This window comes from Tursiops truncatus, chromosome X, assembly GCF_011762595.2.
Source record: "Tursiops truncatus isolate mTurTru1 chromosome X, mTurTru1.mat.Y, whole genome shotgun sequence".
In the NCBI taxonomy this organism is placed as follows: Eukaryota; Metazoa; Chordata; class Mammalia; order Artiodactyla; family Delphinidae; genus Tursiops; species Tursiops truncatus.
Window position 1 is genome coordinate 6809784 of NC_047055.1, and position 72089 is coordinate 6881872.

The window sequence follows — 72089 nt, forward strand, 5'->3', positions numbered from 1 at the left end:
TACATAATACAGTATGACCTTCACACAATTAAAGAGTAATTACTTTATACAGATAGAGAAATTAAGGACAAAGAGGCCCAAGGAAAGGGACATGAATAAGGACATCAGAGGAAAGAAACACCAATGGCTTACTGGCATGTATAAATATGTATTAGTCTTAATGAAATGCTTATTTAAACAAGATGAGGATTATTCAACACAATAATCACAGATGATGATGTGAAAGTTGACATTTAGTGCTTCCCAGTAGCAGTATTCTCACGGGTGCCTATTTGTTTATTCATGTGATCATTCACTCACTCATCCAAGCATTTACTGAGCCGTTGTTACATGTCCACTGCCTGAATAGAGAGCAAAGCCTCCCGCTTTCTGTTCACTAAAATCTCACATTATAATAATAAAAGTAAAGGTGTGAAAGATCAGAATCAACTGTGATTAAAAATTTCCGAGCTGGGGGAAGTCTCAAATGTTTCAGTTCTACTCCCCACAAGCACAAATGTAGGGGGATTTCCCCTCCACTCACTAGGCGTCCAGAGACCTATACATTTTTCTCATTCTTGCAGATGTTCCGGGACTTCGCAGTGAAGGTTCAGCCTAGGGCCATCAGATGGACACCTGGAAAAGTTTTTAGGCTCAGGCAACTGTCCAACTAGATTAGTCAGCGGAGGAGGTACTGACTGCTGACCAAGGGTGGTCCTCATCAGAATTATGGTGGGTGAAGGGGAAGAGATGGAAATCATGATGCCAGGCAACAAGAAACCAAAGGAGAAGGAGAGAAAAAGCAAAGATAGAGGATCTGAATAATAGAATTAATAAGCACAAACTGGTATAGAGAAAACTTACCCTCCACAAGTAGAGGATACACATTATTTTCAAGCACTCAAGGAATAGTCTCAAAAGTTTACCATGTACAAGTTTACAAAGAAAGTCTCAGAAAACTTTCATGAGTTAATATCCTACAGACTGTGTTGTTTGACTATAATAAAATTAGGTCTTTTAAAGGATAGCTTAAACACCTAACATGCTTAGAAACTAAAATCATACTACCTAATAATCCTTGGATGAAAGGAGAAATAATAAAAATGAGATACTCCTAACATGAATTAGCAGGAGAAGATTTGTGACTTGTAGCTAACACAGAACTCTGTGAGAAAATTGCTGCTCTGAATACATTTATCAGAATTCAAAAAAGTATATTGAAGACAAATAAGCTTTGTGTTCAATTTAACAAGCTAGAATGAAGGGCAACAGACTAAATGTGAAAGAAACCATAAAGGAGGAAATAGATATAAACAAACAAATGAGGAAATACAGACCAAAAATAAAGAATAATTATAAAATCAAGAAATGATTACTTTAAAAGATTTACAAGATAAACCATGGGAGACATCAGGAAAAAAAAAGAGCCAAGACTAAAGCAAAATGTGAATGAGAAAAGTAAAAATACTATAGCAATTTAAAAAGTAACGGAATAATATTATGAATTAGTGTGTGCCAATAAGCTTGAAGCCCAAGAAGAACGAGCATACTGCTGGGGGAAATAATATAAATGGCTAAATTCTGCAGAGAAAAACCTGAAAAGGCCAATTGTTTGGGAGACTCTCACTTGTTCTAGTATAACTTTTTATTTTATTTTACTTTATTTTTGGCAGCGCTGTGTGGCATGTAGGATCTTAGTTCCCCAACCAGGGACTGAACCCGTGCCCCCTGCAGTGGAAGCATGGAGTCCTAACCACTGGACCACCAGGGAATTCTCTCTGGTCTAACTTTTAAACACATTTAGCCTCACTCGCTTCTCGCCAGGAAGAGACAGGGATTTCTTTGGTAAAACTGTAAGCAGCAGTGGGGCATGCTTCACCCAGCCCCTTCGGATCCACTCACTTTTCACAGGATCAACCTACCAGCTGAATGATGAATTCTGATCTGCCACGTAGTAAGGAGTGGAGCAAATTCAGGGGTGAATTATTAGCAAGTCTGCTTGGCTAGAGATCTAAAGTCACAACTTGCAATCAGCTTTATCTATGTCTCTCTGATGCATACGTATCTACCAATAGGTTCCAAACTCGGAAAGGAAGAAATGGGTATTATTAATTAGCCCATCTCACAAATCCAAATGCCTGTAACTATTACAGAAATAAAACAGTCATCAGACTCACCCTTGTCCACTGCTCCACATACAGGAAAGCCCTAGATCTATATAGCTTTAGAGATATATTGTACAAAGTATTCAAGGAACAGATAATTCCACCTCTCACACAAGCTGTTTCAGAAGATAAAAAATGAGAGAAACCTTACCAACCCGTCTTATAAGGCTCGTAAAAACCTTGGTTTCATAGCTGAGATAGAACGGATCATACAATGAAATTTAAAGGCTATCTCCCTTATGAACATAGATACAAAACTGGAAAATAATATATGATAATAGGATAATGCATCATAATCAAGTAAGATTTGTCTTAGGAAGAGAAGACTGATTTAAGATAGGAAAATACGTCTGTGTGATCCCCCACCCTAAGAAGATAAGGAAAACATTTAATTTAAATAATCATCTCAATGGGGAGATCAAAAGCATTTGGTAAAGACACATGATTTTTTACAAAGTGCTTTCCAAAACCTAAGAATAGCAGGAAACTTCTTTAACATGATGTAGTCTCTGTAGCAAATAAAACAAAACCCAGAAAACCTTCTCCTAATTACTATAACACATTAGGCACATAAATTTCAGGATATCCATGTCTGATATTGTCTCTACATTCAACCTAGTACTAGAGGCCATGATCAATGAAATAATACCCCTTCAAAATAAAAGGTATATGATAAAGATATCACCACATACCACATGGTGCAGGAACTCTACGTGGAGGATAACACAAGTATTGAACATTACCCAAAGCATATCAAAGTTCACTAACAAAGAATTAGTATCCATAAAATACAAAGGAATGGTAAAACCAACATGAAAAAGAGAAGAAATCCAATAGAATGAGAAACATTATTAACCAAGAAACAATTTAAAGAACAGAAAATCTAAATAGCTGAATCACTAGTAATCACAGAAGTGAAAGGAGATTACACTATTTACCAATCAGAGTTTTTTTAAATTAAAAGTCGGGTAATACTAAGTGTCTTTGTTATCACTTGCTGTGTAAAAACTTACCCCAAAACTTAGTTGCTTGAAACAACAGAATCTATTATCTCAGAGTTTCTATGGATCAAGAATATGGGTGCAGCTTAGCTAGTCCTCTGGCTCTGCATATCTTCTAAGGCTACCTCATCTCAAGTCTCAGTTGGGAAGGATCTGCTTCCCTAATTGGGTGTTGGTAGCACGCAGCTCCTTGTGGGTCGTTGCACTAAAAAGCTCAGGTCCTCAGGAGCTGTTCCTTGATATGCGAGTCTCTTCACTGAGCACCACACAATATGCTTTCATCAGAATGAGAAAACAAGGGGGCAAGAGAGACCGTCAGCAACAAAGTTCTAGCAAGAGGAAACTTAATCATGTTAAGCACATCCTATGACTTTTGCTGGCTTCTACTGATTCAACTCATTAGAAGCAGGACACTAGGTACAGCCCACACTCAAGGAGAGTGGATTACACAAGCATGTGAACATCAGGAGGCTGGGATTATTGGGAGTCATATCAGAAGCTGCTTCCACACTGTGTATTGATGAGTATGCAGGGAAACAAGTAATAATAGAATTCTATTGGGAAAATAGACTGGTACTGTCACTCTGGAGAGCAACCTGGCAGTATTTAGAAAAAAATATTGCTTATAGACAATGTTTGTGTCCCTCCAAAATCCATATTCTGAAACCCTAGCCCTCTAGATGTGATGGTATTTGGAGGTGGGGCTTTTGGGAGAAAATTAAAGTTGGATTAGGTCATGAGGATGGGGGCCTTATGATGGGATTAATGCCCTTAGAAAAAGAGGAAGACACAGGAGATAGCTGTCTCTCTCTTTGTGTGTACACACTGAGCTAGGCCATGTGAGGACATGAGCAGGAAGAGGGCCCTCACCAGAACCCAACCATGCTGGCATCCTAATCTTGGCCTTTCAGCCACCAGAACTGTGAGGAGTAAATGTTTGTTGCTTAAGCCACCAGTCTATGGTATTCTGTTCTAGCAGCTCAAACGGACTAAGGATATCTATGACCTAGAAATTCTATTCCTGAGCGTATATTACAGAAAAATATATGCAGAAGTCCATAGGGAGACATGAATGAGAATGCTCCTCATAGCAATGTTTCTGGCAGTGGAGTGGAGAGCCAACATAGATGTCCCTCAAAAGAGGAAGGAATGGACAAGTTATACTTGGGATATTCGTTCTAATGGAATATGATGCAGCGTTAGAAACAATTAGCTAGAGATACATATAGCTACATAAGTTGAACTTAAAAGCATAAGGTAAGAAACAGAACGAGGTCTACGGCACAATGCACCATATTCACACACACACACATTTCATAAGGCTATATGTTTCGCAAGAGTACAAACATATACGAGGGCATGATTCAAACACATCCGAGTAGGTGCCTAATTGTGGGAAGGAAATGAGTGTTGGACTCTAGGATGAAAGAAAAATAGAAAAACTGTAGGAGAAAGAACCTTGTCAAACTCAATGATGACAATATGGCCAGAGTCCAAGAATAGAATAAAAGAAAAAATAAAAGCAACCTTCATGAGTGGGCAGTTAATTCTAATCCCTGCCTTTAAGTTGCAGAGCGGGCAGAAGATAATTTAATCAAAATCAGCAGGCTTTAATGCCAGATGCTCTAGGTAGGGAGATGTTTATTCATGGGAGCTGTCTTTCTGTTAGTTTGTAAGATGATTCATATCTCCACCAATATTTAAATTCAGCCATACAGCTTTTGGAGGGATTTTAAGTAAGATATCCAAAACACTAGCTGATAACTAAGGGTGGGAGATCTCAGAATAAACCACTGAGTAGGGGTGGCCTTGGAGAATAGCTTGGAGGAAAGGTTTGTTCTCTACCATGTGCACCACCACAACTGAACATAGGGATATGAGGAGGGTGGCAGTTCGGCTTGGGAAGACTCTTCTCTCTAACCGAGCCATCCTGGCCTCATCATCATCCCCCCCCCCACCCCACCTCATCATCATCCCCCCCCCACCCCGCCCCAGGTGTCAGGAATGGTTCTTTGAAATGTCTGAGCTACATCAACAGACGTGTCACAAGGGCTGCTTTGTGATGGCTAAGTCCCTCCTTAGCCACCATTGGCTGAGGGTACGGACCCTTCATCGTCCTGGGGAGCTGTATATATAGCGTGGTCAGTAGGCCCGGAGTAGACCACTGGTAGGCTTCAATACAGCTGAGGCGTGCCAAAGACTCCTAGAGCCTGATACAGACATGGATCGAAAACCCTCGAGAGCCAAACGGAGGAGGGTGGATGAGGCTCCCTATAACCTCAGACCTAGACGTGGTGGCCACGTAAGATGACCCTACCCAAGCTGTTTTCTTCATGGATTCCCTCTCCCCCAAGAATCCTACCCTCTCCCTGCCTGGCACAAACCCCCTCCTCAGCCCTGACCCCTTCTCATGAAGTCTCTCTTTCCATCAATAGCCCATCTTCTTCTCCCTAATCCAATGTCCTTTTGACCTCACTCTGTTGTCCTTCCAGGTGCTGAAGACAGCCAGGACCGTGACGAAACCCCTTCAAAGGAGTCTGAATAAAAAACCCTCTAAGAAAGCTGTCAACCCTACGAAACAGCAGAAGAAAGCTACAAGACAAACACTCTCCAGCTGTTCTCACAGGCTGGATGAGACACTAAATCAACATCAGAATAATGCAGAGCAGAACCAAGAGGCCGAGCAGAACCAAGAGGCCGCGCAGAACCAAGTGCCATGCGGCAACACCCCTCCAAGTGAAGAGCTGGTGAGCCAGTAAAGCTCAGGGGGAGGCCAGAGACCTCAGAAATATCTGCCAAGTCTGAGGTCTGAGAAATGGCCAACTGTGTAGACACGGAATTTTACAACATCAGGGTACACGGATGCTAATTAAATAAAAATCAACTTGTGAAAATTTCTGTGTGTTTCTGCGAGTTCTCTCATGGTGGGAGCAGGGAAGGAAGGGAAGAGGCAGGTGTGTGAGGAGGGAGGGACGTTGAGTCCTGCAAGGTTGCGGGGGACACTGGCAGAATCACAGTTAACCAGACAGTGGGGATAAGGAATGGGTCAGGACTGAGTGCTGAAGATAAATTTCCTACTTAACACTTGAACCCACAGGCAAGGTGGAAAGGGGCTTGGCGTTTCTGTCTTTGGGGTAGGGGGCTGGACGAGGGGCACGACAAAGTGTACATTGCCAGAACCTATGTGGTTTGAGGTGTGTAGGTGGCAGTATCATCCCAAGAAATAGACAAATCACTTCCAGGCCACCTACGTCATACAAGTGTTTGCTACATCTCACCCTACGATGCCAGCGACTAAAGGTCCTCCAGAGGGCCAAAAATCTCACCCTACTAAAAGTTATTGAAAGCACCCTGAGGACTCAAATAATGGTGGATGGAAGCCACAAACTCAACACTGATCAGCCCACTTTCTAAAGAAACTTAAGGTGGAGCAGTGGCTTCCCAAGGGCAGGGAAGTAAGAGCTGTCTGCTCTCAGTACAGGCAACTGTCTACAAAGAATTCTAAAACAACATCATCTCCCCTCCAAACATCTTTTATCTCTATTCCTTCCAAAGTTCTTGTTGTTTTTTCTCTGAAGAGACGATCCTTTTAAGTGGTTTTATTGAAGTATAATTGACATATAATAAATTGCACATGCTTAAAGTGACCGCTGAATGAGTTTGGTCATATGTGTATACTTGTTAAACCATTACCACAATTATAAGTGGGAAAATACCCATCACCCCCGTAAGTCTCCCCTTACCCCCTGACAATTGCTTCCTCTTGTCCCTCTCTGCACCCCCATCCTCAGATAACCACTGATTTGCTTGCTGTCTCCATAGATTACATGTTCTGGCATTTTATATAAATGGAATCAGTATGTACTCATTTTTATCCAGCTTCTGTTACTCAGCATAGAGAGTCAATGTTCTTGTGTACATCAATATTACATTTCTTTTTAATATTATGATTGTTATTTTGTTGAGAGTTTAGTAGCATTTAAATGATGCCACAAACTTGCTTTAATTTTATTTAAAAATTAAGATCATTGTCAAGCCATGTGCAGTCATAAGAAATAGTAAGATACCTTACACCCTTAACCTAGTTTCTCTCAGTGGTAACATGTTGCATATCTATAGGACAATATCACAATCAGGAAACTGAAATTGTTTTGATCCGTTTACCATATTCAATTTTTCCAGTTTTACATGCACAAGTCTGTGTGCGTGTGTGTATGGTTCTATGCAATTTTATCACCTGTGTAATTTCCTGTGATTATCACCACTACAGTCAAGATACAGAAAGTTTCCATCACAAGGATCTGTCATGCTACTCATTTATAATCACAACTATCTCCCTCTCTCCATGACCCCTGGAATCAGTAGTTTGTTCTTCATGTCTATAATGCTGCCATTAGAATGTTAAATAAATAGAATCATTCAACATATAACCTTTTGTGATTGGCTTTTTACGTTCAGCATAAATCCCTTGACATATATTCAAGTGGTTGTGTGTATCAATTTTTTTTTTTGCTTTCTTTATTGGTGAGTAGTATTCTATGGTATGGATGTACCACAGTTTAACCATTCATTTATTGAAGGACATTTTCGTTGTTTTTATTTTTTGACTATTACGAATAAGGCTGATATGATCGTTCCTGTATAAGTTTTTCTATGAACTTAAAGTTTTCATTTCTCTGAGATAAATGCCCACGAGTACAATTGCTGGGTCATATGGTAATGGCATATTCAGTTTTGTAAAAAAGTTCCATACTTCTCTCCAGAGTGGCTATACTAGTTTACAGTCCCACCAGGTCTTTTGCACTCTCACCAGCATTTGGTGTTATCATTTAAAAAATTGTTTTAAGTGATTCTGGTTCATGTATAGTGATATCTCATTGAACTTTTCATTTGCAATTCCCTGATGGTAAATGTTGAACATCTTTTTATGTGCTCATTTGCCATCTGTATATCCTCTTCACTAAGATTTCTATTCATGTCTATAGCCTATTTTTTTTTAACACTGACAAAATCAGGCTTTCATGAATTTGAACACAAGGCACAGGTTTCCAGGTGCACAGAAATACATCTCCATTTTACGACTGCTTATTAAAAATCTCAATCTTTTATGATAGGGATAAAAGAACAAATTGTTTCTTATTTAAGCAGCAAGACCTTCCTTACTATGACCTTATGGGCTTTTGTTAAGAGCTGATCATCTGAATTTCTAGGACTTCTTGCAATTATATATATAGCATGTATATTATTTCCTTTCTACACCCACCTACCACTAGCTGGTTGTTGCCTCCTAGACCCTGGTGAGTTTTTCTGTGGTTAAATGATGTTTTAGTTTCTGTATAAACACAGAGCCTGTTTGTTGTCTTCTATATATAATATTTTCTTCCTCTGTGTGTCATTACAGTCCCTTTAGGCTTTTGTTTACTCTTCATGAAATAAACGTGGATGCTCGATGCATCCCCTACTTACAAGATGCTGGATCAGGATTCCTATACTTGACATTTAGGATGATCTATTAGGGGCTTATAATGTACATTTCCACTCCTACTACAAATGCAATGGTCTGCCTTATGACAGAGTTATTAACTTTTCTTTATTCTATCACTCCATCCATTTTTGGTCCTTTCCCACAGGGTATGGCAACAGAGTCCAGTCCTTCTAGTATACTATACAACATGTAAGTTTTAACAGTGTATTTAGCCTATAGCTGTCGGTGGTGGGTAGCACTGAACTCCTGAACCTCCCAATCCTAGATCCAGTTGATATTTTCAAACTTAAAGTCATATAAGACAAGAGAAAATTCTACAGCCATACCATAGTGAGGTTTCTGGGGATATTTCTCTATGTTCAGCAGATTTATCAATAATCTCTGGCTTCTCCATTCCTTTGGCAATCAGAAAAAGACAGCCATCGTACAGGAGACTTGACGATAAAGGAACACCTGGCCACTCACTTCACATTGACATAACTAGAAAGGTTCTTGTCCTTTCCCCTCACCCAGGCTCTGGACTCCTAGCTGTACTTGAGCAGAGAGAGTAGTCCACTGAAAATTAATCACTCTGTTGGCTACATGTATTTTACACAAGTTCCTAAAATCTTATGTGTCGTCATATTTCTGAGCTGTATAATTCATGGTTACAATATCTAAATCAGCACAAAGGGAAAATGGCAGTAAGTCTGCTCATGATAGCTGAACCTAGCACTGAAGCTGGGTTCTACAGGGGCCCAGGCCAGTAGAGAGAAGTCTGGAGGGAGCACCTGATTGGAAATGTGGGCATAATGAATCTCTTTAGCAGCATCGTTGACCCCTTTCAAATTAAAATCCTCTGAATCCCTGCCCCTTGGAAAGTAAAAACAAAGGTCAAGAGAAATCACCTGTCCAAAGTCATTTAATGTCTTTGTTTGTTCACCCACATCAGTGAGGGTTGGAGGTCTGCCTGTTTTCTCCTAGTCTTGGCTAAGCCTCAGTTTCTGTTCAGTTGTATTGTGTTCTCCTGACTGGCAAAGCCTTGGTATCCCTAGTCCAGACCAGACGGACTAATGTTAGGGCTGCATGTCTTTGGTCATGAGCACTGAAATTTAAAAAAAAAAAAAAAAAAAAAAAAAGAGCACACTTAGCACTTCCAGTTCCTGAAGAATTTTCTCTAATATTTGAATTCTTGTTGTTGTTGGCCTCTTCCTTTTTAAGCCATTGCATCTCCTTCTTCAGTTCTTGTACTCTTATTAGGAGTTTTTCGGTCTGGTTTCTGTTTACGTCATTTTTAGCAATGAAATGATAACCCCAGGAATAAAGGAGCCATATAGGTCCAACCCATCTGCTTATCGTGGGCCACTGCTATAGCCCATTTTCTAATTGGATTTTTAAATTTTTTCACTGTTGAATGTCAAGAGCTCTTTATATGTTTCAGATACAAGTCCTTTGTCAGGTAATGTGATTTATATTTTTTCCCAGTCTGTAGCTTATGCTTCATCATCATTATAGCATGTTTCACAAAGCAAAAGTCATAATTTTCATGAGGTCCAGTTTATCAATTTTTTCCTTTTATGGATCATGCTTTTGGTGTCTAAGGACTTTTCACCTGGTCTCAGGTACCAAACATCTTCTCTAAGATTATATAGTTTTACATTTCAATGTGTGATATTTTTTCATTTCTGTATAAGGTATGAGATTTGGGCCAAGGTTTTTTTGTTGTTATTTTGTTTTGTTTTTAAACTATGGATGTCCGATTGCTCCAGGACAATTTGTTAAAAAGGGTACTCTTACTCCTTGAATTGCTTTTTCATTTTTGTCTAAAATAGTTAGGAATATTGGTTTGAGGCTATTTCTGGGTTCTTTATTCTGTTCCATTGATATATGTGTCATCCCTCAGCAAACACCATGCTGTCTTCATTATTGTGACTGCATAGTAAACCTTAATACCAGGTATGGTGACTCTTTCCACTTTCTTCTTGTACTCTCTTGGTAGTTTTGATATCAGGGTAATCCTGGCTTCATAAAATGAGATGTGAAATGTCCTCACCCTCTTTGATTTTGTGATAAAGAGTAAATGTCAATGTATAATCTCTGTTTGGTAGAATTTTCCAGTGAAATCATGTGGACATGGGTATTTCTTTTTCAGAACTTAAACTACAAATTCAATCTCTTTATTGGTTATAGGACTAATTACATTGCCTATATAACCTTTTGGGGGGGTGGTAATTTGTGGTATTTCAAAGAATTGATTCATTTCTTGTAATTTTTCACATTTATGAGTTAACAAGAGTATCCACTTATTATCCATTTAACTGACTGCAGGATCTGTGATGACAGTCCCTGTTTCATCCCTGATATTTGTCGTTGTTTTCTCTAATTTTCTCTGTCAGTCTTTCCAAAGTTTTGTCAATTTCATTGATTGTTTTGAATAGAGAAAATCAATGGGGAAAAACTATTTTATTCTTCCTTTCAATTTTGTTGATTTCTGCTCTTTATTTACTTCCTTGCTTTGGGTTTATTTTCTTTTTTTCCTATCTTCTTTAAGTAAGAACTTAGGTCTCTGATTTGAGACCTTTCCTTCTTTCTAATGTAAGCATTTAATGCTATAAATTGCTCTCTTAGTGGTACGTTAGCTGCATTCCACATATTTTGATATGTCTTTTCATTTTCATTCAGCTCAATGTCTTTTTAAAAAAATTTTCCTTGCGACTTTGTCCTTGACCCATGGATTATTTATAAGTGTGTTTAATTTCCAATTGTTTAGAGATTTTCCTGTTGTCTTTCATATTTACATATTTCTAGTTTGATTCCGTTATGCTCAGAAAATATGTTCTGTAGTATTTCAATCTCTTAAATTTGTTGAGGCTCATTTTATGGCCCAGGATGTACATTATCTTGGTATCAATATATGCTCTGAGGACTCTTGAAACAAGTGTGTACTCTGTTGTTGTTGACTCTTCTATATATAAATTAGATCCTGTTGGTCATTGTTTTGTTCAGTTATTCAATCTTTGCTGACTTTCTGCCTAGTGGTTCTATCAGTTGCTGAGTGTTAGGTGTTTGAAGTCCAAGTATAACTGTGGCTTAGTCAATGTCTTCTTTCAGTTCTGTCAGTTTTTGCTTTGTGTATTTGGAAACTCTGCTGTTTGGTTGATACATATTCAGGACAGTTATATCTTTGTGGTGGATTGATGCTTTTATAATAATGTAATATTCCTCTTTGCCCTTAGTAGCTCTCTTTGCTATGATGTCTACTTTACCAGATACTAATATAGTCATTCCTGCTTCTTATTTTTAATTGTGGTAAAATACACATAACAAAATTTGTCATCTTAACCATTTTAAGTGTGCATTTCAGTAATATTAAATCCATTTATGCAAGCAATCTCAAAAAACTGTTTTCATCTTGTAAAACTGAAACTCTATACCCATTAAACAACTCCTCAATCCCCCTGCCTCCATTCAACTTTCTGTCTATGAATTTAGCAACTCCAGCTACCTCATATAAATGGAATCATACAGTATTTGTCTTTTTGTGACTGACTTATTCATTTAGTATAATGCCCTCAAGGTTCACCCATGCTGTAAGAATGTGTCAGAATTTCCTTCCTTTTTTTAAGGCTAAATAATATCCCATTGCATGTATAGACCAGATTTTTAACCATTTATCTATCAACGAATACTTGGGTGGTTCCATCATTTGCCTATTGTGAATACTGCTGCTATGAGCATGGGTATACAAATGTATCTTCAAGACTCTGATTACAGACCCTTTTGTGTATATATCCTGAAATAGAATTGCTGGATCATATAGTAATTCTATTGTTAATTTTTTGAGAAACCTTCATATTGTTTTCCATATTGGCTGCACTAATTTATAGTCCTACCAACAGTACACAAGGGCTCTGCCATCATATCCATTTCCCAGAAGAGTGATTCTGCCCCTCAATCTCTGGTGCAACCCTATTCCTTTTTTTCCCTTAATCTAGCTGAGCCAGGCTGGCATTTTGAAAAGTAATATGTTTTTTTTCAGAATTCAGGGAGAAAATACATAAGAATATGTTAGGAAGCAAAAACTTGCCAAGCTTGGCAAGTTCAAGTTTCTATTCCAAGTACTGTCACTTAAACTTTGCTTCCTATTCCCTCACCTCTTTGCCATCTTTTTTTTTTTTTTTTTTTTTTGCTGTACGCAGGCCTCTCACTGTTGTGGCCTCTCCCGTTGCGGAGCACAGGCTCCGGACGCGCAGGCTCAGCGGCCATGGCTCACGGGCCCAGCCGCTCCGCGGCACGTGGGATCTTCCTGGACCGGGGCACGAACCCGTGTCCCCTGCATCGGCAGGCGGACTCTCAACCACTGCGCCACCAGGGAAGCCCCTCTTTGCCATCTTCTTCACCAAGTGTCAGCCGGCTGCTCACATCACCATCCCCTCAGAGAAATACACGGCAACCATGATTCAACTACATGACTTGGTCTTTTTACTTGGTTTTGGTCTCCTAACAAAGAAACTACTTTTTCCAGAAGCAACTGACAAGATTATTTTTTGTTATCAGTTATCACCACCATTATGAATAATTTTATTCCCTTCCAAATTTCTGATAGCATATCTTGTGTTTTCTCTGATTCATAAACAAATTGTCCATTTTGATTATCTTTACCATGTGCCAAGGCTTGGATTGATTTTAATCTATATTTTCAATCCAATAATTTGTTGCTAAATTTAACAATTCATTTCTCATGGTTCCTTTTGTTCTGTTTGTATTTTTAACTTTTTGAATTGCATCTTCACTTATTTTCATTCATTCTTCTTTAATGATGAAAATTCTTTAGTCTGGATTTTCTCATATGTACAGTTTTCGCTTATTTAATAGTAATATTAGTACCTAAGTACTTACTATGTGCCACTTTTATAAATATTGGGTTGGCCAAAAGTTTGTTCGGGTTTGGCCAACCCGATATTTTACATACATTTATTTAATCTTCCAGTAACCTTATTGAGTAGGAAACTGCAGAGAGGTTTTACGTTTTCTCATATTTACCCAAGATCACACAAGTAGTGGATGGCAGAGCCAGGATTGGAATTCAGGCAATCTGTCTGCAGATACAGTCCTTCAAATCACCATAATTTAAAAAATAATCTATAGCACTTCCTGTGTTTCCCTTTTCCCACAGAAAATTCTGGCTGGGACTTGGTGCCTATTTATGTCATCCTGGTACAAATCAAGATAAATAGCAATATACAATACCCCTGAGTCTTCATAAACTATTAATATCTACATTTTGGAAACCTAACTATTTTTCCACAGGAAGACTATTTCTTTTAAAGTGTCATCATAAGTAGCTTTTTCATGGAAATCTTAATACCAAATAGCAGTTGTTGAATTAGTTTTAAAACCTTCCTTTCTCGCCACTTCTCACTTCAGACTATGTGACCCTAAAACCTTCCCTGAATACCCTCAATACATACAATATATTCTCCAGCTTTTAAGAAAAATTTCTGTTCCATAGTAAGCTCTCAAACATATTTTGAATGAATGTATTATTGCATTGTGAAAAGCAAACTTTCAATGATTGGAAGTGGAGAGATATTTCCAATCTTAAAATAATTTAGACATTTTGCCACTTAAAATTAACTTCCTAACAAATCTCCATCTTGGAGAATTACGAAGCTAATGATCCAGATGTATATAGGTAATATATCCTTCAAAACATCAACAACTTTGCAGAGAAGCTAAACGAAGATTTTTGTGGTGAATAGCAGAAGAGAACCTACCATGGAATGTACAGATTCATAAATCAGTTCACACATGGGATTCAGTTGAATGCGAGTAACAACTCAGCAAACATTAGCTCTTATCTTCATATGTGTATGACAAGATATGGTAAGGTTCAACACTGGTATAATTTTTCTTTTCTTTCACTTAATCTTTGTTCTCTTAGAGGGCTTGTATTTGTACATTATAACGAGAGTGTGATTATTCGATGCCTTTTTAGGATACTATAACTGAAGCCAACTTATTCTATCATTATTACTACCCCAAAATTATAGCTTCCTGACATACTCTAAAAATAAAATTTCTTAAAATTACACATAGGATTGCCTAAAAACCAGTATTTACAAGACTATTTGCAACGTTTTATGTAAATGTCTAAATGGGGAGACCTAGAGATTGATACTTCAATCACATAAAATATGTTGTGAGATTTCTTTCCTACTACTTCCTTTGTGCTGTATTGGGAAATCCCTCTGGTAGTACCATCTAGAAAAACATTTGCTACCCTTCTTTGTCTTTACCATTATCATTTCACTATTTGCTCTATTCCAAGCCAATACTGAACGGAAATTGAAAATGAATATACTCAAAATTAGTCCTTCAACTCATCCTTTTTTTAAAATCAGAGTGGACAGAAACATCAATCAATGCTAAGTCAATAACACTTGGAAGAAAATGTTCTGTTCCTGCTTCCCTAATCATCCTTCTTCTAATTACTTCCTGAACAAAGTCTGACTTTGAGGACGATGATATGACCTTCGTTTTGACTTTATCTCGAGTCAAATCAGAAGTTTCATATATTTGGTATGTCAGCTACCACTACCTGAGAAAGTCATTTTGAAAGTGGCAGTCTAAGTGATTGCCCTTAACCGAGGGCATGGAGACTGTGTCTAAGCTCAGCCCAATGGACTTGTTTCTCACAGCCTCACACAAGTGAAATATTTGGCTGTGGACAGCTGCTACAAATCACTGTCACCCAAACCTGTATGTTGTGGCCTGTTTCTTTCTGGCATGCAGACAGTTATGCCTTATATTGAACCATTTTGAATTGATGGAAATTTCTTATTCATCTTATAGTTTTTACATTTGAATCTCTATACTGCATTTTCTGAAAGAATATTATTCAGAACTTATCCTGAGCACTCCTGTAGTACTTTACTCCATAAATATTCTGTCAGCCAAACAATGTTCCCTGTTTTCAATACCACATCCATTACTCAGACTCAAAAAGGCACTGAAGATAAGGCTCAGCATTCTGTGTGAATCCTGGCTTCTAGTGAGTATTGGCCTTAAACATTTCTCCTGCACTTTGTGGGCATAGGCCTGAGCTTCATCATCCTACCAAGATATTAAAATATGCATATGGGACTTTTAAAAATCACTTTTTAACCATCATAGTGATAATTCGTTCAGAACGAGATATTTATAAAGTCTCAGCTGATGCTCCAAAAAATTATATGTCAATATGGCAAAATAGTAACTTCATGTTGGAAGAACTTAGCTAACACCAACTTAAGTGATTAAGATGAATATCACTAACAAAAGAGAAATTGACATCTAATATACCTACTGATAAGGTGCACTAAGAAGAACACAGCATCTTTTCAGTGTTATTCCTGTCACAAATGTACAACTTAAATCTATCATGAGGAAATATCAGATAAACCAATATAAAGAGATATTCTACAAAATAAGTGGTCTTTATTCTTCAAAAATTTCAACGTCATTAAATACAAAGAAAGGACGAGGAACTGTTGTAGACTGAAGGAGATTAAAGAAACGTTAACTAAATACAATGAATGATCTTAGGTGGGTCGTGAATGAGGAAATGCAACTACGAAGGTTATTATTTAGACAAGGTCAAATTTGACTATGGATTCTAGAAGGATCAGAAAACTTTTTCTGTAAAGGATCAAATATTAAATATTTGTAGACTTGTGGGTCATATGGTACCTGTTGTAACTATTCAATTGTATTGTTGTAGCCCAGAAACAGTCATAGACAAAATGTGGTTGTGTTCCAGTAAAAGTTTATTCACAACAAGCAGCAGTTGTCCATGTTTGACCTGAGACCTAAGGTTTGCAGATTCCTAAATTAGAGAATATTATTATATCAAAGTTAAATCTCCCAATTTTGGTATTACTGTGGTTTATTGTTCTGGGAAATACATCCTAAGGTATTTAGGGATTTAGGTCAATGATTCATAATATGTGTGACTTATCCCTTAAATGGTTTTGGGGGAATAAATACTATATATTTACATACTATATGTATTATTTACACAGAGAGAGAGAGAAAGAAAATGAATGAATGAGTGAAAGCAAGAAAATGTGATGAAATATTGGTGAATTTGGTGAAGAATAAAGGAAATTCCTAGTACTATACTTGCAACTTTCCATAAATTTGAAATTGTGTAAAAATAAAGTTGAACAAAAAATCTCAATTTAAAAAATAAATGTGCACACCAGATGGATGCCTATTTTGTCATTGGTTTTCTAAACCTACATAGTCAATCCATCATTTTAAGCTGGTCTTTTCTGTCACGCATAATAGCTATACTTACATTAAATATTTTAAAAATTATTTTAAAAAATGTCTTCACTCAACATGCAATCTATCTGTGCCTCTGTTTTTGTGACTCAGAGAAATGATCTTAAACTTAGTATTGAGAGGGTATAGTAGAAAGAAATTTGTGGAGTCAGAGGATCTGAATTTGAACTTCATCAGTGTTTCTTATTAGCTACATTTATAGGCAAGTCACTTAACTTCTCAGTTTATTTGTCTATAACTATGTCATAGTGTTGTTCTGAGCATTGAAATGATGAAGATGATGATGCTATAAAATCCACGAAGTGCTATGCACAAGGGAGAGTTCCCCTCATTTATAATGACTAGATTTTCTAAGCTGAAGAGCAAATGTATAATACACCATTGCATTTATGTATGTTTTTAAAACATCAGATGAATATACTTTTACGAAACCAAAAACTTTGAGACAAGATGTCAAACTAACATGGGTTTCCTCTCCAAACCCAACCAGAGGCAACGAAGAAGTCAAGATATTGACAGAACACGATCCTACACTCCACACCTGAAACAAAAGTGTGAGAAATCCTTAGAGACATATAGAAAGTGTTTGGGTCTAAGAATGGAGGGGAAATGACTAATGGAAATTGGAGAGGGTAAAGAACCCAAGGCAGGGGGATAAGCTGGGGTAGATGATTCTCTCTGTAGCCACTAATTTCCTTCACACTGTCCTGGAGAGCCCCAAGATATCGATGTGATCAAGGTGGGCTAAGTCAGACTTGGAGCTGGGAGGCACTTCTCAATTGCACTTACGAACCTAGATGTCTAGTTACTGTCCTGGCACTAGTCTGAGACCACTCAGAGCCCTCATAAAACAAAATACATATGGAAAAAGCAATGAAATAAATAAAAGCACAACCCAAAGAGTGTTCAAACCTGGACACATGGATCTGTACCTGCTATATTAATGTGGGGCAATCAAAAGAGTCTCTAATATTGAATAAACAAAAAATACCAAAGATATCCTGCTTTTTAAAAGATATACTTAAAAATAGAAAACTGTTGTAAGTAAACGTATGGGGAAATAAATGAGGCACATATAAACCATAAGATTTAACAGTACACAGAAACAAGTTCTTTGAACATGGTACGACTGAGGCAGGTTTTAAACATGACCACAGATTATTAGGGACTCCTTCATTCGAGAGGTGAGTGCTATTTCCCCTCTCCTTGAATCTGGGCTAGATTGGGACGGCTTCAGCAAAGAGTCTCACAGATGCCACTCTGTGTGCCTTTCGACTGAGTCATAAAAAAGTCAAGCAGATTCTGAGTCTCTAGGTCCCTTAGAATACTTGCTCTCTGGATACTTCCTCTTGGAACCCAGCTATCATGATGTGAGAAGCCTAAGCCAAATAGAGAGCCCATGTGTAGTCACTACAGTCTACCGTCCCAGCCCCAGTCATTGAGTCTTCCAATCTGAGGCCTCAAATATTGTGGAGCAAAGACAAACCATTCCTCCTGTGACTTGTCTAAATTGATGTCCCACAGCAATCTTCAACATAATAAAAATGGTTGTCTTATGTAGCAATACATAACTAAAACAAAAAAAACTCTTAGAATAATAATAAAGGCATGATAAAAATCTTCTGTGTCTTGAGGAAAAATACACCAAATAAACCACGCATTAACTAATAAATTCTAATGTACATGATGAGATCCTTTGACCTTAAGAACAACAGAAGTAGTATCTGTCAAAACTGTGGAATATATCTAAAGCACAACTTACAGAGAAATTTACAGTTTTGAATATTTTTATTAGACTATGTGGAAAAAATTAAAAAACCATTCAACTAATTCAGCTTGAAGAAAATATCACAGAGCAAATCTGAAAAGAAGGTTTAAAATACAATTAAGGGCAAAGCAAATGAGACAGAAAACAAAATATGAGAGAATTAACAAAACGAAAGCTGATTCTTTGTAAAGACAAATAAGAAATATATTTATGCATTACTCACCAATATAGCTAACATAATCAGAAAAACAAAATGCAGTAAACAAAATGGAGATCAAAAAGTGAGCTCATATACTTATTACTGGGCCTGGCCAGATGATCCAGGATAAACTCCCTATTTTAAAGTCACTGATAAGAATGTTAATTACATCTGCAAAGTCCATTTTGGCCTGCAATTCAACATATTACTGAGAAAGAAGAGAGAGAAAAGGCCACAGGGGCCAAAATTCTGCCTACCACACTTCCCATGTCCACATGAGCTATCAGATTCCTTAAATTCTTCTAATGTCTATCTTGTAAGCATCTCATCAAAAACTTCTGATCCTCTCTCATGAGGGTTAAATGTTTGTGCTGTCATCTATTGTGATTTTTTCGTATCTTTAGATCTTTAAAAAAGCTCTGTGTTTTACTTTTGTATGACCCTCTGCTTTTCTGTTTGGGAAGCTGAGGACCACATCTTACTTTTCTCTGCAGTATCTCCAATATCTAACATTGCAATCAGTGCCCTGTGCCTAGTCTGTAAATGTTTGCTTGGTAAGGAGACAGTGTTGCTTAATGGGCTTTTACTTAAAGCAGACCTGCGTTCAAATGATGGCACTGCTACTTATTAAGTGGATAAAGAGCTGTAGGATGTGTAAGTTATCTCAACTTTCAGTCTTACATCCTCAACCATAACATAGGGATAATGCCACCTCCCCCTTATAAATAGCCATTATTAAATGAGAAAACATAGGCACGTTAATTCTGTCCTTCAAACATTTTTGTTTTCTTCTAATTGTCAAGCCATGTGCCTCCTAATGGATGTTTAGCAGTAAATAAGACAAGCTGTCTCTTTCCTCATGGAGTTCACAGTCTAGAAGGGGAAATATACAGTTAAAGTACTGTGTATTTTTAATGTGTGGTATATGAACCAAACTGATTCTCTTTGAGTCAGTGGCCCATATATGGGAAATACCAGTGAACCCCATGTAAATTTGCAAGTTTGCCTAGCAATATTTCCAGAGAATGCCTAGCACACTCTGTTCTGCACCTGATTGTTCTCCCCTGACCTACCATGTGTTTATCTAGTCAACTTTCACTAGTTAATGACTCTCTCCACAGTCCTTTTGGATTAATGTTTCTAGTCTACTGTCTGTTTGGTTCTTAATCTCAGCTTCAATCCTTAATGTTGCTTTGCAAATCACCCTTTTTCCCATGCTCTGCCGGAAAAGGGCTTTTCGTCCTCAAACTACAGTCAAACCCATCTCTGGGATCTGTCAGGGAGGAAATTTCCCCCTTCCCTCTCTTGAGTTCTTGTGGCTGGACTAACAGTAAAATTGATGCAAGGCAAAACAAATTTTAATTCATGCATATGGAGGGCCCATTTGGAACCTCAGAAGTGGCCAAAGTAGGCAGCTTTTATACTTTTTAGAAAAAAAAAGAATACAATTGTGAGGAATTGACAGGACCAAGAAACTTAGGTTTGGGTACCTTATTAGTGAAAACTCTAAACAGAGTTTGGGCTTGGGGTAGTTTGTATATATAGGTTTCTTGGCCCCAATTCCCTATCTTTGGTGATAAGGGTGTCCTTCTACCTCCAGATGCAGGGAGAGCACCTTTCATGAGAGATTTATTTCCTGATTTCAGGGAGACATAAAGCAGGTCAGAGTGCCTCTCCTGCATTGGCTGTTTATTAAATAACTTTAATTCAAAATAATCAATATGTCCTTGAGGCACATTTTGGGGTGGCCTACCCTGGGCCCCAGCAGACCTTTCAAGGCTTAGGGCCTCAAGTTTTATAGAGAAATACTGACCCTTGGGACAGAAATGCAGAGTTTCCATTTCTCTTATCCTGTACGGCTTAATGGATTTTTGTTCCCTCCCCCATCCTTCCTTCCTTATTAATCAAGACAAACTTAAATTTGAACCCTTGGCTCATAGCACGAGAGAAAGTACCAGAAGATCTCATGGACTCCTTCCTCCAGGCACTTTAAGCACTGGTTTCATGTTGTTCCATCAGCCATATTTGCACCGGACAATTTTGCCTTGTGGTCCACAGAGATGACTCCACTCAAATCTGATTTGATGTGACATTCACCATTTCTGGAGAATCCATTTGAGATGTATCCATTTGAAGAGTGTTGCTGTATTTATTTAAAAACTGAATCTGAAGATAAGGATCCCCCTACATGTCCTTCTTAGAATTCAGTGTCAAGAAAACAGGTGTTTGGGTAGCTTTGCTTCTTTTCACCAGAAAATCACACAACATTATCCAGTGGGTCCTGCTTCTTGTTTGGGCTGCTAAATCGATTGCTCAGTTTCTGTACTTCATTCATTCCAGAGTCCAACCTGATTCTCTCTGCCCTCTTTTAAAATAGGTTCTCACATGTATATGAATTTGTATTTGTGCGTACTCTTATTTTTTTGCATTTTAACTGCCCTATCAAGAAATATTTTCATATTTATCTTAATCCTTTTAGAATTAGGCATGTTGTAATTTATAAGTAATTTAAATCTCTTAAATATCATCTGGAAGATGAGTTCTTGCCATGCTGACCCTCAGATAAATATGCACAACATTTCAGCAAATCTGCCAAGTCATCAGGTATGGATCCCGTTTATAGTCCAAATTGATACTTGTTCCCACAAAGAAAGAAGTGATTAAAAAGTACTAAGCTCTTTATAGCCAATCTCAGGATACAAAAAAAAACACAGATTCATGAGCTCATTCTTCAATACTGAGTTTTGAAATATTTTGGCTAAACTAGACAGCTCTATACAACGTAACTATGAGGATTGAAATGGTGCAAATAAAATGATTTATAAAGCAATTTATTCCAAATGAACCTGCAGTGCCTGCCTAGGTCTTTGCTCTTTTGAGCGTTTGATCTTCATACCTGAAATGACTTAGGCTGCACGTTAATAAGGTTTGGCCTAAAACTATGCCCTAAAACCCTAGCCAGGGGTAAATGCAAATACTACTAAGCACAGGTTTCAGCACCCCCTTGCTATGTTTCTGGAGATGAGAGGCATTATGAATCTTAACCAACTATTAGTTCGATATTTTTTTCAAAATATATGTTGAGCCCTAATATCTAAAATAGGAAAAAGCAAAAACACCTGATATGAAACACAGATAAGAGACCCTGAACCCTAATGCCAACAGGTCCCAGGTTTGGCCATCTCTGTTCTGATGGCTCACTGTTCTTGATGTATCTGGTACTTCTGGGAAGAATGCTGATTGATCAGAGAACTCAACCCAGCACCCAGGAATTCATATGTTCATATAGACATTAATATGTAAGACAGAAATCTGAAAAATATTTAAAGTTATTTGACATCTCTGAATCTAAATTTAAAAAGTGACTGGCTTATAGGATTAAATGAAGTACCGTGTATATTGAAGCACAGAAGATGTTTAATTATTTTTAGGAGAAAATAAAAATAAAACAATATTCGGCAAAATTTGTCATTAAATTATAGAGAGGTTACAGTTAACATCGTAATTCACCATTATTTTTCACTTTAAGGTTAAAAATCACTAAATATGAGCTGAAATTATTTTCTGGTTTTATTGAGACATAATTATATAATATATAAATTATATAAATATATAAAATATAATACATAAATATTGTATATATTTAAGGAATACAATGTGATGATTTGATATCCTATATATTGTGAGATGATTATCACAATCAAGTTAATTAACATATCCATCACTGTGATGAGAAAAGAGCTATTCTGAGTCGCTGCCTAGGTATTTTACAGTATGACAACCCTGCTCACACCCAAAGTCTGGACATTTAGATAAGGATCTGAGTTTAGGATTACTGCCCCAAATTCCTGCTTTGATTTTCCTGGAGCATCTTTTAAAATAATCACTTAGAGTTGAGCCCACAAAAAGATAGTGACGTCTGCCCCAACCATCTTGTAAGTAAATGTGAATTAAACATTGGAAACACATGCCAATTGTCCCTGGAGAATTTTCACATGGAATCCACAACACGCAATGTGAATCATCAAGAATGTAACCACTGGGTGTCCACCTCATCCAGGCAGATAAAGGGTTATTATGTCCATTTTCCCCAGAGCTTCAGTTTTTGTACATCACTTCTAACCCCACCCCATCCCCGGTATACGTGGGCAATTATATGGTCTATAGCATAACTCCGATATATTCTTGTCCCTTTATGCTGTAGAGACGACTCATCCTCCTTCTTTATTGGGCATCCCCTAGTCTGAGGTGGAGGGTAACCACTGAACTGCAAAGTTTGAAGAACAGTGAGTGACAATGAATTCTAATCGCACAAACAAAGATGAGGACCCAAGCAGAATTCAAGATAGTACAAAGGAAATATATAGCAGCAGAAGGCACTCAATTATATTTCAACTTGTTGGAAAGATGGGCATCACCTTTCTGGTGGTCCTGCCACTTGGTACTAATAAAACAGAGCAGTAAGCGTTCCCCATCAGCCCATACTGCAGCCTGCTTTATGTCAACCCTTGCTGCCTTTTGTGTTCATTAAACTTCAGGAAACAAATACAAACACATAAAATGCTTTCGGATAGCCTCCCACTTTGCCATTTGGAACCTAGATGTTTCAGTCACCTCTCTCTGCATCAGCTGACATGCAGTGCAATGAACAAGACCAGATGCAATAACAAATTGAGAAAAAGAACCCAATAAAACTCTTGGCATTTGCTTTGGGCTGCCTGTTCTTTGGCAATAGCAGATGACAGCCTCTGTGCCTAGATTTTTTTTTAAAACTCCTTAAGAGCTCTAACAGAAGCTTTGGTGGACAAGGAAAACACCAGGAATTGATCAAGGCTTGCATCCATTCTGCTTTGTTTCATGTAAAATGCACACTGGAAAACATGCAAAGATCCTTTTTGCTTTAATCCTAATACGCTATCGAGTGATTGAAATTACCCACCTTCTGGTTGGGACCATAAAATCAACAACCCAGAGAGGAGAGGTTTTATTTGACAACTGCACTACTAAAAGATCTATGAAAAATATTAAGAACAAGTACTTTTTTATACTCATAAAAAGGCAGTGAAGAAAACTGCAAAATCACTTTTTATTTCTTGCCAAGGGCAAGAAAACATAAGCATAAAGAGCAAACCAACCATAAACAGCATGGATACCACTCTACATTCTTCATGTTTATGCAGCATGTAATGAAAAAGGCTTTCCAGAAATACAAACTGTAAATACAACTCAGAGAAAAATGGAAATGAGAAAAAGAGCTAAGGTATTGTTTTGTATACGGATCTCACTTTTCTTCCTTGCCTCTATCTTATCTGCCTTCCCATCAAAGGAGAAAAACCACAGAAGTGACAGTAAATCTTTTTGAAGAGTTCTAGTTAATCTAAAGAGTTGATATTTCTTAATGACAGTGTTAAAACAAAGATAAGCCAGGCAGCATGATGTAGGTTAAACATTCCCAAAGCAAAAGAGATTCAGCGAGAGGAGGGAGGTCAGGGATTTCAGGGCTGAAAATGTCCTGGTTAGGGGCCTATGCAACTGGTCTATCAAAAAAAGGCAAGGTCAAGGAGAAATTCAGTTTTCCACAGGTAATTTATAAAACATGAAAGTGAGCATTCTGCTTACTTGGATGTGTAAGTACTATCAGCCTTTATAAATTTAAAGTATGGCTTAATGAGCTAAGCAGCATATTAAATCAAGAATAACATAATTCTTCAATGATAAATTTCAATATGCCTCTGAGGGAGGGGAAAAAATGCCTTTAAAAGATCTACATAAAATATTTTCTTAGCCGAAGCTGCCACTGAGTTGGATAACCAAAATGTGTTCTCGGATATGGGGGTATATGTATTTGTATAGCTGATTCACTTTATTATAAAGCAGAAACTAACACACCATTGTAAAGCAATTATACTACAATAAAGATGTTTAAAAAAATGTGTTCTTGCAATTGACATGCTACGCTTCACATTATAGTGACTATTTAAACAAATTTTTACCTTGATTTTGAGAAAACAAATGTGGTTTATTTCTATATTGATAAAATGCAGTTTTACTTCTAAATAAATGGTCTCTTATCCTGCTTTCTCCAACTCTTGTTTAAATGTTAAATAAATGTAAAAAATAGTTTCAAAGATGGTTAGCTCTGCCATCTTCCCACTCCTTAACTCTTTTATCAACCTCCAGGGTGGAAGGGTGGGAAAGTGGGAAAACATTCACATGAAAATGAATGGACTCACTAGTCAGTGTCTAATATTGGACACTGGTGACACCCTTCTCTGGGCTTCCCTTTCTTCTATTGCAGCAATAGCTCTATTTTCCTGTTGTGCTTTAAAATGCCAGGTTTTTTTTTAACAGGACTATCAAAATCCAAATGCATTCACTGGAAAAAAATATATACAGCTTTATATAGCTAAATCTTATTAACCACTTATGCGGTAGTCACTGACCTAAACTATGTACTCACTTATTTCTCACTTAATCCTTACAACAAACCTAAGAGGTATGTGCCCTTTTCCATTTTATAGATGATAAAATTGAGGCAAAGAAAGATTAAGACATTTATACTATATGGAAATAAAATGGGAAAAAAAAGAACCCTGTGCTATGTGCTGTGAAGGATCGAAAAATGTTATAATCTATTAGACAAAATATATTATGACATTTATATACAAATATAGACACAAAGACCTATAGTATAAAAGAATGAAATAATAGTTATAGAGATATAAACCAAAAAATTCCAGTCTAATTTAGGCAACTGCTTAGTCAACCAGGTGCATGCACACACACGTACACTAACACACTCAGGTCCTTTATATAATGAGGTGGGTATACATAAATAATTGTGAATGAAGAGGAAAAAGGAATGGGAGGACATTAAAGCAAGGAGGCAGACTGGCATATTGTCAAATGACAAAAATAATGCAAATGAGTAACAGATTTGATGTTCTTTATTCAAGGGAAAATAATCCATAGATTGGGGGAGTACAGTGCCTCCCAAACAGTGTAGCACTGTTTGGGAGGGATCTGAGCCAAGAGCCAGTTTCACAGAGCGTTAGAAAAGGCAACATGGAAACAGGGCATGACTAGCTAGGAGGTTGGGATTTCCTTACAAGGCTAGTTGGTCCTGTCTTCTAGGGTGAGTTGAACTAGCTAAAACTGAATTGGAAGTTTGTGATTGTTGTATGTTAGGTTTCCCTAGACAGGTGTTTCCTGTAAGCACAGGCTGATGTGGCTTTAGATTTGTGATGTGGACAGGGCCACTTAGGTGGCCTCCATGTTGAGGGTCCTGATATACGAATTACTGTTTACAGACCATATGGTCCAGTGCAATTGCTAGAGCTGGGCTAAGATTTATCTCTAACAACACAGTGACCAAAAGGGGGTAAGAGTTAAACAACAGCACTACTGACATTTTTGACATGACAATTTTGTGTCTTTCAAGTCTATTCTGTGCACTTGCAGGACATTTAGCCACTGTCCTCTAAGTCATAGAGTAGTTGATTGTAGCAGCCCCCAGTCTTTATGACAATCATAATGCCTCCACACATTTCTAAATTCTCCCACTTGAGGACCACTGAGTTAGAGAATTCACATCGTTCACCACCTTCTATTTAGAAAACAGTAATCAATTACTTTAGATCAGATTCTCAGCGCTGACTTTTTTTTATAATAATGTTACTTCAATGTGTATAAACAAAGCTAAGTACAAACTTGTTTTAATAACTCATAGTACTATAAAACAAAGTAAAATTTATAATTAAATGACAGCAAAATCATAATATCTATGGAAACAAAAGCACTCTGTAAAACACATATAATGATACTGACTGTCATGGCTTGCGTCTTTGAGCTTTGTAATACCTATGTTACCAAGGATGGTATGATGTCACAATTCTTCCTATCATTTTTCTATTGTCAAGCCATTTTCAACTCACTTTGTACAACATGTCACTGCATAATTTGGCCTTCATTGGTGCAAATACATCACTTAGATATGAAACCCACACCTAACGTTTCGTCGCTAGTTCAAGGCTAAGTAGTAGTACTTGGAGCCAACACAATTACAAAACTAAACACAGGCCCTGAAATCATGTGGGAATATTCAATTAAAAGATAGTTCATCAGGGGCTTCTCTGGTGGCGCAGTGGTTGAGAGTCCGCCTGCCGATGCAGGGGACACGGGTTCGTGCCCCGGTCTGGGAAGATCCCACATGCCGCGGAGCGGCTGGGCCCGTGAGCCATGGCCGCTGAGCCTGCGCGTCCAGAGCCTGTGCTCCGCAGCGGGAGAGGCCACAACAGTGAGAGGCCCGCATATCGCAAAAAAAAAAAAAAAAAATAGTTCATCAGGAAATTCAGAGGTCTCCAAATTACAAAATTTTCACTGATTCACTCTCTTCATTAATGGAATTTTTCTAAGTGATTTTTAACTCTCATTTGTCCCATGTACATGCAGCCTAAGATAAACTATGTAGTTCTTTGTGGAGATATAGACCAGTATTCCAATTTAAAGAATAAAAGATACTAATGAATACTAAAAACATCAATGAGATTTGTTTGTTTGTTTTTGCTGTACGCGGGCTTCTCACTGTTGTGGCCTCTCCCATTGCGGAGCACAGGCTCCGGACGCGCAGGCTCAGCGGCCATGGCTCAAGGGCCCAGCCGCTCCACGGCATGTGCGATCTTCCCAGACCGGGCCACGAACCCGTGTCCCCTGCATCAGCAGGCGGACTCTCAACCACTGTGCCACCAGGGAAGCCCCATCAGTGAGCTCTTATCACCATCACCAATCACATGATGTGGTAAGCATCTTTTTTCTCTTTGCAGATAAAGTTCTGCAGATAGCACTGAACACAAAAATTGGGTTTACATCAAGTGTCATCTCCTCTTTGCATACAGCATGATCTTATTCCTGCGTTATTCTTATTTAAAGGATTCCATTTAGCAGGAACATTCTTGACTCTAGAAGAGTTTAGGAACTAAACAGACTCAGCATATTTTATACAGGACCCTCTGAGACTAAACTCTATGCTTTATTCCTGTAGATTAGTGAGCACTTTCCAAAGTGTATTCCTCAGAATCCTAGCTTTGTTGAATATCAATTGGTATTTGCAATATTATAAGAAATATATCTTTTGATCATATATTTCTTATACATAGTTGGTCTTCGTCTACAGTTCCTGGCTCACAGCTCCCAAAACCCTTGGAATTTCCTGAGCGATAAGAGCAATGGGAGCACCTCTTGTTATAATATCTGGTCTCTTGTTCTCAGCTCCTGCAAATGCATCAGAGCCATGAATGTGAAAAGGGTGTCTTGTTATTTACAACAGCTCCTTCCCCCCACTACTGGGCTTATGTTAATGAGGTGACTTTTGGAAAGCACCTGAGGATGGGGGCCGGGTGCCAGGGGAACCAACCATGAATGGAGGGTGGAAATTTAAGTCCACCCCCTGATTTCCGGGGGTGTGTGTGCTGGAGGTTGAATCAACTACCAATGGTCAATGATTTAATCAATCACGCCTAGGTGATGACGCCTTCATAAAAACCCAAACAGACCTGGTTCAGAGAGCTTATATGATGGTGCACATATGGAGGTGCTGGGAGAAGGTTGCATCTAGAGATGGCATGCAAGCCCCATGCCCCTTCCTCATGCCTTGTCCTACACATCTCTTCTGTCTGGCTGCTCCTGAGTTATACCTTTTTATACTCAACTGGTGATCAAGTAAGTAAAATCTTTCTGAGTTCCGTGAGCCACTGTAGCAAAATAATTGAAACCGAAGAGGGAACCTCTGATTTATAGCCAGTTGGTCAGAAACACAGGTGATAACCTATGCTTTCCACTGGCATCTGAAAAGGAGGTCAGCCTTGTAGGACTGAGCCCTTAACTTGTGGGATATGATGCTATTTTTGGGTAGTGTCAGAATTAAGTTAAATTGTAGGACACCCTGCTGGTGTCAAAGAATTGCTTGTTGGATGTGTGGGGACATCCCCAACAGTGGAATTGGTGACCAGAACCCCTTTTCAGTGTTCTCCTGAAAAAAATGTCATCAATTGAAGCTGTGTAAGAAAGTAGTTAAGTCCTTTATTACAGGACTTTTTAGAGTTTTTAACATGCTAAAGTATATTGTACATCTCAAGGGGAAGCTATAGTATTCTCAAATTTATTTTACCGTAAAAACTTTAATATTTCTGTCATTGTATTTATCATAATAAATTTCAAATATCATGATTCTAAAACAATGTTACTGTAGCTAGCAAAAGCTCAAATAGTGTAATAAAGGAAGAAATAATTTGGGAGAGGTATTTGGCTCCAGCACTTACTAGCTTATGATCTGGGACAAGAGCTTAACTTCTTCAAGCCTCATTTTCTATTTCTGAAAACATGGATCATAATCAAAATTATGTAATAGGGTTGTTAAGCAGATTAAACATGGTATGTAAAAGAGCTAGCAATCAACATTGGGTACTACTATTTCTCATAGGCAATTTGATTGCCTTCTTCTCTCTTTACTGCAGTACTAATTCACCTACTTATCTGTGTAATTGCTGAAAGTTAACCAAAAACAGTTTTGAAAGATGCCAATGAAAATATTCATTTATTCACTCATTCATTCAACAAATAATTATTGAAAGCCTATATGCATTAGTCACTGTGTTAAATTGTGAAGATAGGGAGATGGGTGTGACACAAAGTCCCTGTCCTTGAGACGCCCGTGGCTTCTTATGGGAGAGAGCCATGGAAACAGATCAGTGTCAGAGCACAGAATTCCACTCTCTGCAATGTGCAGGCCTCATACAGAAGAAGGTATGATAGACTATGTGGGAGGAAAGAGAGGCAGCTATGGCTTCCTGCAAAAGGTGATAGCTGACCTTGAATTTGAAAGAAGACTCACAGGTTAGAGGTAAGAAAAATGGAGGCAAGAAAGGCACTCCAGGCTCGGCGAACACCATAGAGGCTTGAAACAGCATTGTGTGTCCTAGAAATTTTAGTTAGTTATTTCTATAGCAAAAAGTACAAGGACGACAATGATAAATGGGACAGCAGAAAGCACCATCCCTGTACAATAAATACATGCAACCTCTTTCAAATGCTGCCTTGCTTTGCATTTCATTTTACAATTTCATTCTTGGTTGGTGAGTTAATTCATACAAGCAACTCTAAATTATAATAAGGAAAGCTAACTTATTGAACTCTTACTATGTGCCAGGCAGCATCCTAAGATCTTTACATTTGGAAACATTTAATTCTCGCAACTCTCTGAGGTATACACTGGTAACACCACTTTAAAAATAAGAAAATCAAGCCAGGAAGCTGTTAAATGGCTTGTCCAAGTTCATGAAGCCAGTCAATGACAAAATCGAGATGGGCTCCAGAACCTATGTTCTTATTACCAAGTCATTCTCTCTCTCTCTCCCTGGCATTATTACTTGCTCTGCCCATCCTCCATAGCAGAATGTGACATGCTAACTTTTCAACGTTGTCTCTCAATATTTTGCCTGTTTCCTTCACAGCAATTATTCCAACTTGTAATTGCTTTTTTATTCTCTTGTTTTGATTTTTTGTCTCCCCCACTATATACAAGGTCTTTGCCTCTAATTCACTACTGAACTCCAAGTCCTAGCATGGCACTTAACATATAGTAAGCATTCAGTAAGTATGGTAAGTGAATTTCCATTTTAAAAAGACAGTGGTGGGGGGCAGAAAAGCTGTGCTTCTACTACAGAATTTTCTAATTGAAGAGTGCTGCTAAAGGCATAATTTGAATGCATTTAAGCAGAAAGTGTCTGTTCTATCATAACATATCTGCTCCATAGATTTGCGGGAAAACCTTTTTTTAAAAAATAAAATACTGGTTGTTCATAAGATCTCAATACTCTCCAAACTCTAATCCTGCCCCAAATCAAAACCAGCATCACAGGAGATTGCACGACTCAGTCTTTCTCTCCCTTGTTAGTGAACAGGAAAGTCTCCGTTCACTTGGCTATGCAGTTTTCTGTTCCACGATATATATTCCTTTTAAACCACAGAGGTCAAATCTAGCAGCTCTTGTGTCAAATCCTGCAGATGTTTTATTTGGCCAACATAGTAGTTTTTAAAGAACTGAATTTCAAGATCTTTAAGTTGAGCAAGTCTAACATGCTCAGTCTAACAGAGGTTAGGCCATTCCCTGCTGCCTCACACCTGACTCTACTAAACAGTTAACCGAAATGCTGGCAGCGAAGCAAGATAAACTGGTTCTGGGTCTCTCACCTTGTGGATGGAAATGCAAGTCATACACCTGTTTGAGAAACCAGGCATCATCTTTTAAATAAAAAGATACCTACTCTTTGACCCAGCAATCCTCCGTTATTTAGTGAATTGGTCATTTAAAAACATTGGCTTCCAGCCAACTGATTTTTGACTGATTGGCCTCCATCTAGCATTCAGTGAATGTTAAGTATTATTTGTTTTCATTTGAACTTTTAATTACTGGCTGTGGGGAATACCATGGTGCACTGCCTAGATACCTCTTCAGGACCAAGGAACTTATTTCCCCAGCTTCCAGGAGTGTTGGCTGCGGATGGCTCACAGCTGCAATCCTCTCTGATCATTGCCCTTGGTCTAAAAGAGTTGCCTCACTCAAGGCTGTATCTCTTCCCCAAGGGCAGTCAGCATCAAATGATGGAGCAGTACAAAGGCCCTGGCCCCTAGCCTCAATTTTGGACCACTGTGAAGGGCCATCTCAGCATCAGACCTGCTTGTCGGATCAGATGAGGAATCTGTTACAACTGCATCACGACTCACCTTTTCCCTCTGCTAAATCCCGCCCCCACCCTTCCTCCCTCACAGGTGCTGTTTCCTACTGTATATCCTCCCCAGTCAACCTCTCGAATGCAAATTTCCCTCCTGGAGTCTGTTTCTCAGGAGCCCCATCTAACACACTCATGATGATGAGTAACATTTTAAAATAAAAGCCTATCTTTTTAGGTGTTTTGCAAATTGCAAAAGAATACATACTTGTATCTAGTGAAAAAACATAACAAAGATGTTAATCACCCTGTTGCACAGAAATAAAGGTTCCAGCACCTAAATAAATACACAAAGCCATTTACTGCAGCTTTTCTCATGGGATTGCAAAGCTGAGAATGACCTTCCACTCTCTAAATGAGGGAAATAACTAAATGATTTAGCATACACTAATACCATGGACTACTATGCATAATTTTTAAAAGTTGACTCAGTGGAATTTTGTGAAGTTTTGCTAAGTAAGAAAAACAAAGACAGAAAGAAACATATTAATATATGATCCCATGTTTAAAGCATAGAATGATAAAAAACAAAATGTGTATATGCCTATGAGTGTTGTGTGTATACAAGTATATGTGTGTATATCCATATGAACATGGAGAAAAGTAGAGCAGTTACCATGGGTTTGGGGGTGGGACCATACAGATGGAGTATGTTGTTTCATATGTTATAATAAGCACACTTATTTGCAATTTGAGAAACATGTGATCAAGAAAAATTGTAGTTGAAGTTTAAATTTCCACATCATTAAATGCAAATTTAAGCACAAATAGTATACAGTCATTGAGTCCTGGGAGCAGGCTCATTTGCTGGAAGGCAATTCATTGAAATCCAGCCTAACAGAAGACAAATTTGCCAAATTATTAAGTTCTAACTTCTCCTGGTCCTGCCTCTTGCTGTTGTATTTGGCAGTAGCAGGCTAAATGCAGTGGCCTTTCCCTCTCGACTCTGTCGCCATATCTCCCCTGCCCCTGACTTCACTTATGCCTCTCCTTTCTTCCCAAAAGACAGTCTTTTTTGTGAACTTGGGCCTTCCTCCTTCTGGCAATGTAAAGCCTGTAGTGAACCAATGTAGGTCAGGTTTCAGTTACCTGTCTTCTACTTTGCAGGGAACTGCTCATTTAGTAAATTGAATATCAAGGAATTTATTCCATATGATGTTACCCAGCTACTTTACGTAGTTACTGGCCCCCTGGCCCTGTACTCAGCTTTTTACTTCTGTGATCTCATTCAATCCTCATAAGCAGCCTTAAGAGTTAGCTACCACTACTGGTCCCATTTTACAAATAGGGAAACTTGAACTTAGAGTGTTTAACTAACTTGCCCACAGACACGGAGTAAATAAGCAGCAGAGCTAAGATTCAAATTCAGATCCAGCTGACATAAAGACCATAATTATTCCATAGAAAAATAAAACAGTTGCCCTCTTGAACTTAGCAAATATAAGAAAAAATAATATCACTGTTGGCATGCTCGTATATGTTAGAAAAAATGGCTTCAAATCTTCTGGAGTATAAGTTTCTAACATGTTTTTTAAAATCTTTAAAATGTGTGGGCTTCCCTGGTGGCACACTGGTTGAGAGTCCACCTGCCAATGCAGGGGACACGGGTTCGTGCCTCGGTCCGGGAAGATCCCACATGCCGCGGAGCAGCTGGGCCCGTGAGCCATGGCCGCTGAGCCTGCGCGTCCGGAGCCTGTGCTCCGCAACGGGACAGACCACAACAGTGAGAGGCCCGCGTACACCAAAAAAAAAAAAAAAAAAAAAAAATCAAAACTCTTTAAAATGTGCATTATGAATAAACAGGCAGTTCTCTCCTAGATAGAACTGTGCCCTCACAATAACATTCAAAGTTAAGTAAAAAGCTTTTTCATCAAATATTGCTTCAAATAGAAAAAAAGAAATATAAATAACCTAAATGTTCAACAGTAGTAAAAATCCAAGATACTTGTGATAGTAGCACAAAAACAGAAATGGTAATTTTTAAAAAAAAATGAAATGTAATTTTTATAGAGGTATAGTTGATTTATAACATTATATTAGTTTCAGTGTACAACACAGTGATTCAATATTTTTATAGGTTATACTTCGCTTAAAGATATTACAAAATAATGACTGTATTTCCCTGTGCTATACAATATATCCTTGTTGCTTATTTTATACATAGCAGCTTGTCTCTCTTAATCCCATACAACTACCTTGCCCCTCTCCCCCCTCCCTATTCCCACTGATAACCACTAAATTGTTCTCTATATCTGTGAGTCTGTTTGTTTTGTTACATACATTCGTTTGATTTTTTAGATTCCACATATACATTGTAATAGAGGATTTGTCTCGCTCTCTCCTATTTACTTCACATAATATGATGATCTCTATGTTCATTCACGTTGCTGTAATTGGCATTATTTCTTTTTTTTAACAATGTTATTGGAGTATAATTGCTTTACATTGTTGTGTTAGTTGCTGCTGTATAACAAAGTGAATCAGCTATACGTACACATATATCCCCATATACCCTCCCTTTTGCATCTCCTTCTCACTCTCCCTATCCCACCCCTCTAGGTGGTCACAAAGCACCTAGCTGATCTCCCTGTGCTATGCAGCTGCTTCTCTCTAGCTATTTTACATTTGGTAGTGTATATATGTCAAAACCACTCTCTCACTTCTTCCCAGCTTACCATTCCCACTCCACATGTACTCAAGTCCATTCTCTACATCTGCGTATTTTTCCTGTCCTGCCCCTAGATTCTTCAGAACCATTTTTTTTTTTTTACATTCCATATATAAGTGTTAGCGTACGGTATTTGTTTTTCTCTTTCTGACTTACTTCACACTGTATAATAGACTCTAGGTCCATCCACCTCACTACAAATACCTTAATTTCGTTTCTTTTTATGGCTGAGCAATATTCCATTCTATATATGTGCCACATCTTCTTTATCCATTCATCTGTCGATGGACACTTAACTGGCTTCCATGTCCTGGCTATTGTAAACAGAGCTGCAATGAACACTGGGGTACATGACTTTTTTTGAACTACGGTGTTCTCAGGGTATATGCCCAGTAATGGGATTGCTGGGTCGTATGGTAGTTCTATTTGTAGCTTTTTAAGGAACCTCCATCCTGTTCTCCATAGTGGCTGTATCAATTTACATACCCACCAACAGTGTAAGAGGGCTCCCTTTTCTCCACACCCTCTCCAGCATTTGTTGTTTGTACATATTTTAATGATGGCCATTCTGATGGGTGTGAGGTGATACCTCATTGTAGTTTTGATTTGTATTTCTCTAATGATTAGTGATGTTCAGCATCCTTTCATGTGTCTGTTGGTAATCTGTATATCATCTTTGGAGAAATGTCTATTTAGCTCTTCTGCCCATTTTTGGATTGGGTTGTTTGTTCCTTTGATATTGAGCTCCATGGAATCCACTTCTAGTCAAGGGAATGTGTGCAGCTCCTATATTGTCCAGGCCTGCTCTCCAGTTTCATCAGTGATCCAAGTTACAATGAGACAACACAGTTACAAAGGCTTCAATAAAGAACAAATTTAGAGTTTTGAGACAAGTCTTAAGGGTTGCGAAGGATTTTGACAGGCACAGATAATGACAAAGGGAGAAGGAGATCAATGGGTAAGAATGAATAGCATTAAGAAATGGAGTGTCGCCAGATATTGAAGAATGAGGGAGGGTTCTGGGAATTGCAAGTGATCTAATTTGGCCGCAGCAGCAGGAGATGAGCTTTTGTAGTTAGGGAGTTAACATCATTCGTGAGAGCTTAAACATGAATCCTGTCAGGAGTATAGAAGGTGGATTAAGGGTAAGGAGAGCCTAGAAGCATGGAGAGTGAGTGTAATAAGAGAAAAGAAATGCAAGCCTGTGCTGGTACAGGGGCTATGGGAATGGGGATGAGGGGCAGATGTTAAAGGCATGATGAAGGATCTGTGATGACTGGATCCAAGATGCCTTTGAAAGAGAATGTTGAAGACAGAGCTGATTTATTTTGGTGAATTTTTTCATGGCCATAATTTTTTTGTTGGCTTGTTTTGGTTAGTTCTCTTATTGATGTATTTTTCCATTGTCATGGAGATTGTTCTATACTTTTGGAGATTATATAGTGAGTTTATACATGTCTATTGTATACATCTAGCTTAATCATAAAATCTTTAAGATATATAAATGTGAAATGTCATTTATATGGACATAAGACTTTCCAGTTAAAAGTAATTCTTCTCTTCTCCAACTTTTCTTTTCACCTGACAGAAGGAGTGATAGAGGATTTTATAAAGGTGCTATTACAAGGACATAAAAATTGGTGGGATGCTTTGTTCTTATCTTGGTAAATACTAAAATGACTCTGCTTTACATTTCCCAAAGATATGTATGTTATAGTTAATTAGCCTGATCTCATACTCGTTCAGAAGTCTTTAAAGCAGTCATCTAATATGAGATATAAACGGTCCGGGCTCACAGCCATCTATCAACTCCTCAAGACCCAAGTAATGGATGTTATCAGAGAACACTTAGACAATGCCATCACTACAGAGTCTCTCTAAAACAAGCACTAAGAGAAATCCCTCAACTTGTACTCATCATCTATTCCTCTGTGTCCATATTTCTCATTTAGAGTAGATGCTCGCACCATCTACCAAATACACAAGTCAGAATCAATGAAGAAATTCCATTCCCTTCACAATCAATGAGTCACCAATTTGTCAAACTTTCTTAATATCTCTGGAATATATCCATACTTTTCCATACCCAGTGTTCTTCCTTACTTCTGAATATCATTTTCTGTACAACCTTCACATCCATACTCATCTCGTCCTCCTCTTGTCCCTTCTCTGTATTATATTGATTTCATTTAAAATGCATGTTATTTAAAATAAAATGCTGATTATATAGGAAATAGCTGATTGTTTTTAAGAAATTAGAAAATACAGCAACCTTTCTCAAAGCATTCAGTGAAAGAATTAAGCCCAATAGGAAATGATTGGAATAACTTTTCTCAATTTTCCAAGGACAGTACATAGTAACTACCATTCTGGAAGAATAAAAGAAATGTTTTAGAACAGGGCTAGGAAATTGCAGCCTGCAGGCCAAACCTGGCCTGCTGACTGTTTTTGTAAATAAAGTTTTATTAGAACAAGCTATGCCCATTAATTTTATGAGTCTTTATGCCATTGTCTGTGGCTGCTTTCACAATGGCAGAGTTGAGTAATCGTTGTGACAGAGACCATATGACCTGCAAGATCTACAATAATTACTATCTGGCCCTTTACTGAAAAAGGTGGCTCACTCCCACTTCAGAAAATTGAGGTTGAATACTGTTTAGTGAGCTGACTGAGAGGAGCTGTCACTCAGGAAAGCTTAAAGAGAATATAAAAATCTCACATAATCATACAACCCAAATATAACCACTACTATCATTTTAATACACTTGCAGAAAAGCATTTTTATATGCTCACCTATATAATGCTAACATAGCATTAATAGCATTGAGATCACAGTATTAACGCAATTTTATCAAATTAACAGTATTGTATTTACCATATAACTTTGGGATCATAGTACTTATCAAATTTTATGTAACTATGTTATTAGATATTCTTCAATTATAATTGCTGGATCCTGTTCCATCATAGAATTTAGCAATTCTGTTAATGTTGGGTACTAAAGTGATTTCTATGTTTTTATAAACACATTGTGTTTTAAAAATTTATATAGGAGACTTTTATCAAATATTTTAAAACTTTGTCAAATGCAGTGTGGTATCCTAAATTGGATCCTGGAAAAAGGATATTAGTGGAAAAACTGATGACATATGAATGCAGTCTGTAATTTAGTTAATAGTGTTATACAAATGTTAATCTTTTAGTTTTGAAAAATATGATTATACAAGAAGTTAACTTTAGGGGAACCTTGGTGAAGAGGATACAGGAACTCTGTGCTATCTATGAATCTTATCTGTAAACCTACAATTATCCTAAAATACAAAACTTAAAATTAAAAATCTTACTTGGTCAAAGCTGTCAACTTTGGGGGGAAATTTTAAGGAAGTATAGCTTACAGGAAAGTGCCCGAGTCATAAATGTGTAGCTTGATTAATTTTCAAAAATTTAACACATGCATGTAACCACCACCCAGATCAAGAACAACATTAACAGTATCACAAAAGCCCCCCAGTGCTCCCTCCTGGTCACTACCCTCGGCTAATGCTAACACTATCCTGATTTCTAACAGAAAATATCGATTTTGCCAGCTTTTGCAGTTTATAAAATGGAATCACGTAGCATATTTTTGTGCCTGGAATCTTTTGATCAACACTGTGAGACTTGTCCATATCATTGTGTTATAGTTTGTTCGTTCTTATTGCTATATAGTATTCCATTGTATAAATATAGTGCAATTTAGTCATATGTTGAACTATTAAAATGCATTTGAGTAAGTTGCAGTTTGGGGCTATTAAAAATACTGCTATGAATATCCATGTACAAATATCTTTTGGTTAACATATGTACATGTTTTGTAGGGTATCCATGTAGAACTAGTACTTCTGGGTCAGAGAGTATGCATTTGTTTGGCATCAGTGGCTATCTCTAATGAATAACGAAAAATAGCTTTCTAAAGTACTTGTACCATGTAATCATAATGGCATCAGAATTTTCTATGACAGTACTGTGATATAGAAGACAACTGAAAATGCCCTAATACTTCCAAGGTTAAGTACTTCTAACCTGGAATTGTCTACTTAGCCAAACACTCACACAAATGTGAAGGTAGATTTAATCCATTTTCAAATGTACACATCTCAAATAATTTCATTTCACAGACCCTTTGTCAGGAAATTTCTAGAAAGTGTGCTCCTCTGAAAGTAGAGATTAAACCAAGAATGAAGAATATATTAAAAAAAATAAAGAATATATCAGAGTTAACATGAGAGAGAATGGGTGATGTTGAATGAGAATCCTATAATGAGAGCTGTGCATCAGGCCTCAGAAAAAGTAACTCAGAGTGGAGCAGGTAGATGTCATTCTCTTAACAATGTTGTTGGAGTATAATTGCTTTACATTGTTGTGTTAGTTGCTGCTGTATAACAAAGTGAATCAGCTATACGTACACATATATCCCCATATACCCTCCCTTTTGCATCTCCTTCTCACTCTCCCTATCCCACCTCTCTAGGTGGTCACAAAGCACTTAGCTGATCTCCCTGTGCTATGCAGCTGCTTCTCTCTAGCTAACTGTTTTACATTTGGTAGTGTATATATGTCAATACCACTCTCTCACTTCTTCCCAGCTTACCATTCCCACTCCACATGTACTGAAGTCCATTCTCTACATCTGTGTATTTATTCCTGTCCTGCCCCTAGATTCTTCAGAACCAATTTTTTTTTACATTCCATATATAAGTGTTAGTTTATGGTATTTGTTTTTCTCTTTCTGACTTACTTCACTCTGTATAATAGACTCTAGGTCCATCCACCTCACTACAAATACCTTAATTTCGTTTCTTTTTATGGCTGAGCAATATTCCATTCTATATATGTGCCACATCTTCTTTATCCATTCATCTGTCGATGGACACTTAAGTGGCTTCCATGTCCTGGCTATTGTAAACAGAGCTGGAATGAACATTGGGGGTACATGTCTGTTTTTGAACTGTGGTGTTCTCAGGGTATATGCCCAGTAGTGGGATTGCTGGGTCGTATGGTAGTTCTATTTTTAGTTTTTTAAGGAACCTCCATCCTGTTCTCCATAGTGGCTGTATCAATTTACATACCCACCAACAGTGTAAGAGGGCTCCCTTTTCTCCACACCCTCTCCAGCATTTGTTGTTTGTAGATATTTTAATGATGGCCATTCTGATGGGTGTGAGGTGATAACCTCATTGTAGTTTTGATTTGTATTTCTCTAATGATTAGTGATGTTCAGCATCCTTTCATGTGTCTGTTGGTAATCTGTATATCATCTTTGGAGAAATGTCTATTTAGCTCTTCTGCCCATTTTTGGATTGGGTTGTTTGTTCCTTTGATATTGAGCTCCATGGGCTGCTTGTATATTTTGGAGATTGTCAGTTGCTTCGTTTGCAAATATTTTCTCCCATTCTGAGGGTTGTTTTTCATCTTGTTTATGGTTTCCTTTGCTGTGCAAAAGCTGTTAAGTTTCATTAGGTCCCATTTTTTTTTTTAAATTTCCCTTTCTCTAGGAGGTGGGTCAAAAAGGATCTTGCTGTGATTTATGTCATAGAGTGCTCTGCCTATGTTTTCCTCTAAGAGTTTTAGAGTGGCTAGCCTTACATTTAGGTCTTTAATCCATTTTGAGTTCATATTTCTGTATGGTGGTAGGGAGTGTTCTAATTTCATTCTTTTATATGTAGCTGTCCAGTTTTCCCAGCACGACTTATTGAAGAGGCTGGCTTTTCTCGGTTGTATATTCTTCCCTCCTTTATCAAAGATAAGGTGACCATATGTGCATAGGTTTATCTCTGGGCTTTCTATCCTGTTCCATTGATCTATATTTCTGTTTTTGTGCCAGGACCATACTATCCTGATTACTGTAGCTTTGTAGTATAGTCTGAAGTCACGGAGCCTGATTCCTCCAGCTCCATTTTTCTTTCTCAAAATTGTGTTGGCTGTTTGGTGTCTTTTGTGTTTCCATACACACTGTGAAATTTTTTGTTCTAGTTCTGTGAAAAATGCTATTGGTAGTTTGATAGGGATTGCATTGAATCTGTAGATTGCTTTAGGTAGTATAGTCATTTTCACAATATTGATTCTTCCAATCTAGAACATGGTATCTCTCTCCGTCTGCTTGTATCATATTTAATTTCTTTCATCAGTGTCTTATAGGTTTCTGCATACAGGTATTTTGTCTCCTTAGTTAGGTTTATCCCTAGGTATTTTATTCTTTTTTTGCAGTGGTAAATGGGAGTGTTTCCTTAATTTCTCTTTCAGATTTTTCATCATTAGTGTATAGGAATGCAAGAGATCTCTGTGCATTAATTTTATATCCTGCTACTTTACCAAATTCATTGAGTAGCTCTGGTAGTTTTCTGCTAGCATCTTTAGGATTCTCTAAGTATAGTATCATGTCATCTGCAAACAGTGACAGTTTTACTTCTTTTCTAATTTAGATTCCTCTTATTTCTTTTTCGTCTCTGACTGCTGTGGCTAAAACTTCCAAAACTATGTTGAATAAGAGTGGTGAGAGTGATCGACCTTGTCTTGTTCCTGATCTTAGTGGAAATGGTTTCAGTTTTTCAGCAGTGAGAACGATGTTGGCTGTGGATTTGTCACATATGGCCTTTATTAGGTTGAGGTAGGTTCCCTCTATCCCCACTTTCTGGAGAGTTTTTATCATAAATGGGTGTTGAATTTTGTCAGAAGCTTTTTCGGCATCTGTTGACATTACCATGTGGTTTTTATCCTTCCGTTTGCTAGTATGTGTTTCACATTGACCAATTCGCGCATATTGAAGAATCTTTGCATTCCTGGGATAAACCCCAGTTGATCATGGTGTATGATCCTTTTAATGTGCTGCTGGATTCTGTTTGCTAGCATTTTGTTGAGGAGTTTTGTGTCTGTGTTCAAAAGTTATATTGGCCTGTTGTTTTCTTTTTTTGTGACATCTTTGTCTGGTTTTGGTATCAGGACGATGGTGGCCTTGTAGAATGAGTTTGGGAGTGTTTCTCTCTCTGCCATATTTTGGAAGAATTTAAGACTGATAGGTGTTAGCTCTTCTCTAAGTGTTTGATAGAATTCACCTGTGAAGCCATCGCATCCTGGGCTTTCGTTTGTTGGAAGTTTTAATCACAGTTTCAATTTCAGTACTTGTGATTGGTCTGTTTATATTTTCTGTCTTCCTGGTTCAGTCTCAGAAGGTTGTGCTTTTCTACGTATTTGTCCATTTCTTCCAGGTTGTCCATTTTTTTGGCATGTAGTTGCTTGTAGTGGTCTCTCATGATCCTTTGTATTTCTGCAGTACCAGGTGTTCTCTGTTTTCATTTCTAATTCTGTTGATTTGAGTCTTCTCCCTTTTTTTCTTCATGAGTCTGGCTAATGGTCTATCAATTTTGTTTATCTTCTCAAAGAACCAGTTTTAGTTTTGTTGACCTTTGCTACCATTTGCTTCATTGCTTTTTCATGTATTTCTGATCTGCTCTTTACGATATCTTTCCTTCTGCTTACTTTGGGGGGGTTGTTCTTGTTTCTCTAATTGGTTTAGGTATAAGGCTAGGTTGTTTATGTGAGATGTTTCTTGTTTCTTGTAATAGGATTTTATTACTATAAACTTCCCTCTTAGAACTGCTTTTGCTGTATCCCACAGGTTTTGGGTCATCGTGTTTTCATTGTCATTTGTTTCTAGGTAGTTTTTGATTTCCTCTTTGATTTCTTCAGTGATCTCTTCGTTACTTAGTAGTGTATTGTTTAGCGCCCACGTGTTTGTATTTTTTACAGTTTTTTTCCCCTGTAATTGATATCTAGTCTCATAGTGTTGTGGTCAGAAAAGATACTTGACAAAATTTCAATTTTCTTAAATTTACCAAGGCTACATTTGGGACCCAAGATATGATCTATCATGGAGAATGTTCCATGAGCACTTGAGAAGAAAGTGTATTCTGCTGTTTTTGGCTGGAATGTCCTATAAATATAATGTTCTTAATTAACGTGTCATTTAATGCTTGTGTTTCGTTATTTATTTTCATTTTGGTTGATCTGTCCATTGGTGAAAGTGGGGTGTTAAAGTCCCCTACTATGATTGTGTTACTGTCAATTTCCCCTTTTATGGCTGTTAACATTTGCCTTATGTATTGAGGTGCTCCTATGTTGGGTGTAAAAATATTTACATTTGTTGTATCTCCTTGGATTGATCACTTGATCATTATGTAGTGTCTTTGTCTCTTGCCATATGCTTTATTTTAAAACCTATTTTGTCTGATATGAGAATTGCTACTCCAGCTTTCTTTCGATTTCCATTTGCATGGAATATCTTTTTCCATCCCGTCGCTTTCAGTGTGTATGTGTCCCTAGGTCTGAAGTGGGTCTCTTGTAGACAGCATATATACGGGTCTTGTTTTTGTATCCATTCAGCCAGTATGTCTTTTGGTTGGAGCATTTAATCCATTACATTAAGGTAATTATCAATATTTCTGTTCCTATTACCATTTTAATTGTTTGGGTTTGTTATTGTAGGTCTTTTCCTTCTGTGTTTCCTGCCTAGCGAAGTTCCTTTAGCATTTGCTGTAAAGCTGGTTTGGTGGTGCTGAATTCCCTTAGCTTTTGCTTGTCTGTAAAGGTTTTAAATTCTCCATCAAATCTGAATGAGATCCTTGCTGGGTAGTGTAATCGTGGTTGTAAGTTTTTCCCTTTCATCACTTTAAATATGTCCTGCCATTCCCTTCTGGCTTGTAGGGTTTCTGCTGAAAGATCAGCTGTTAACCTTATGGGGATTCCCTTGTATGTTATTTGTTGCTTTTCCCTGGCTGCTTTTTTTTTTCCCCCCTGGCTGCTTTTAATATTTTTCTTTGGATTTAATTTTTGATAGTTTGATTAATATGTGTCTTGGCATGTTTCTCCTTGGATTTATCCTGTATGGGACTCTCTGTGCTTCCTGGACTTGATTGACTATTTCCTTTCCGACATTAGAGAAGTTTTCAACTATAATGTCTTCAAATATTTTCTCAGACCCTTTCTCTTTTTCCTCTTCTTCTTGGACCCCCTATAATTCGAATGTTGGTGCATTTAATGTTGTCCGAGAGGTCTCCGAGACTGTCCTCAATTATTTTCATTTTTTTTCTTTATCCTGCTCTGCAGTAGGTGTTTCCACTATTTTATCTTCCAGGTCACTTATCCGTTCTTCTGCGTCAGTTATTCTGCTATTGATTCCTTCTAGAGAATTTTTAATTTCATCTATTGTGTTGTTCCTCAGTGTTTGTTTGCTCTTTAGTTCTTCTGGGTCCTTATTAAACGTTTCTTATATTTTCTCCATCCTATTTCCAAGATTTTGGCTCATCTTTACTGTTATTACTCTGAATTCTTTTTCAGGTAGACTGCCTATTTCCTCTTCATTTGTTTGGTCTGGTGGGTTTTTACCTTGCTCCTTCATGTGCTGTGTGTTTCTCTGTCTTTTCATTTTGCTAAACTTACTGTGTTTGCGGGTCTGCTTTTCACAGACTGCAGGTTCGTAGCTCCCTTTGTTTTTGGTGTCTGCCCCCAGTGGCTAAGGTTGGTTCAGTGGGTCGTGTAGGCTTCCTGGTGGAGGGGACTAGTAGTGCCTGTGTTCTGCTGGATGAGGCTTGAATCTTGTCTTGCTGGTGGGCAGGACCGCATCTGCTGTTGTGTTTTGGGGGTGTCTGTGACCTTATTATGATTTTAGGCAGCCTCTCTGCTAATGGGTGGGGTTGTGTTCCTGTCTTGCTAGCTGTTTGGCCTAGGGTGTCCAGCACCGTAGCTTGCTGGTCGGTGAGTGGAGCTGTGTCTTAGTGTTGAGATGGAGATTTCTGGGAGAGCTTTCGCCGTCTGATAGTACGTGGAGTGGAGCCGGGAGGTCTCTGGTGGACCAGTGTCCTGAACTCGGCTCTCCCACCTCAGAGGCACAGGCGTGACACCTGGCAGAAGCCCCTAGACCCTGCCAGCCACACGGCTGAAGGACAGGAACACCATGCCCCGACTGGGGCGGGGGGTGGGGTGGGGGGCGGGAGGCGGTGCGTCTGGGAGGGGCGGGGGATAGACAGCCAGGCGGAAATCTCAGTGGAAATCTAAAGGCTCACGAGATTGGCAAGGGTCTGGAGGCGTGGACTCGGAGCGCGCCTCAGCGCCCGGGTAGAGGAGGCAGCCGCGGCACGAGGTTCTTGAAGTCCCGCGGCGCTCCCTCCCTGGAGGCGAGTAACGGTCCTGAAGTCCCGAGGCGGCCGAGCCTGGCCGGGTGCCATCCCTGGGCGTGTTCTCCGAGGAGTGCCCGTGGCTCCTGCAAAAGGGAGTGGGGAGCTCGGCGAGCGGCCCGCGTCTGCGGCTTCCACTCCACGCCCCAGCCTCCGCGCAGCGAGCAGCCTGGCCTCCCGGCCTAGCCCAGGTAACTTTTCTGCTTCCTGAGTCCTTTTTAGCATGATCCAGTCATCTTTGATATTTAACTTCTGATATGACAGGATGTTCCAGAATCATATTGTAATTTTCTGCTCCAATCCTAGAGTCAGCTATATCTCCAAAAATAGCTGGCAAAGATTATTTTTAATGGCTGCATCTTCTGGATGTACCAGTTCTTATTTAGCCAGTCCACTATTTGGAGGGAAAGAGTTCAGAAAGTTCCTGTAACTCTTCTGTAGTATAAATTAAATACTGAGGTGTTTTATAGAAATAGTATATATAAGTGAGTGATGATGCCCTTATAATTGTTTTCTCTATTATTTAATATTTTTTAAAAGCCTAGTCAATTGACCCAGCTAGGGCGTGACGCATAAACTGGTGTGCGTCATTCACCTGTTAGAGATGTCTGCTTCTAGAGAGGGGCTTGCAAACAATGAATTAAAAGGTGGTAGCTTGCTGGGTAGAGTAATCTTGGTTGTAGGTTTCTCTCCTTCATCACTTTAAATATGTCCTGCCATTCCCTTCTGGCTTGCAGAGTTTCTGCTGAAAGATCAGCTGTTAACCTTATGGAGATTCCCTTGTATGTTATTTGTTGCTTTTCCCTGGCTGCTTTTTTTTTTCCCCCCTGGCTGCTTTTAATATTTTTCTTTGGATTTAATTTTTGATAGTTTGATTAATATGTGTCTTGGCATGTTTCTCCTTGGATTTATCCTGTATGGGACTCTCTGTGCTTCCTGGACTTGATTGACTATTTCCTTTCCGACATTAGGGGAGTTTTCAACTATAATCTCTTCAGATATTTTCTCAGACCCTTTCTCTTTCTCCTCTCCTTCTGGGACCCCCTATAATTCGAATGTTGGTGCATTTAATGTTGTCCAAGAGGTCTCCGAGACTGTCCTCAATTATTTTCATTTTTTTTCCTTTATCCTGCTCTGCAGTAGGTATTTCCACTATTTTATCTTCCAGGTCACTTATCCGTTCTTCTGTGTCAGTTATTCTGCTATTGATTCCTTCTAGAGAATTTTTAATTTCATTTATTGTGTTGTTCATCGTTGTTTGTTTGCTCTTTAGTTCTTCTAGGTCCTTGTTAAATGTTTCTTGTATTTTCTCCATTCTATTTCCAAGATTTTGGCTCATCTTTACTATTATTACTCTGAATTCTTTTTCAGGTAGACTGCCTATTTCCTCTTTGTTTGGTCTGGTGGGTTTTTACCTTGCACCTTCATCTGCTGCATATTTTTCTGTCTTCTCATTTTACTTAAGTTACTGTGTTTGGGTTCTCCTTTTTGCAGGCTGCAGGTTCATAGTTCCCGCTGTTTTTGGTGTCTTCCCCTAGTGGGTAAGGTTGATTCAGTGGGTTGTGTAGGCTTCCTGGTGGAGGGAACTTATGCCTGTGTTCTGGTGGGTGAGGCTGGATCCTGTTTTTCTGGTGTGCAGGACTGAGTCCATTGGTGTGTTTTGATGTGTCTGTGAATTTATTATAATTTTAGGCAGCCTCTCTGCTAATGGGTGGGGTTGTGTTCCTGTCTTTCTAGCTGTTTGGCATGGGGTGTCCAGCACTGGAACTTGCTGGTCATTGAGTGGAGCTGGGTCTTAGCGTTGAGACGGAGATCTCTGGGAGAGCTCTCGCCGTTTGATATTACATGGGGCCAGGAGGTCTCTGGTGGTCCAATGTCCTGAACTCGGCTCTCCCAGCTCTAAGGCTCAGGCCTCATACCCAGCCAGAGCAGCAAGACCCTGTCAGGCACATGCCTCAGTTGAAAAGGGTGAAAAAAAAAAGAAGGAAAAAAACTAATAAAGTTATTTAAATAAAAAAAATTAAAAACTATTAAATAAAAAAATTTTTTGAGAACAATCAAATGAATAAAGAATTTTACCAATAATAACAAGTGCTAAAAACTAAACTAAGATAAACATATAAATCAGAAAGTAGTCAGTGGCATACCAACAAACCCCAAGTCTACAGTTGCTCCCAATGCCCACCGCCTCAGTTTGGGATGATTCGTTGTGTATTCAGGTATTCCACAGATGCAGGGTACATCAAATTGATTGTGGAGATTTAATCCGCTGCTCCTGAGGCTGCTGGGAGAGATTTCGCTTTCTCTTCTTTGTTCGCACAGCTCCTGGGATTCAGCTTTGGATTTGGCCCCTCCTCTGCATGTAGGTCGTCTGAGGGCGTCTGTTCATCCCTCAGCCAGGACCGGGTTAAAGTACCAGCTGATTAGGGGCCTCTGTCTCCCTCAGGCCGGGGAGTGGGAGGGGTATGGAATGTGGGGCGAGCTGGGTAGAGTGTCGTTGCAACAGCCTGAGGTTCGCCGTGTGTTCTCCTGGGGAAGTTGTCCCTGCATCACAGGTCTTTCACCTCTTTGGTTAAGTTGATTCTTTGGTATTTAATTCATTTTGATGTAATTTTAAATGGGATTTTTTTTTTTTTACTTTCTGATAACTCATTAGTGTATAGAAACAACAGATTTCTGTATATTAAATCTTGCATCCTGCAATTTTACTGAATTCATTTATTCTAATAAGTTTTTGGTGGAGACTTTAGGATTTTCTACATATAGTATCATGTCATCTACAAATAGTGACAGTTTTACTTCTCTCCTTGCAATTTCTTGTCTGATTGCTGTGGCTGGAGCTTCCTATGCTATGTTGAATAGAAGTGGCAAGAGGGCATCATTGCTTCCGAATTTAGAGGTAGGGCTTTCAGCTTTTCACTGTGGTATATGTTAGCTGTGGGTTTGTCATAAATGGCTTTTATTATGTTGGGAAGTTCCCTCTATACCCAGTTTGATGAGTTTATCATGAATGGATGTTCTATTTTATCAAATGCTTTTTCTGTATCTATTGAGATGATCATGTGATTTTTATGCTTCCTTTTGTTCATGTGGTATGTCACATTGACTTGCAAATTTGAACCATTCTTGGATCCCTAGAATAAATCACACTTGATCAAAGGTGACTGATCCTTTTTATATATTGATGAATTCGGGTACTAATATTTTTTATTTTTGCATCTTTATCCAGAGATATTCACCTTTAATTTACTTTCTTTTGTAGAGTCTTTGTCTGGTTTTGGTGTCAGGGTAATGGTGGCCTCGTAGAATGAATTTGGGAATGTTTCCTCCTCTTCAAATTTGTTTGGAATAGTTTGAGAAAGATAGGTACTAGCTTTTCTTTATATGTTTGGTAGAATTCCCCTGTAAAGCCATGTGTTCCTGAACTTTTGGTTGCTGGGTTTTTTGTTTTTTGGGTTTTTTTTTTTTACAAATTCAATTTCACTACTAGTGATTGGTGTGAGCTCTGATGGTCCAGACTCAGATAGTGGTCAGGACTGCTTCTCATGTGCAGCATGTATAAGCAGTGGTAATGGCTGCCCTGACCCTGCTCAGATGCTACTTTGGGTCTGAGCCACCTCTGTGTCTCAGACACGCCATCGCCCAGTGTGGAGCTGCTTTGTGATGCAAGCTGGGCTGGAACACTCACATGGATCAGACTGTGGCACATGCTGGGATGGTCTAAACTGGCCTGCCACTTGAGCAGTTTTCAATCTGCCTGCCCTCTCCACCGTGCTTCAGGAGCAAGCATGCATGCAGTCCTCAGGAGTGAAGTCCAGGCTTCCCACAGCCCTCCTGGTAATCCCACCAACCCTCCAGCCAGCCAAGGGGGCTTGTCTTCCCTATGTAAGACCCCATGGCTGGAGCTTCCAATAGGTGGCTTGAACTGCTCACTCCCCAGGGTGAGCGTCTGCCCATATAATCTCCCTTTTCCTCTGAGTCTTCTCCTAGGGGCACAGGTCCTGACCTGATCACTTCTCTTTCTTTTGTACCCGATTCCATGTGGATCTTTCTCACAGCCTTGCTTGTACAGGAGTCTGACAATTTCCTGTTAGTTTTCAGTGAAAATTATTCTACATATAGATGTATTTTTGATGTCTTTGTGGGAGGAGGTGAGTTCCATGCCCTCCTATTCCACCATCTTGATCTCCTCCCCAAAATGTAATTTATATACAAAAAAAGTATAGGTCTTACACGAAGTTTAATATCTTTTGTCAGTTATATCTGCCTATATAACCAACACCCAAGACACGAAATAGAACATTTCAATTACTCCCAAAATTCCCTGGCCCCCCTTTCAGTTTGATTCACATCTCTACAGCCAGGCAACTACTTTCTGGTTTCTTGTACTTCACGTAAATAGAATCTTACAGTATGTATCTTGGATGTGTTTGGATTCTCTCAAAGTGACATTTCTGAGGTTTATCACCATTATTCCAGGTATCAATAGTTCACTGCTTTTTATTGAAGTAGCATTCCTTTGTGTGAATTTACCACAATATATCCATTCTCCTGCTGAAGACCTCCTTTTTTTTCTTTTGGATTATGAGTAATCCTATGCATATTTGTGTACAAGTTTTTATGTGAACATTTATTCATTTTGTTTTGGTAAATACTTAGGAGATGAATTTCTGCGTCATAGGTAGGTATATGTTAACACATTATTGACTGGGGAATTTTTGCAGAAACCAGCACCTGTGGCCGTAATATGTCTCCAGTCAAAAATGTGTTAACTTTATAAGAACTTGCCAGCTATTTTCCAAAACAGTTGTACCATTTTTCACTAACATAGTTAACTCGAGCAAGCTCCAGTTGCTCAGCATCCTTTCTGAGGTATTTTAAGTCTTTCCAGCTTTAGACATTCAAGTAGATGTACAAGAGTATCTCAGAGTAAAGTTCTGTTTCACTAGAGATAAATATTCAGCATCATTTCATGTGCTCATTGGCCATCTGTATATATTCTTTTGTGAAGGATTTGTTCATGTTTTTGCACTCTTTTTCTATTGAGGTTTTTGTCTTAATACTGACTTTTAAGAGTTATTTTTATATCCTTTACACAACTTCTAAACTATTAAATAAAAGTAAAAATCATTACACATAAATTAATCCCAAGTTAATAGGGCTTTACACAAAGCATATGCTTAAAACTAAAACAGTAGTTACCGGCCATACTGCCCCACCGCTCACAGAATTTTATCAACTCTTAGCTCTTTCTTGTATTATTTTCTTCATATATATAAATAATATGCGTACACTGTTGTTTCTCACCAATTGTAAACATTTCCTATTTTTTGTCCTATTAGGAAAATTAAGGATTTTGTTTTCTTTAACCATAGTCACACACTAAATCTTTCTCTTCCTGTGATAAATATATCACATTTTTATCAAGACAATATTCAGCACTTATATTAGAACTATGTAAGTATTGTTTATGGCACACTCATAAGGTACACTGATTGCTTTTTGTTATAATTTTCTTTTAGAGTTTATAATTGCCTTATTTTTTTATTTTGTAATTTTCTATGAAACTATCCCCCCCAATTTTTAACTACACTATAAAAATTCTTCTCAATAAGGGTAAATATATCAGGTAATCAATTAAGTGAACTTTTTGGGGCGGACCATCTCTCCCCTAGAGAATGACATCCACCTGCTCCACTCTGAGTTACTTTTTCTGAGGCCTGATGCACAGCTCTCATTATAGGATTCTCATTCAACATCACCCATTCTCTCTCATGTTAACTCTGATATATTCTTTATTTTTTTTAATATATTCTTCATTCTTGGTTTAATCTCTACTTTCAGAGGAGCACACTTTCTAGAAATTTCCTGACAAAGGGTCTGTGAAATGAAATTATTTGAGATGTGTACATTTGAAAATGGATTAAATCTACCTTCACATTTGTGTGAGTGTTTGGCTAAGTAGACAATTCCAGGTTAGAAGTACTTAACCTTGGAAGTATTAGGGCATTTTCAGTTGTCTTCTATATCACAGTACTGTCATAGAAAATTCTGATGCCATTATGATTACATGGTACAAGTACTTTAGAAAGCTATTTTTCGTTATTCATTAGAGATAGCCACTGATGCCAAACAAATGCATACTCTCTGACCCAGAAGTACTAGTTCTACATGGATACCCTACAAAACATGTACATATGTTAACCAAAAGATATTTGTACATGGATATTCATAGCAGTATTTTTAATAGCCCCAAACTGCAACTTACTCAAATGCATTTTAATAGTTCAACATATGACTAAATTGCACTATATTTATACAATGGAATACTATATAGCAATAAGAACGAACAAACTATAACACAATGATATGGACAAGTCTCACAGTGTTGATCAAAAGATTCCAGGCACAAAAATATGCTACGTGATTCCATTTTATAAACTGCAAAAGCTGGCAAAATCGATATTTTCTGTTAGAAATCAGGATAGTGTTAGCATTAGCCGAGGGTAGTGACCAGGAGGGAGCACTGGGGGGCTTTTGTGATACTGTTAATGTTGTTCTTGATCTGGGTGGTGGTTACATGCATGTGTTAAATTTTTGAAAATTAATCAAGCTACACGTTTATGACTCGGGCACTTTCCTGTAAGCTATACTTCCTTAAAATTTCCCCCCAAAGTTGACAGCTTTGACCAAGTAAGATTTTTAATTTTAAGTTTTGTATTTTAGGATAATTGTAGGTTTACAGATAAGATTCATAGATAGCACAGAGTTCCTGTATCCTCTTCACCAAGGTTCCCCTAAAGTTAACTTCTTGTATAATCATATTTTTCAAAACTAAAAGATTAACATTTGTATAACACTATTAACTAAATTACAGACTGCATTCATATGTCATCAGTTTTTCCACTAATATCCTTTTTCCAGGATCCAATTTAGGATACCACACTGCATTTGACAAAGTTTTAAAATATTTGATAAAAGTCTCCTATATAAATTTTTAAAACACAATGTGTTTATAAAAACATAGAAATCACTTTAGTACCCAACATTAACAGAATTGCTAAATTCTATGATGGAACAGGATCCAGCAATTATAATTGAAGAATATCTAATAACATAGTTACATAAAATTTGATAAGTACTATGATCCCAAAGTTATATGGTAAATACAATACTGTTAATTTGATAAAATTGCGTTAATACTGTGATCTCAATGCTATTAATGCTATGTTAGCATTATATAGGTGAGCATATAAAAATGCTTTTCTGCAAGTGTATTAAAATGATAGTAGTGGTTATATTTGGGTTGTATGATTATGTGAGATTTTTATATTCTCTTTAAGCTTTCCTGAGTGACAGCTCCTCTCAGTCAGCTCACTAAACAGTATTCAACCTCAATTTTCTGAAGTGGGAGTGAGCCACCTTTTTCAGTAAAGGGCCAGATAGTAATTATTGTAGATCTTGCAGGTCATATGGTCTCTGTCACAACGATTACTCAACTCTGCCATTGTGAAAGCAGCCACAGACAATGGCATAAAGACTCATAAAATTAATGGGCATAGCTTGTTCTAATAAAACTTTATTTACAAAAACAGTCAGCAGGCCAGGTTTGGCCTGCAGGCTGCAATTTCCTAGCCCTGTTCTAAAACATTTCTTTTATTCTTCCAGAATGGTAGTTACTATGTACTGTCCTTGGAAAATTGAGAAAAGTTATTCCAATCATTTCCTATTGGGCTTAATTCTTTCACTGAATGCTTTGAGAAAGGTTGCTGTATTTTCTAATTTCTTAAAAACAATCAGCTATTTCCTATATAATCAGCATTTTATTTTAAATAACATGCATTTTAAATGAAATCAATATAATACAGAGAAGGGACAAGAGGAGGACGAGATGAGTATGGATGTGAAGGTTGTACAGAAAATGATATTCAGAAGTAAGGAAGAACACTGGGTATGGAAAAGTATGGATATATTCCAGAGATATTAAGAAAGTTTGACAAATTGGTGACTCATTGATTGTGAAGGGAATGGAATTTCTTCATTGATTCTGACTTGTGTATTTGGTAGATGGTGTGAGCATCTACTCTAAATGAGAAATATGGACACAGAGGAATAGATGATGAGTACAAGTTGAGGGATTTCTCTAAGTGCTTGTTTTAGAGAGACTCTGTAGTGATGGCATTGTCTAAGTGTTCTCTGATAACATCCATTACTTGGGTCTTGAGGAGTTGATAGATGGCTGTGAGCCAGGACCCTTTATATCTCATATTAGATGACTGCTTTAAAGACTTTTGAACGAGTATGAGATCAGGCTAATTAACTATAACATACATACCTTTGGGAAATGTAAAGCAGAGTCATTTTAGTATTTACCAAGATAAGAACAAAGCATCCCACCAATTTTTATGTCCTTGTAATAGCACCTTTATAAAATCCTCTATCATTCCTTCTGTCAGGTGAAAAGAAAAGTTGGAGGAGAGAAGAATTACTTTTAACTGGAAAGTCTTATGTCCATATAAATGACATTTCATATTTATATATCTTAAAGATTTTATGATTAAGCTAGATGTATACAATAGACATGTATAAACTCACTATATAATCTCCAAAAGTATAGAACAATCTCCATGACAATGGAAAAATACATCAATAAGAGAACTAACCAAAACAAGCCAAAAAAAAATTATGGCCATGAAAAAATTCACCAAAATAAATCAGCTCTGTCTTCAACATTCTCTTTCAAAGGCATCTTGGATCCAGTCATCACAGATCCTTCATCATGCCTTTAACATCTGTCCCTCATCCCCATTCCCATAGCCCCTGTACCAGCACAGGCTTGCATTTCTTTTCTCTTATTACACTCACTCTCCATGCCTCTAGGCTCTCCTTACTCTTAATCCACCTTCTATACTCCTGACAGGATTCATGTTTAAGCTCTCACGAATGATGTTAACTCCCTAACTACAAAAGCTCATCTCCTGCTGCTGCGGCCAAATTAGATCACTTGCAATTCCCAGAACCCTCCCTCATTCTTCAATATCTGGCGACACTCCATTTCTTAATGCTATTCATTCTTACCCATTGATCTCCTTCTCCCTTTGTCATTATCTGTGCCTGTCAAAATCCTTCGCAACCCTTAAGACTTGTCTCAAAACTCTAAATTTGTTCTTTATTGAAGTCTTTGTAACTGTGTTGTCTCATTGTAACTTGGATCACTGATGAAACTGGAGAGCAGGCCTGGACAATATAGGAGCTGCACACATTCCCTTGACTAGAAGTGGATTCCTCTACCTTGGGAAAACTTTTGTTGGGACATAAGAGACATCAGTCAAATACACACAGAAGAACAATGATATGACCCATGTCAAAGCTAATTTCTCTATGTCCTTTCCCTAGACCAGGGGTCCCCAACCCCTGGGCTGTGGACAGGTTGGTACCAGTCTGTGGCCTGTTAGGAACCGGGCCTCACAGCAGAAGGTGAGTGGCAGGTGGGAAAGTGCGAAGCTTCATCTGCCGCTCCACATCACTCGCATTACCGCCTGAATCATTCCCCCGACACCTCCGTGGAAAAATTGTCTTCCATGAAACCGGTCCCTGGTGCCAGAAAGGTTGGGGACCACTGCCCTATAGTTGTCTCTCTGATTTTTGTTAGATTGCGAGCTCTACGAGAACCCAGATTTTGCTTTATACCTCTTGGTATCCCCTGAAGAGCCTACGGCAGTGCCTTTCTCATTATCCACACTACATTGAATCAATTTCAGTGTGACTGTTTGGACAGTTAGCCACACGTAATTCACATAGTGCTGACACTGGCATAACTGCTTCTTCTGGGTCATTGGACATCATACACATTGTTTTCTAACTGTCCTTTCCTACTTCTAACCAGCATCCTGGGCTGTACTACTATAGGCCGCAGAAGGACTGAGGTCAATGTTGTACATGGCAAAGGTTAATTAGTGGGAAATTTTTCACCTACATTTCTTCACAATTAGCTGGCAAAATGAGAGACCTGTATGCAAAATGAACATAGGCAGGAGCACCAACTACTGACCAGAACAATACAGTAATGGAGAAAGACACAGCAGGAATGTGATGATTAATATTTTTTACTTCTTTTTTTTTACTTTACATTTTTTATTTAGCTAATGAAGCCGTGTCCCACAGAGGCTAGAAAGATAGAGATGCTATTCTATTTATTATTATGCTTTCTTTGTGAACAAAAACAAAACAAACCTGGAAATAACAAATTGGAAAGAAATGCTTTAATCAAGTAGAAATACAATGTAGAAAAACAGACTGTGTCACTATAGCCCAATCACTATACTTCTTTATGCCTTTGGCCAAAAATACCATATGATAACACTGCTCAGGGCATCTTTATTACATGATCATAGCTTTCCTCCCCAGATGGTTTTTAAGTATCTATAGCACCTGAATATCCACCTGAAGACAAATGAATTATCTATTTGGTCCTAATACTAGACAGAAGACATAGAAAGCAATAATGGCTAAATATGTAGTTATTGAAAATGCCTGTCCGTAGCAGAGAATGAGCTCTCTTTAAATGTTTTATTTCCTCTCTTCCATGCCAACACGGAGAATTTTTAGTTTTATCGAGGACTGAGCCTCACCTCATTATAGAGAATTGTCTACTTTGTTGTACTATTCTTCACAAAAATCAAAAAGAAGAGGATTTTAGGAATTCTGAGAAGATGTAAGACTCAGAATTTTAGAGGTAGAAGGAATCCCAGGTATGACCTTATCAAGTTTGTGGCACTGAGGCCAGCACTGTTTCCAATTAAGCTTTCTGCAGAGAGGGAACTTTCTATCTTAGCTTTAGGACCATTATTTAAATAACTCAAGTAAAAATAAAGGGCTTCTAATTTAAAAGGACTTCCAAGGGACTCATTTTTCTGTACAGATATACCAATTTTTTAAAGCCTTGGCCTCTGATATTCCTCTTATAAATCTAAGATTTTATGTCTTTCTTGCACGTGATCACCTTACAGTTCACAGGAATAGAAGCCAACACATAGCAAACCTATAACACACAGTATTTGGATGCATCTTCTAAATGTTATTCTAATTCTACTGCAGGTCAAAATGAAAGCTATCACAGCAAGAAAGATTTTTCTGAGAAATTTATGAGTAGTTCCTAATTATGCCAGTCAAGCCTATTGACTTGGGGGTGGGGGGAAGAGGCCTTACCACCATTCGGGTTCCTGACAGTATAAGTTTGAACCAAAAGAATTTATAGTTGCAAGCAATTTCCCCACAAAATTACATATTTCATGCCCTCCTCTTTATCTCAGCACAAATACCTTCCCTGGCATAGAGATCACTCAAGGAAACTCCTGGATGTCAAAGCAGTGCCACAGTGGTTTCCTAGATGATAACTGAATCCTCCAATGAAAATGCAGGGATGCTCTTTCTTAGAAACATTCACAGTCAGCTGACAGAATGCCAATGTTTTGCCAAAGTTTTGAATATATTTGAGGATTTCCACAATGCACAAAGAGTATACAAGGGGGAGATCACTTAAAGTCAAATTTTTATAATAGGAATATACATAACCTTCAATTCTCTTCTTAAAAGATAGTTTGTTGGGGCTTCCCTGGTGGCGCAGTGGTTGAGAGTCCGTCTGCCGATGCAGGGGACACAGGTTCGTGCCCCAGTCCGGGAAGATCCCACATGCCGCGGAGCGGCTGGGCCCGTGAGTCATGGCCGCTGAGCCTGCGCGTCCGGAGCCTGTGCTCCACAACGGGAGAGGCCACAACAGTGAGAGGCCCACGTACCGCAAAAAAAAAAAAAAAAAAAAAGTTTTTTGCATGTGTACTAACTTTTTAGGTTTTCAAAATACTTTCCCATATCAGTTTTATATGATTCATACACTAAGTTAAGGTAAGCCTGTTTTATTATCTCCATGTCTAGATGAGGAACTTAGGTTCAGAGAGATGAAATGACTTGCTAAAGGTCATGGCAGAAATGGAACTAAATAGCTTTCTAATACTGCTGTGTCTTTTTCTTTTTTTTTTTCAAAGTCATTCGTTTGTTCTTTTTTTTTTGGCTGCGTTGGGTCTTCGTTGCTGCGTGGGCTTTCTCTAGCTGTGGTGAGCAGGGGCTACTCTTCATTGTGGTGCACAGGCTTCTCACTGTGGTGGCTTCTCTTGTTGTGGAGTATGGGCTCCAGTAGTTGTGGTGTGTGGGCTCAGCAGTTGTGGCTCACAGGCTCTAGAGCACAGACTCGGTAGTTGTGGCGCATGCACTTAGTTGCTCCACGGCATGTGGAATCTTCCCAGACCAGGGCTCGAACCTGTGTCCCCTGCATTGGCAGGCAGACTCTCAACCACTGCGCCATCAGGGAAGCCCCTAATACTGCTGTCTCTTAAAACACATTGAAAGAACATACAGAGAAGACAAACGTATTTGATAATTTATAGGATCAGAGGATAAATCAAACATATCTGTTATTGATGAACTCTGTTAATTCCACATCTATTAGACATTTTCCAATGGTATTAGCATTACTAGCATTACTGTTAATATTATTACCCACATTGCCAAACATGTTCATAAGTCTCCAGCCTGTAAGTCCTTATCACACTGAATGGCTCATATGACTACTCAGCTTGCCCATCAATCAATAACATTCAGCTTCTCTTTCTCCCACACCCACCACATTCGATCATTCACAAGACCCTGCCAATTCTCTCTTTTCAATAGCTCTTATCTATGTTCTGGTCTTCATACTGACACTCAGACCTAGCTCAGTCCTTCATTATTTTTCACCAGGAATAGTATAACAGACCCTTAACTGCTCCCCTCAGCCTCTAGTTTTACCCTCTCCCAATAAATACCCTTGAAACTCCTGCCAGAATGATCTTTCTGAGCTCTGACCTACTCCCCGCCAAAACAAACACTATAACACTCAATCACCTTTGATTACTTTCAGGACAAAGTACAAACTGTTGAGTATGAACAAAACAAGACCTTCGTATCTTGATGCACCTAACTTTCCATCCTTCTCTCTGAAGATTTATTTTTTCTGTACAGTGCAGGAATAGGTGATTTCTCAGATTTCCTTCCAGTCCTAACATTCTGTGATTTGCTAAAGGAAATGGCACTTCAGATGCAACAAAAAGGAAACCCTGTTTCTGAACTTTCAGAAATATCTTTATGTTAGAGTAGAGTAGCAAACTTTAAACACAAATCAGGGAATTGTTACCAGTCAAGAGAGGAGGCAGGCTATTGGCCCAAGTGGAGTGAACAAATCCAAAGAGGATCTGATTTATCCTCCAAGCTGCAAGCCCTAAATCGGCATTAATATGATTTCCTACCAAGGAGCCCTGCATATTCAGGACCATGAGGCTGGGTTCTCTAAGGGGCTGAATTGAGAGGTGAAGCTATTACTTGCATTAATAATTAATTAGTTGTGGTAGAAAAAAGAAGAATGTGAAACAGTACATCTGCAGAAAGTAGCTTGAGAAGGCTATTCACTGATGGGGCCAGCCATGGAAAAAGAAGACTCCCTCACTCTCCCCTCCCATCCATCCTTCACATAGCAGCTTGAAGAACCTTTTTTTCAAATGCCATTTTCCTCACGATAACCTGCAGTGGGTCTGAATTAGATGCATTTTAATAGTGACTTAATGAGATCTATTTCATGGCTAATGTGATTGGCCAGACAAAAACTGATTATTATTTTAGATTAATCAGCTTTTCAGTAGATTCTGTGACCACATGTAGACACAGTAGGCTAGCATAACTGATCAAACTGGAACCCCATTTAAACTATAGACTGATTCTCTTCTTCCTTGGCTTCTCTAGGTCTTTCCTTTCAAAGGCAGCCTTGGGCCCTTAGCCCCTCAGGCACACTGCCAGACTGAAGTAGGCATTGTTACCAAGCTCTGAGAACTCTGGGAATCTCTGCATTTTATGCTCAGAGAAATCCAGCAACATTTTCCCAAGCTTATGTATCATTCAGAGAGAAAACAAAGAGGAATAGACTACAATTCAAGTTTGTGAAAAAAAGTTCATTCAAAATAGCCAAACCTTACTTGGATGGGAAATCATAGACTCTGTTTGCATGAGGCAAGAGAAGGAAATGTAGATATTTTGGAATAAATAAGTTACTGAGAAAATTGTTAAACATTAAAAAAAATCAACCTATTGGATTCAGAGAGTACACACGAGCTGCATTTACTACTTTGCTCAAGAGGAAGACAGAGCTGTAACTTCCAGATTTAGGGTTTTCCGCCATTACTATAAAGAGACAATTTAGGCAACTTTGACTATTGGTAAACATCAGTTGCTATTAGTTTTATTTAAAATGCTTCTTTCAAAGATCATTTACAACTAAAAATTTAAACACAGCTTGATATTAAAGTGCAATACTTATGTCAGAACATGTTTTACTCGACCAGGACAAAGCAAGTAAAGTAGTGAACGAAATTCTAGAAAACAGACTTGAAACTCATTGTTCTCTGAATTTTAGTGCTTAAATCTCACCATGAGTTAAGAGCATTATTTTTGTCATAGAAAAAGCCTGATCGAGACGCACACACTGAATTATAAACATGAGCAGTGAGCAATGGTTACTCATTTAAAATCCCTTATAGATTTAGGGATAGTACTAGAAGATATGCTTATTATAAAAAGTTACTTCTTTTTCATAGCACATTTTCTGACATGGGATAGCTGACAGAAAAAGATGTTTTTAGATGTTATGGTTGAACTTTAGGGATTTGGTCTATATCTTTTCAGCCAAGAAAATCAGTTTTCTTAGTTTCAAAAAGTTGGAGACTCCTTCATATGTTAGCTTTTCTTTTCCTCTGGATTTTCAATTATGACTAGCATTCCAAATTCTGATGTGATAACTGATCTGTATTTTAATTTTCCCAATTAAAGTAAATGGAAATTTTTAAAAAACTTTTTAGATTCTGTTCACAAAGGGGTGAGGACTGGATATAGAATAAGTGAGAAACTTAAGATCTAAAACATGGAAAAATAATTCCATAAAATGAGATAAGTCTAATCTGAATCAGTATATTAGATAAATGTCACTAGTTGACAATGATAACAAATAGGTTAATTTAGGTATTGCCCTTTTAAACATATTTACTGAGATAATTCACACCATCAAATTTACCCCTTTAAAGTGCAATTCAGTGGTTTTTACTATATTCACAAAGTTGTGCAACCATTACCAAAACCTAAGTTTAGAACATTTTCACCAACACAAAAGGAAATCCTGTACACATTAGTAGTCACTCAAGTATTTCCTGCCAAAACATCTTGCAAAGACTCAAAGTGTATAATTATTTTCTTAATGCATGTCATTCAAATAAATAGCTGAGCCTACTGGCTTAGTAATTTTTTTTTTTTTTTTGCGGTATGCGGGCCTCTCACTGCTGTGGCCTCTCCCGTTGCAGAGCACAGGCTCCGGACGCGCAGGCTCAGCGGCCATGGCTCACGGGCACAGCTGCTCCATGGCACGTGGGATCTTCCCGGACCATGGCACGAACCCGTGTCCCCTGCATCGGCAGGCGGACTCTCAACCACTGCGCCACCAGGAAAGCCCGGCTTAGTAATTTTTTAAGTAATCTGGCCAGCTTAGGAGAAAAGTCATAATACTAGCTAACATTATCTGTGAACTTTTGTCAGAATTTTTTTAATGAATAAACTAAACAGAAAAAAAATCCTTAATTATATTTAGGGATGTTTGAAAAAACTGAGGATGTGGTAGAAGACTCTCCTTGCACTCAGCAACAGGAAGAACCACCAACCAAATGTAAAATACTGAAAACAATTTAAATGTTCCTTCATCTCCACCTGAGTGTTATGGAGGTTTTTTTGTTCATCTGACCAAAGAACTGGGAAAAATCAATATGATTTTCTGCATAGGCATGATATTGAAAACGTCATAAAACAAAAGCAGCCACTGTTAAGGACTAAATTGTGTCCCAAAGAATTCATATGCTGAAGCCCTAATCCCCAATGCGGCTGTATTTGGAGATAGGACCTTTATAGAAATAATTAAGGTTAAATGAGGTCATAAGAGTGGGGGTGTAATCCAACGTAACTTGGGCCCATATGAGAAGAGGAAGAGATATTGGGGATGCGTGCACGCAGAGAAAAGTCCATGTGAGGATGCAACGAGGAGGTGCCCGTCCACAAACCAAGGAGAGAGGCCTCAAGAGAAAGCAAACCTGCCAACACCTTGGTCTTGGATTTCCAGCCTCCAGAACTGTGAGAAATTTCTGTCATCTAAACCACCTATTTGTGGTATTTTCTTATGGCAGCCCTAACAAACTAATACACCTGTAGAAACAAAACATTTGAGTTTTGAATATGGTGTCTTTAACATGGACATAATGTGGTTCTTTATAGATTACCTTAAGTCTTATTACAGAGGTTCTAAAACTGAAATAGTGGCAATTCTAAGGACATGCAAGCTATGTCAAATAATATTTAACTAAGTTTTTACTAGGTAATGTAACAGAGTAGATACCAAGGATAAATGGGAATATAAAACAAATTAAATGAACTTGCTAGTTATGCAACCCATTAAACTGAGGGTTATTTTCCTCAATTTACAATTTTATTCATTTAATAGATATTTATTGAGAGCCTATGTGTTTAGATACTATGCTAGTTGGTAGAGATACAGAAATGAATACACAGCCAATTCAGTAATTAATTCTACCAAATATACAGTATAGTGAGGGAAATAGAAAATAAACAAGCACATAAGTTACAATTAAAATTTGTGCTGAGGTCATAAAATAAATGAAGTTGCTAATATAAGTATGATATCAAGGACTATTTTTTTCCTAGATGTTGGGGATAGGAGTTTATTAATTAATTTATTTCTTTTTGCTGTGTTGGGTCTTGGTTTCTGTGCGAGGGCTTTCTCTAGTGTGGCAAGCGGGGGCCACTCTTCATCGCGGTGCACGGGCCTCTCACTGTCGCAGCCTCTCTTGTTGCAGAGCACAGGCCCCAGACACGCAGGCGCAGTAGCTGTGGCTCACGGGCCTAGTTGCTCCGCGGCATGTGGGATCCTCCCAGACCAGGGCTCGAACCTGTGTCCCCTGCATTAGCAGGCAGATTCTCAACCACTGTGCCACCAGGGAAGCCCTCAAGGACTATTTTTAAATGTAGGGTTCAAGGAATCCTTTGACAAATCTCAGGTGGCAGATGGGTATAATATAATCTTGCCAAGAATGGAGCAAATGTCACAAACAGACCCTTCACCTTGACAGTCTTCTAGCATATGTAGTGTTTGTTCTGCACTGGAAGAATCAATACAAATTTCTTTACTAGGAAAGCACCAATAACATCACTACTGTACCATAGCAATTGGTGGTTAGTAGTAACTTCTTTAGATAATGGAACAGACCAAAAAACATGGGTGGGAGAATTAATAGGCCTCATCAATCGTGCATTTATTAGGGAGTTAATGTTTTAATATAACTTGTATTCAAATAGTAATTATTCATGTGTAATTCAGTGACTAACTGGATTCTAAAACACACACATACACATATTAAAGTTTTTACCGGAAAAGAATCAAGGAAGAATTTTAGTCCTCGGAACTGTTTATTACACAGCATAATTCCTCTCTTCTCAAACTCTTTTTTTGTATGCCAAGTATTATGTTGAGTAAAGTAATAAAACTTTAGTAAAAGTGTTGATATATAGAAATTATAAAATGTAAATACAGAGAATGACTAATATTAAAAAAAAAGAATGGAGTGAAAAGTGTTCCAGTTGCAATGAAGGTACCAAAATGGGACAGTGTTTGAGCATGCTCTAGATGTGCATTTGAGCATATTTACAGCACTGTTATATCCCCCAAAGAATAGGAAAATGAAACACATATATACTCTCACATGGTAGGAAACCTGTAGGGAGGAGAATCTCTCAGCTTGTACAGAGTAGAATGAGTTGGCATACTACTGGGGGTTATGACCAACTAGATGTAGAATCCAGGGGGTCATCTCTTGGGTAGTCTCAGACAGCTGCCATTGGAGATATGGGCATTTCAAAAAGGCAAGTCAAAAGCCAGCTTAAAGAGAGACGGGCTAAATCTAGGATCTATAGTGATAGTGATAATAAATAGTGATAATAATGAATTATAACCCATAGAATTCATGAGTCCACAGATAAAAAATATAAGTGAATACAGAAATGGAGACGAAAAAAGCTCTTCCTTATAGTACAATGTGAACAACTAGTAAATGTAAAAGGAACAATGGGATTACAAAATGAACATCTGGCAACAATTATAGTAATAATTCAAGCATAAAATAGCAATAAATGTTCAAATTACTGGGTAAAATTTTAATAAAAAGTGAGATTTTATATGGTCTGGAAGTATCTACCCATAAAATACTGAAAGCTAACTCTACAGTGGAGAAAACTGGCATCCTCCATCTTAATGATGTGACTAATCAAATGATAAAAGTTAACACCACCAATAATAAGACAAATAGATATTTGCCACTTTATTTGCAATAAGAAGAAACTTTATGACAGAGACCCTGGCCAAATATGCATAACCTAAATCTAAGAATAAGAAAACAGTGGGAAAATCCAATCTGAGAGACATACTACAAAATGAGTGGCCTGTACTCCTTAAAAGTATCAAGGTGATCAAACTCAAGGGAAGATTCAGAAATAAGCTGTTCTAGATTTAAAGAAACAAAAAAGCCATAACAACTGGATGAAACTCATGATCTTAGAATCCTTTTCCTATAAATGATACCATTGGGACAGATGGTAAAAGTTGAATAAGGTCTCTGGACAACTAATATACGAGAGTTCTTTGTACTAGACTTAAAACCTTACTGCAAGTTTGACATTTTTCAAGAGAAAAAGTAAAAGAAACAATGACACCAACAGTGTGTTTCTGGCTGAGTCTTCAGATAGTTCTGAAGCAAAAATTGGAACTGTGCTAAAGTATTTCTTTAAAAAGCCTATGTGGATAGACCATGAGTACAGGGGAAAGTTGGAGACTCACAATTTGTCCAGGGCTTTGTAAACCAAGATAAGGCATATGAAATTTTAAGATCGCTAACAAACCATTGAAAGTTTGTAAGCTAGGGTATGATAAAGGCTATTGCGCACTATGCAAGGAATACAGCATGGGAAAGTGGAGAGAACGAGATCAAGGAGACCAGATAGTCTTTGCAGTTGTCAATGTGAGAGGCAATAGCAGCCTCTACTAAACAGATGCAATGCAGATTGAGATTTTAAAGGTATAAGAGTATTATGCTTAGTGAAATAAGTCAGAAAGAGAAAGACAAATACTGTATGTTATCACTCACATGTAAAATCTAAAAAATGAAACAAATGAACAAATATAACAAATGAGAAACAGACTCACAGATATAGAGAAACTAGTGGTTACTAGCTGAGGGAAGAGCAAGATGGGAGTAGGGGATTAAGAGGTACAAAATATTATGTATAAAAAAGACATAAGGATATATTGTACAGCACAGGGAATACAATCAATATTTTATAATTACTTTACATGTAATATAATCTGCAAAAATATTGAGTCACTATGCTGTACACCTCAAACTAATATATTATAAATTACCTATACTTCAGTTTAAAAACTGCCAAATATAAATTCTCGAATGGAAAAGTTCAATATCTGAAATATTAAAAAGATAATTGAGCAAGTTTTAAAAGTGTATTAATGACAGTCAGTAGCTTGAGTACAAAGCCACAGAATTTGTCAAATTTGAAGAAAAGCAACAGCAAAGAAAGACAGTCTATGAACTGTACACAAAATATTAAGCAGTGTAACACATGTCATTGTAAACTCAGAAGAAGAGAAAAAGGGGAGAAAAATTACTGGAAGAAATAATGGTTGAAAATTCACAATTTGGTAAAAATCAAACTACTTTCAGATGCAAGACGTTCGCTGAAATTTAACCAAGATAAATACAAAGAAAACCACACCTAAGCACACTGCAGTCAAACTGATAAAAACCAAAGTAAAAGACAAAAACTTGAAGACAATCAGAGGGAAAAAAGACATTCAGGGAACAAAAGTATAAATTACATCTCAATCATCATTCATAATAAAGGATATCAAAGGAAAAAGAAAGGACATATCTAAATACTACAAGTAAAAGGGTATTTATATTTTTGAGTTAGTAGTTTCTTTTTTTCTGGATATATGCCCAGGAGTGGAATTGCTGGATCATATGGTAGTTCTATTTTTAGTTTCTTGAGGAACCTCCATACTGTTTTCCATAGTGGCTGCACCAATCTGCAATCCCACCAACAGTCTACAAGGGTTCCCTTTTCTCTACATCCTCACCAACATTTGTTATTTGTAGACTTTTTGATGATAGCCACCCTGACAGGTATGAGGTGATATTTCATTGTAGTTTTAATTTGCATTTCTCTAATAACTAGAGATGTTGAACATCTTTTCATGTACCTGTTAGCCATCTGTTTGTCTTCTTTGGAAAAATGTCTATTCAAGGCTTCTGCCCATTTTTTATTGGGTTGTTTTGTTTTGTTTTTGATATTGAGTTGTATGAACTGTTTGTATATTTTGGATATTAACACCTTGTCAGTCACATCATTTTCAAATATTCTCTCCCATTCCATAGGTTGTCTTTTCATTTTGTTGGTGGTTTCCTTTGTTGTGCAAAAACTTAAGTTTAATTAGGTTCAATTTTTTAATTTAATTGTTATTAATAATTTTTTTTTATTTTTTTATTGGAGTATAGTTGCTTTACAATGTTGTGTTAGTTTCTACTGTACAGCAAAGTGAATCAGCTATACATATACATATATCCCCTCTTTTTTGGATTTTCTTCCCATTTAAGTCACCACAGAGCATTGAATAGAGTTCCCTGTGCTATACAGTAGGTTTTCATTAGTTACCTTTTTTTTTTCTTTTCTGCGGTACATGGGCCTCTCACTGTTGTGGCCTCTCCCATTGTGGAGCACAGGCTCCGGACGTGCAGGCTCAGCAGCCATGGCTCATGGGTCCAGCCGCTCTGCGCCATGTGGGATCTTCCCAGACCGAGGCACGAACCCGTGTCCCCTGCATCAGCAGGCGGACTCTCAACCACTGCACCACCAGGGAAGCCCTAGTTACCTATTTTATACATAGTATCAATAGTGCATGTATGTCAATCCCCATCTCCCAATTCACCCCCCCCACCAGAGGTCCTATTTTTGCTTTTATTTCTTTTGCCTTAGGATACAGATTGAAGAAAGCATGCTACAATTTATGTCAAAGAGTGTTGTGCCTATGTTCTCTTCTAGGAATTTTATGGTTTCAGGTCTTATATTTAGGTTTTTCAACCACTTTGAGTTTTGTTTTGTTTTTTTTTTAATATGGTGAGAGAGAATGTTCTAATTTTTTTTTTTACATGTTGCTGTCCAGTTTACCAGCACCACTTGAAGAGACTGTCTTTTCTCCTTTGTACATTCTTGCCTCCTTTGTTGTAGATTAATTGACCATAAGTGCACGGGTTTATTTCTGGGCTCTCTATTCTGTTCCATTTTTCTATGTGTCTGCTTTTGTGCCAGTATCACACTGTTTTGATTGCTGTAGCTTTGTAATAGTGTCTGAAGTCTGGAAGAGCCATACCTCCAGCTTTTTTCTCTTTTCTCAGGATTGCTTTGGCAATTCAGGTCTTTGTGTCTCCATATAAATTTTAGGATTATTTGTTCTAGCTCTATAAAAAATGTCCTGGGTATTTTGATAGGGATTGTATTAAATCTATAGATTGATTTGAGTGGTATAGCCCTTTTTAACAATACTAATTTTCCAATCCAAGAACATGGGATATCTTTCCATTTCTTTGAAGTATCTTCAATTTCCTTCAACGTTTTGTAGTTTTCAGAGTATAGATCTTTCCCCTCCTTGTTTAAGTTTATTCCTAGGCATTTTATTTTCTTGATACAATTTTAAATGGATTTTTTACTTTCTCTTTCTGATATTTCGTTATTAGTGTATAGAAATGCAACAAGTTTCTGTATGTTAATCTTGTATTCTGCAACCTTGCTGAATTCATTTATTAGTTCTAATAGTTTTGGGGTGGAGACTTTAGGGTTCTCTCTATATAGTATCATGTCATCTGCAAATAGTAACAGTTTTACATGTACCCTAATGTTCATAGCAGCACTATTTACAATAGCCAAGACATGGAAGCAACCTAAGTGCCCATCAACAGATGATTGGATTAAGATATGGTATATATACAATGAAATATTACTCAGCCATAAAAAATGATATCCTGCCATTTGCAGCAATGTGGATGGACCTAGAGAATATTATGCTTAGAGAAATAAGTCAGACAAAGACAAATACTATATGCTATTACTTATATGTGGAATATAAAAATTACAGAAGTATATACAAAACAGAAACAGCCTCATGGACATAGAAAACAAACTTGTGGTTACCAAAGGGAAGAGGGACAAATCAGAGGTATGTAATTATTAGAAACTACTATCTATAAAATAGGTAAGCAACAAGGATTTACTGTATAGCACAAGGAAATATACCCATTATCTTGTAATGAACTATAATGAAATATTATCTGCGAAAGCATCGAGATTGAATGACTATACTGTACATGAAACTAACACAATACTGTAAATCAACTATATTTCAATAAAAAACACTAAAACGGTGTTAATCCATATTGTATACATAGCAAAAAATATCATCCAAAAATGTTTGAGACTAAAGACACTTTCAGATAAGCAATAGCTGAAAAAAATACCACCAGCAGACCTGCACTAAAAAGTACTTTAACCGTCCTTGAAACTGATACCAGATAGAAAGAAGAGTTAAGTAATTGGAAAAGGTACAATGTGTCCATGCGTTGGAAACTCAAAATAATCAGAGATCAATTCTCCCCAAATTAATCTATAGATTCAACACCACCACCATCCCCCAAAAATCCAGAAGCTTTATAGAAATTGACAAGTTGCTTCTAAAATTTTGTTAGAATGAAATTCAGGTAAAATAACCTAGAATTCTTGAAAAAGAAGAGTTGGAGGACTTATACAGCTTGAAGACTTACTATCAAACTGCAGTAACCAAGACAATGTGTTAGTGATGTCCAGAGAGAGAGGAAAATAAAAAAAAAATCACTGAATCAGAATAGAGGTTACAAAACTAGAACCAGCCATGTACATGCAAATATTTTAATAAAGTTGCCAAGGTAATTCAATGGAGAAAGGGAAGCCTTTTCAGTAAGTAGTGCTCGATCCTCTGGGTATCTGTATAGCAAAAGATTAAAAAAAAAAAAAAACCTCAAACCCTACCTCACACCATATACACAAACTGATTCAAAATGGACTACAGACCACAGTCAGGGTGTTAACAATGGAGAGGGTGTGCACAGCCAGAGAATAAGCTCTGATGGATTTTTTTTTCCTTAAGTAATATCCTGAGGTATTCTAGGAGTCATCTTGGGTTCTTGACTTTCTTAACCTCCACTCTAACCTTTCATATTAAGTCAATAGACAGTAATGCCAAAAATCTGTTGGAATAGAGAAGGGACATTTTTAAATCAACATCACTGACTCCTTGATCAGAAATTTACCTGGCTTCCTTAGACTTCTTCTTGGGGCTATTAATAGGTGTACTTCATGACACTGGTTGTTTATGCTCAGGATGTCCACCAATCTGACTAAAATATTTTGAATTATTTGACCTACCATTTTTCTAACCTAAGAAAATATAAAACAAAGTGTCTGAGGAAAAACCCTCATAAAGATAAGATGTGATATTATGTAGATATTTACATACCAACCCAATAACAATGATCTTTTTTTATAGTAAGATTTTAAACAACATTCTGGCTTTCTACTAAAGATTCCCTTAGAGACTGCCAGATTCTCAAAGGAACAAAAATAGAAATAAAAGCATATGTAAATCTTCATGGACATTTTTCCACTCCCTGGGGAAAGAATAAATGTTATAACGATAAAAAAGAATTGCTGTAGCTTCATATTCAATAATAATAATAACAACAACCGCAACACCTTTAAAGACAGAAATTAAGTTCTATTAATCTCACCTGGAAAAAGGAGAATGCCATTGAAATCTACAGTAAGTATACTGTGCTCTCCATGTGGGAGTTTGAAATTATTTCCTGACTCTCAGATAAGAATTTCTCTAATGATTTAATTTGTATGTTTTGGAGTAGCCTGCACACTGACCTGGGCTTTAGAAATTATTATAATTTTTTAAAGGAAACAGTGTTCAAGTAGTTATAGAACTAAACTAGTGATACAAGGAGTCTCTGCACAAAAACTGATAACTTATGTCTCATATTCATAATAGTGAGACAGGATCATCTTTAAATAATGTATTAATTGCTGATTCTATGCTTTTGCATTTCTCTGAATTATTTTTAGGAACCAGCATTTTCTTTTTGCCTTCAAAGTCACCTAAGACACCAGGATTTTTATTTTGTATTTGATCCTAGTGTGAAGGAACTAAGAAAGTGAAAGACTTTTTTTAGCTAAAACAAAAATAGTACTTTGAGGGCCATTTTCTCCTTAGTAGATTTATTATAGTTTATTATATATCTGATATCCAACACAAAGAGAACTAAGAATTGAATGGAAAGATTTTTTTTTCTCATTTTATTCTTCACTGGGAGTTGAGTCCGTTTCTAGCATTGTCTCATGTAATTCACACAAACAAGAACTTTGAGTAGCAGTACTGTGGTGTTTCATATGCTCTGACAGTAGACATATTAGCAGCATCTCCTCCATTCCTGTCTTGTTCACAAGAAGTTATTGGCTGCATTACACCACACCTCAGATTAAAGATGGGTTTCACTGGCAGCACTGTCAATATTTTAGGTTTTATACACATACTCATTTCAGTGAAAAGCAAGTAAATAAAGTCAACCAGCTATTTAGCAAGTAATCAACAACACACTGAAGCCTGACTGAACTCGCTACATTTCAACTGTTTTTATGGACATTGTGTAGACAAAGACAATTTCAGGTGAAATAATACTATATCTATAGTAGCAAGACAGAGATTTACTGGAACTTCAACCACAAAATCCGGAAATAATGGGTGAGTTTGCAAATGGAAGGATAAGGAGATCCAACACTGATTAGACTAAATCCCAGTTCAAGGGACCATTGTGATATGAAGAGGTTTCAAGTACAGACATCTCTTACTTTATGCCAGTAATCTATTCTTAAAAATAATTTGGCCTGAAAACGCTAACCAGGAACTATTTTCCATCATTTCAAATGGAAAACAATATAATCTATTTCATATCAACCCCAAGCTCCTAACCAACTTCCTTCAAAGTGATTAAAAATGGTAAAACATAAATATCTGTTATCATGTGGTGTGTGAAATGCTTAAAACCTGACTTGCTGATTACCAAACAATTAAAACGGTTTTAAATAGCTGCTGTATATACTGTTACATGGCCTCTCTTTGCACAAAGAACTTTCACGACTCACATCCCCTTTGTTGACACTTGGTGTAGTGTTAAAGATTTTGACATGTGACTCTGACATTCTACAAATTATGTCTGGAATGCAATTCAAAAGATGTTAAAAATATTGTAAAGAGTTTGTGTGACCTAAATACAAGATTTTCCGATAAAAGTAGTGGCCGGGGGTGGGGGGGAAACATTGAATTGAGAAATATATACAGTCCATGCAGTTTGGGTATTAAAAGCCAAACAGTATTCTACGGAAAAACCTTAACAGGAAGACATTCTGTGGGGGATGCCTATAGAACAAAAACTAGTCTTATAGGTCCTTATACACAAGAGAAAGAGGAAGCTAGAAAAGAAAAATGTCAGCTAATATCAAGGTAAAATAGAAATGAATGACTTGAGAAGCAAAAAAGAAGGTTGGTTAAAATTGTGAAGAAGAACACAATGTAAGAAAATTTTTCTGACTTGCAGCATACATATATATATGTATATATAAATATGCATATATATGTACATACATATACACACACAAAGATATCCTCTTTAACTCCCTTGTGCTGTTACACTCCCCCTGTGCCTGCTTTACACATGCCAAACCTTGGAACAAGCCAACTATTTACCCTCTCTATTTATAATGCATTATACTGAGCATTATGAGAAAAATGCAATTATAGTGAATAGTTCTTGATTTTGTTTGGTTTAGGTTCAGCTTCAGGTGACCCAGACAACAACAAGGTGGCTTAAGCAAGTTTATCTTTGTCTCATATAAATGAAATCTAGAGGTAATCATTCCTAATCTAAACCCATAAATTCAACCTTGTGATTCAAGATGGCTACTTAAGCTCTAGCCATTATGTCTGCAGTTCAGCCAGCAGGAAGAAGGTTGGGCAAATAGGTTGTGCCTTCTCCGTTTAAGAACATGTCTAGAAAGCTGCTCATCACATTTCTACTTACACCCTGTTGGCAAAAACTTAGTAATATGTCCAAACCTAAGTGCAAAGTAGTCTAAAATGTAGTATTTATTCTGGATATCTACATGGCCAAATAAAAATCAGGGTTTCTACTACTAAAGAAAGTGAAAAGAGACATTCAGAGACAACTAGGATTTTCTCTAATATCACTACAAATTCACGGTCTACCTTAGAGGTCAGCAAACGATAGCCCAGGGGCCAAATTCAACCTGTATGTGAAGTTTTATTCCCACAGCCATACCCATTCTTCCGGTATTGTACATGACTTTGTTTGGGCTACAATGGCCAAGTTGAACAGTTGTGGCAGAGACCATATGGGCCTGCAAAGGGTAAAGTATTTACCATCTGGCCCTGTACAGAAAAAAAAATTTTCTGACCCCTGATGACAAAAAGTCAACAGCTTTCTCAGTCCCTGCTACCTCTCATTTGTCTCTACATCCTATTTGTGGACTTTTCATCCATTTCTTAAACAATGATATTCCCAAGGCATTGACCTTTGTTTTAATCTTGCTCTCTACAATTTACTGGGACAACCTCATTTGCCAAATAAGGAAGACGCCTTTGCTTGGAGCTGATGGTACTGTTCTCATGGAAGGCAACTAGAAGTAGAAACACATCACTTTCTATTTTAATTTTGTATTCTCTATTGAGGTAAGTGTTGCTTGTTCTGGAAAAATAATTAAAGGTGATTAAAAAGATTGTAAGATGGTACAGAGTTATTCTTAAGGCATCTCTTGGCCTAATCAAATCATATCTCAAGGGACTGAAAGAACATATACATGAGTTAGCCTAATTATTGTAGGCGATATTTGAATAATCAAGGAAAATGAGATATTGAAAGTTTCTAGACTTATGTTATTCTAATTTTCCAGAAGAAAAATGTACTTTCTACCAAATTTATCCCAGCAATATTGACACCATTTGTTATAAAGATTCTGGAATGATTTATTAAAGAGATGGTATGAGAGTACCAAAGTATTAGAAGTGAATAAAACATCTAAATTTGAGCATTAGATTTAATATTTTACTCTGATGTTAAGCACCGTCTAATTAACATTATATAATATTCGATACCATCATTAAA

General features: G+C 37.7%; 1 pseudogene; it reads right to left on the reverse strand.

Moving 5' to 3' along the window:
• Positions 1-7755: 7755 nt before the first annotated feature.
• Positions 7756-44790, reverse strand: LOC101323199 (tRNA pseudouridine(38/39) synthase pseudogene; annotated as a pseudogene).
• Positions 44791-72089: the final 27299 nt, after the last annotated feature.